This window comes from Pinus tabuliformis, chromosome J (genome assembly GCF_031772625.1).
Source record: "Pinus tabuliformis cultivar Carrire ecotype Pingquan chromosome J, CPIR1, whole genome shotgun sequence".
In the NCBI taxonomy this organism is placed as follows: Eukaryota; Viridiplantae; Streptophyta; class Pinopsida; order Pinales; family Pinaceae; genus Pinus; species Pinus tabuliformis.
In genome coordinates, this window is record NC_142295.1 from 1,198,238,461 (window position 1) to 1,198,310,549 (window position 72,089).

The window sequence follows — 72,089 nt, forward strand, 5'->3', positions numbered from 1 at the left end:
AGATCCTGATACCTTCCTGTTTGAGTTTGCTGTCCTTTGCAGAACCTATGACTATACTGAAGATGAGCAAAAGCTGAAACTCTTCCCTTCCACTCTTAAGGATGCAGCATTACGCTGGTTCATGGGCTTACCTGGGAATAGTATCACCACTTGGGCTCAGATGCAGCAAGCTTTCAATACCAAGTACCGGGATTACTGTAGGTCCAAGGAAACAAAGGGGGAAATCTTTCGGATGACCATGGGGAATGATGAGTCCTTAGAGGATTATGAGGAAAGGTTCCAACTTAGCTATAAGCGGGCCAGGTGCACACTTGACCCTGAATCCCTCAAGTTGGTTCTACTCCGAGGAGTCCCTGAAGACCTTTTAGATACCCTTCACATGTTAGCTGGGGGGGATATTTACCAACTGCCTTATGAGGACATCAAGACTGTGTTTAGAAACCACTCCAGGGCAGCTCGGAAACGAGGTAGAGGAAACCTCCCCTCAGCTGGTATTCCTTTCTCCAAACATGAGTTTGCAAATCAATTAGAAGATCTTAAGAGTGAGGTGAGACAGACCATTGCCATGCAGCTTGACACATTCAGGATTCAGCAGAAGAAAGAAGAAGCTGAGAGAGCCTTGGTTGTCTTCTGCCCTAGGTGCACAAGGAGACACCCTAAGAACGAATGTCCATTGCATTCGGTTGAAGTGTGTTTCGTTTGTGAGGAGGACCATCCCACAAATCAGTGTCCAACCTTACCTGGGTTTAAAGCCATGTACCAAGGGACAGAAGCCCCCACTGAGCCTCTCTATTTCATCAACCAAAGGAGGCCACAAGGATCTAGACCTTATCAGCAGGGAATGCAAGGGGCACCTCAAGCCTATTACAGCCCCAACCAATCGACTCCTATGCCTTCCTGGGGTCCCCCTGCTCATCCTTCCTGGTCCATGCCTCCTCCATGGTCTTATCCACCTCAGTACCCTACTCAACCCACTACTCACTCATATCACTCACATGCCCAGCCGCAGCCTCAGTGGAATGCACCTCAGTCGGGGTGGAGGCCCCAGTACAACACTCCTCCCGCCATTCTGCCTCCACCTCCAGTTCAACCACAACCATTACCTCCTGCTCCTCCAAGGCAACCTCAAATGCCTGCTCAACCGAACCCGAACCCCAACAATAGACAGGCTCAGCAGGTATATACTGGGGAAACCTCATGCCCTACCTATGTTGTGGAGATCCAGGAGATCAATCTTAGATCTGGAAAGACTCTTCCAGATCGCCAACCTCTTCCCCCAGAGGATGAGGAAGACCATCAGGAGAGTGAACCAAAGCCTATTCCACCCTTTCCTGAGAGACTAGCAACCACCACACAACCCAACCCAGAAGAAGATGAGCTTCTGGGAGAGCTCAAACAGTTGTGTGTGAAGATACCCCTTCTCCAAGCCATCAAGGATGTGCCAATATACAACAAACTGGTTAAGGAGAAGTGTTTCAAACACCCAGGCAGACGGAAGAAAGATGCTTCAACTATCAATGTCATAGGACAACTGTCTGACCTTATGTTAGGACAAGTCATCTGCCCAAAGTACCTAGATCCTGGAAGTCCTATAGTAGATGTCCACATCAATGGCACCATCATACCTCACACCTTGATTGATCTGGGGGCTGCCATTAATGTGATGACCAGGGATACCATGCTCAAACTCAATCTTCAGGGTTCCTTGAGGAAGACCTCGACAGTACTGCAACTGGCAGATCGCTCCACCGTGACTCCCGAAGGGATTGTGGAGGATGTATTGGTCTCTATTGACTCTTGGGAATACCCTGCAGACTTCCTGGTTCTGCAACCAAAGTCAAAGCTTACTGGATATCCCCTCATCTTGGGAAGGCCTTGGTTAGCTACTGCAGATGCTTACATCAGTTGCCGTGCAGGAAATATGACCATCAAAAATGGTCCTATGTCCAAGCAGCTAGTCCTATACCCTCCTGCCCAACCCTCTTTAGAGCATGACTTACCACTCTGGTTGGAGGAAGGAGAAGAAGACGAGGTGTACTCAGCACCTCTGTGTACCCTAGATACCACTAGAAGAAACCCCCCAACCGAGGATGACTTGATCGAGACCTTAATTCAAAACCCACCTACCAGTGCACTACCCTTAGAAAAATTGGTGGAGGATGCCCAAGCTAGCACCTTAGTGGATCTTTGTACAACCAACCCTGTCACTCCCAGAGTTAAGAATGTGGAGTTCGGCCCTGAGAGAGCATTAAAGATCAGCTCCTCCCTATCTCCTTCCCAGGAAAAGGAGCTGTGTAGCCTTTTGGCCAGCCACCTAGATGCTTTTGCTTGGAGCTATAAGGAGATGAAAGGAGTTCATCCTTCGGTCTGTACTCATCACATATACATCAAAGAGGATTGTAAACCGGTTAGGCCACCTCAGAGGAGAATGAATCCAGCCCTTAAGGACATTGTCAAGGAAGAATTACAAAAACTGTTGGATGCCGGATTCATCTACCCCATCTCAGATAGTGAATGGGTGTCCCCTCTAGTGTTGGTTCCCAAGAAGAATGGGAAGTGGAGAATCTGTGTGGACTACCGAGAATTGAACAAAGCTACCAAGAAAGACCATTTCCCTCTACCTTTCATAGATCAAGTGTTGGATGGACTGGCAGGAAAGAAGTTCTTCTCTTTCCTGGATGGGTTTAGCGGGTACAACCAAATCCAAATCAGCCCGAAAGACCAAGATAAGACCACCTTCACTTGTCCTTGGGGTACCTTTGCCTACCGAGTCCTTCCCTTTGGGCTATGCAATGCTCCTGCTACTTTCCAGAGAGCTGTCTTAAGCATCTTCTCGGAGCTGGTCCATGATGCAGTGGAAATCTATATGGATGACTTTACTCCTTATGGGGCCAACTTCCAGGAAGCATTGTCCAATCTGGGAAAAGTCCTAACCAAATGCATTGAGATGAACCTGTCCCTCAGTCCCGAAAAATGTGAATTCCTGATGACTGAAGGGACCGTGCTAGGCCATACCATTTCTTGCCAGGGGTTGCAGGTGGATCCTAACAAAATTGCTCTCATCAAGAAGGTTCCACCTCCCCAAAAGGTAAGGGATGTTCGGAGTTTCTTGGGATTAGCAGGGTATTACAGGAGATTCATTAAAGACTTCAGCAAGCTAGCCTCGCCATTGTTTGGCCTGTTGGCAAAAGATGTGGAGTTTAAATGGACTGACGATTGTCAGAAGAGTTTGAATGAGTTAAAGGACAAGTTGGTGTCAGCACCAATCTTGAGAGGTCCAAACTGGGCCCTACCTTTCCACATCCACACTGATGCCTCGAACAAAGCCATAGGTGCAGCTTTAGGACAAGTTGAACAAAAACTTCCATATGCCATTTACTTTGTTAGCAAAAACTTGACCAAAGCTGAACTGAATTACACTGTAACCGAGAAAGAGTTTTTGGCTGTAGTCCATGCACTAAACAAGTTCTGTCATTATATCACTGGCTATCAAACATTTGTACATACTGACCATGCTGCAATTAGATATTTAATGAATAAACCCGATGTGAATGCTCGTATCATTAGATGGTTACTTTTGTTGCAGCAGTTTGATTTGACCATTGTTGATAAACCAGGTAGAGAAAATGTTGTTGCTGATTTTTTATCTAGATTGGATTTGTCTGCAGATGAGGATGGAACAGTGGATGACCAGATGCCCGATGAACATCTGTTTGCTATCTCAGTACTCTCTCCATGGTTTGCTGATATAGCAAACTACCTTGTTTCAGCTCAGTTCCCTCCGCACCTCTCTTCAAAAGAGAAGAGCAGAATCATCAGAAAAAGTGCCTCATTTACTTGGATCGGGGGCAACCTGTTCAAGCTTGGCCCCGATCAGATCTTACGGCGTTGTGTAAGGGAGGAGGAAGTCTTTGATATCCTCCTCACCTTTCATGATGGGCCTTGTGGGGGACACTTTGCAGCAAAGAGGACTGCCTTCAAAATCCTGCAGGCAGGTTACTATTGGCCCACACTTCATCAAGATGTCAGAAGATATATCAGCCAATGTGACCAATGCGAAAGAATGGGGAAACCGACTCAAAGGGATGAGATGCCTCTCCAACCTCAAGTGACTCTTGAGCCATTTGAGAAGTGGGGCATGGACTTTGTGGGTCCAATCAACCCCCCTTCGAGGCAAAGATCCTACATCATTGTGTGTACTGACTACTTGACAAAGTGGGCAGAGACTAAAGCAATCAAAGCAGCAACAGAAGAGAAGGTGGTCGAGTTCTTAAGAGAGAACATCTTCTACAAGTTTGGCTACCCAAGAGAGCTAGTCACCGATCAAGGGAGCCAGTTCACATCCAACCTGGTTGAAGACTTACTGGCTCATCACAAGATCAAGCATAGGACTTCCACCCCCTATCACCCTCAAGCAAATGGGCAGGTGGAAGTCACCAATAGAGCATTAGAAGGGATCTTGACCAAAGTGGTGAGCAGCAGCAGAAAGGACTGGGCAGATCGCCTGGTTGAGGCCACATGGGCTTACAACACCACTTGGAAGACCACCACCGGCTTCACACCTTATGAGCTGGTCTATGGGAAGAAAGCTTTGCTGTCCATTGAATTTGAATATAACACTTTGAGGATGGCAGCTCAGCTGGACCTAGATCTCAGCCACGCACAGCAAAAAAGGTTATTGCAGCTGAATGGACTGGATGAGCACCGGATGCAGGCCCTCCTTCACTCGAAAGTGGTTCAGCTTCAGAGAAAGGTATGGCATGACCAACATCTCCATGACAAGCAATTCCAGCCGGGAGATTGGGCCTTGTTGTATGACTCCAGGTACAAAGATTTCAAGGGGAAGTTGAGAACCAGATGGCTAAGACCATATGCAGTGGAAAAGTGCCATGACAATGGATCTGTCCTTATTCGAACCATTGATGAGGAAGCCATTCCCATGCTTGTCAATGGGCATCGGTTGAAGATCTACAGGAGACCTCTCTCAAGACAAGATTTTATCAAAACTATGGAGAAATCTGTATTGGTCATAGAGAAGGGTTCTGCCTCTACTTTGGGCATACCCTGAAGGATTTAAAAAAAATAAAAATAAAAAAATAAAAAATAAAAAATAAAAAAATAATAATAATAAAGATCCTTGGGTGAAAACCTCTCTGAGGCGCCCAAGGCAGGTGGTAGGGGTGAAAACCTCATTGAGGCGCTCCTATTGTCTTTCAAAAAAAAAAAAAAAAAAAGTTTGAAAAAGATCCTTGAGTGAAAACCTCTCTGAGGCGCTCAGGGCAGATGGCAAGGGTGAAAACCTCTTTGAGGCGCCCCTGTTATCTTCAAAAAAAAAAAAAAAAAAAAAAAAAACAATAAGCACAATATTGAAAGATTGCATGCAGGTTGCAGATGTTCTATGGAGGAGAGGAAGCCTCTCAACTCAAAGCCAAGGGTCCTTATCATGCTGTCAAGGGATCTCACCAGCACCTCCTCCAAGAATACCCATGCTTTTTCAAGGTATGTGCAATTTTATCATGGTTTGAATCTTCTACAGGAAGATGCAGATTCTCTACAGGAAGATGCAGTCTTTCTACAGGAAGACACGGATTTTCTACAGGAAAGTGCAGACTTTCTACAGGAAGCCCGAACTTTCTACAGGAAGCTCTGTGTTCTACAGGAAACTTCCTGTAGAAGTTTGGAACGGCCCAAAATTCATTCTAAGAGGAGATCTAGCGGCTAAGGATCGGTTTGGACGCATGCAAGCCACTGTTGGCACCCTTGCACATTGTTGTTACCTTGCTCCACCATCCTTGTCGACATGCAACAAAGATTCCTGCACCAGCAAAGCAGATCGATGAGTTCTCACGGGAAAGGCAATTTGTGAAGAAAAACAAGCGCTGAGAGCTCATACCACATCCATTTCAGGCATCAGAAGCTCCGGGAGTGGGATCAAAAGACCATATCCGTCGTCGTGCAGCATGCACCCAAGGAGGCAGAACTGTTACAAGACATCCCGCGGGAATCCTGTAACAGTTAAACCTACTAGAGTGGATACCATTCACAGCACTGCCATCTGCAATGAAACGCGGGCGCATGCAACCAAAGCATCCACTCCATCATCGGCAGCCTGTAACCATGAGCCTCCGGGTCTGTGTAAGTTCGCATGCAGCAGGTAGATCCACTCACCGTCGTCCAAAAACTGGAAAAATCGTGTGCAGCCGCGCAGGTAAGTGTCTCAACCCTTCCTTCCATCAAATCGCATGAATTTTACTTTGAATTGTTTGCACAGCGTAAAAGTGAATGGTTGAGCGGCCGTATGGCCAGTTGACTGGCCACGTCGGCCAGTTATGGTATAGTTGGATGTTTGGGTGGCGGCCACGACAAAGAGAATGAGCAGCACGCACGTGAGGACAATCCCGTCAACCAAAAAAATGAGTTTAACAGAAAAAGGCGGCGGCAGATCTGTGGGAATGGATGCGGCAGCAAGTGAATACGCAGGCGAATGATGGGTGACGTCGCCCAACGGTCCGGCGGGGACAGCTCACCCCCCGCGCCACGGATTGCGCCGATTCAAAATCTAATCGGCTAGATTGTGTGCATGCATTTATCAACCACCACTTCAAACTCGAGTGGCTATTCTGATCTCTTCTGCACTTTGATACGCTGAGCTTTTGGCTACCAGAACGCCGGTGAAGCACACCTCGAGCGCAGGCCAACTACAGTCCTCCCCGAAATCTGCGCACTGCTCCTTCAGGAACACAGTTTCTATAGGAACGCAGTTTCTATAGAAATCGTGGTCAGCGATGGTTAATCATGTTCAAGCATGGTCCAACATCGCATTGTGACAAAGATTATCTCAATATGAAAATCAATCATTGTCTCAACTATGGTCCAACATCGCATTATGGCAAAGATTGTCTAAATATGATAATCATGGTCAACTTCCATCAACCATGGTCCAACGTCACATTGTGACAAAGATTGTCTCAATATGAAAATCAATCATTGTCTCAACCATGGTCTGTCGTCGCATTATGACAAATATTGTCTCAATATGATAATCATGGTTAAACATGGTCAACCTGGGTCAACCATGGCCATCCATGGTCAATCATGGTCAACCATGGTCAAACATTGCATTGTGACAAAGATTGTCTTGATATGAAAATCAACCATGGTCCAATGTCAGATTGTAACAAGGATTGTCTCATTATGAAAGTTAACCATGTTTTTATTAGTGTTTATATACCTTGAGTTTATAATATTAGTCCCTTGGGTTTAATATTATTCAACTATGATCAACCATGGTCAAACATATTTTATAAAATCAATCATGGTCAACCATGGTTAATCATGGTCAACCTTGGTCAACCATGGTCATTCATGGTCAATCATGGTCAACCTTGGTCAACCATTGTAATTCATGCTCAACATGGTCATGGTCATTCATGGTCATTCATGGTCAACCATGGTCGAACATCACATTATGACAAAGATTGTCTTGATTTGAAAATCAACCATGGTTAAACATGGTCAACCATGGTCCAACATCGAATCATAACAAGTATTGTATCGATATGAAAATCAACCATGGTCAACCATAGTCAACCATGTTAATTTTAGTGTTTATAATATTTATCTTAGGGTTTATATACCTTGGGTTTATAATATTAGTCCCTTGGGTTTAATATTATTCCCTTGGGTTCATAATCCCTCGGGGTTTTAATATTAATCCATTGGGTTTAGCATGGTCAACCATGGTCCACCACGGTCCACCATGGTCAACCATGGTCCAAGGATTGTCTCAATATGAAAATCAACCATGGTCAACCATGTTTATTTTAGTGTTTAATCAATCATGGTCAACCATGCTCCAATGTCGCATTGTGACAAGAATTATCTCAATATGGAACTCAACCATGGTTAACCATGTTTATTTTAGGGTTTATAATATTTATATTATGGTTTATATACCTTGGGTTTATAATTTTTATCCCTTGGGCTTATAACATCAATCCCTTTAGTTTACTAATCTAAGGTTTCATATTCCTTGGGTTTAGTATTATTCCCTTAGATGTATAGTCCCTTGGGTTTTTAGTATTAATCCCTAGGGTTTATAATAGGAAGCATGGTCAACCATGGTCACCCATGTTTTATAAATTCAATCATGGTCAACCATGGTCCAATGTCGCATTGTGACAAATATTGTTTGAATATGAGAATCTGTATTGCCCATTGAATTATGGACTAAGAGAGTTTTTATTAACATTGGAAATGTTATTGGTATGTTCATATATGTGGATCTGAAGTGCTTGGGGGCTAGGGACAAAAGGGTAGCCTGGGTTTTGATAGAATGTGGTTTCATTGGGGGGCTTCCTACACATATAGATCTAGTTTGGGACAAAATTCATATACATCAGAGACTAGATTTTTGGTGTTTGACATTGCGGTGTTTGATGTGCCACCACATTGGTCATCTTATGGCACAATGCCCTCAACGACACAGGAGTAGGGCTGTTGGGGGCAGTGAGGCTCATTTTTTTTATGGAGCTGGTCGAGACGATATAAACACCCTGGTCGAGGTATCAATGGACCCAATTGGAGTTTTCGCACAAATCAGTAACAATTTTCAGGTACCTCGCCTTGCACCCTCCCCTCATCTCTTGGTTTAATGTCTAAGGAATACCCATCTTCCATATCCCCCAATCCTAGACCATTCTCCCCTCGCACCTCCCCTATTATTTCTACAGACTCAGATTCTGTGAATTTGGTTACCTCATCTCCACAACCTGAACAACCCTAATTACCCCAACATAATTGCCCTCCTTCGATTCTTAGGAATTTTCCTCCACCGTCTGCTTCCTCCTTAATGACCCTTGAGAATTTGGCTTCCCTACCTTGTTCTTCCCTGATCCAGACTCCTGAGAATCCCTCCCATACTACCACCATGCCTCCTCATGGTTCCCCACCATCTCCTCGATCGTCGGTTACTTCCCCTAGAAACTTGGTGGACAACAACATTGAATTTTTGCTTGTAAACCCGACATTGGACCTGGAAACCTTGTCTATTCATCAGGGATTCCCTCGGATCTCATTGACTATCAGTCCCAACTTGGATCTAAATATTATTGTTAAACATCGTGAAAAGAGGGGTAGCAGACACTTTAGAGGGCGACCCAAATTTAAATCAATCCCTTTTGATGATTCCTCCTCCCTCATTGATATCCCCATCGGTACCTCCTATGAATCTCGGGCCCTTAGAGCAACGTCGCTTGACCTCCATCCAACATGACCCTCTGCCTCTCCCTCAATATGTGGGGCCTGGGGGACTCGCAAAAATTCCTCTCCCTCATAAAACTTTTTTCATCTGTCACCCCCCATATCATACTTCTTCAAGAATCCATGACAAATTCTCACCGATTAATTGATTACTTTAGAAAAATGCTCCTAGACTGGAACATGGTGGTTGTGGACTCACAGGGTCTTTCTGGCAGATTGGCGGCACTATGGAATCTGCGATGGGTGGCTTTCCGAGCTTACAGATGTTTTGTGAGTATCTTACTCACTAGAAGACTCAGGGGACTTGTTGGTCGTCTCCGCATAATTTATATGCTCCATATAGGGATAGATCAAAGTTCTGGGACAGATTGGAGTCATGAGACATACTAAAAATTGGATCTCTCATTGTGGCGAGGGATTTAAACGCCATTGTAACAATGGATGAATGTTGGGGTTATGTTCGAAGGAGGGATCCACTTGTGGACAGACTTAAAGCCATTTTCAATGGTAACAATCTGATAGATATTCGACCTCAAAAAATTGTTCCCACCTAGTGATGAGCCCCAATTTTTGGTACAATTTGGGCTCATTTGGCCTACTTGCTTTGCTCAAACCATTCATCTTTTATTGCTTATGCATTCATTTCTTGGTTTATTCGTGTTGTTTGTAGGAAGAAGGGTAGGCATTCTATCTACGTGACTAATACATGATGATTTCAGGTTTTTGGCAATTAAAGGGAGCAAAGACCACGAAAAAGGAGACAAGGAGACAGCAAGGTGGCACTGTTGGTTTTTAGGAGAGGATGTCCACAGTCTTGGGGACCTTCCTCGTGATTGCCACCATAGCTCCGAGCTCCAACCAATCTCCCCACCGAGCTTAGAGGTAGCCAACTGTTCTACAGGAACAACAGTTTACAACTGTTCTACAGGATCAGCAGTTAACCCTCAGTTGGACAGCCGAGCTCCACAAATCAAGGAAACCTGTTGGATCATCATTTTGCATAAATACTGAGGCCGTAGCCTTTGATAGGAGCTTTTTGAACTTTTGCATTACTATTGTAATTTCTAAGTACGAGCTACAGCTCGGTGTTGGTTCTTTTTGTAAGCCAGTTTTGGCATGACATCAGATTTTTGGTTATGAAGGCAGGCAGATTTTGATCTCATTCTGAGTTTCTAAGGGAGCTATAGCTCTCAGGTTAGGGCCCAACCTGAGAGCAATAGACCTCCTCTGTGTTGTAATGTTATTTGCCTTTCGTTCCAGCACTTTGATTCTTTACCTTGGCATGCAATTCGAATTTACAGTTTGCTGATTTAGTTTTTATGTGTGTGAGTAGGATTAGCTTATGGTTACTTTGCTTTCAGTTGCTTAGATCAGGATAGGAGAGTGATAATTCATTGGAGCTCCAGAAAAAGGTTGAAAGGACCACATTGCCGTCTCTGTTAGGGATTGGGGTGCAATCTGAACCAACCACCAAAAACAAAACGCAGTTCTTTTCACGTCCATGCAAGCTGCAACAGTTACTTTAGTCATAGATCCATCCATGCACTTTGGTCTTGATCATCACTTCTTCATTCCACTTCCTTGCACGAGTTTCTTTCACAAATTGCACTGTTGTTCATTGGTTTAAATAGCACAGTTAACGTAGGTTAAAGAGTTCTCGTTTTTGGTGACATTCACAAACAATTTGTTTCATCTACACTGCTCCACACCATTCCATTACCTTCCTCTTCTTGTCAACCACACCTAAAGCCACTCAACCGACTTCTGTTCAGCTCATTTACCTCCCAGCTCTTCCATTACTCACGTGGCTCCATTTACTTGACCTTTCGTTGATCCCCTCCTTCCATCCACCAACCTACTTCATACACTCTTTCTCCAGCTCGTTTCTCTACCCCTGAGCCATCACCAGTTCCAGCTCCATCTCACCTATCCTCCCATACCACTCCATCACTTCACCATCACCCAAAACTCCCACGGTCGAACATCCTATAGAATTTCACAGACTTCCTGTAGAACCCCTGAGTTTCCTGTAGGATCCCCTGCAGACTTCCTGTAGAAGCCTGCAAACTCGGTTGCTGAGCATCCGAACATGGTAGACTTCTGTGGACTGATGCCAGAGATCCTCTGGGACCTCTCCTAGCCCTCCTGACCTTGCCCATGCTTTCCTTCCATTCGAACCGCTCCTGCACAGTCAAACCCTAATCAAAAGCACCATCACAATAAATCCAACCACTTAATGAAAAAATACAAAAACATGTCTTTTCAGATGCAAATAGCTTAGATGCATGTATTTCAACTAACTGCAAGTAATGGCATCATTGGTAGAAGTTTCATTCACAGTTTTGCATTGTAAGGGCCTAACTAGTCAAATTAGGGTTTACTAGGGTTTTTTCATGCTTTGTTGGCTTTCAGTTTCTTTCTGCAAGTAGATTAGTCTCCTTTGAGTTAGCGTTCGTCCATCACTCATAAAGCTTCTTCTGAGAGCATATAGAAGTTGGCTTGAGCCCTAGCGGACTTGTGCCAGCTGACCAAGTGACAGCTGCGACAAGAGCTAGTACTTGTGCATACAGCACCGTCGCTTCCAAGTTTGTACGAACTACCGGGTTGATAAAATTAGAGATAGGAAGCTCCAGGAGTTGTAGCATTATTGCTACAATACTGGATCCCACCACCTAGCACAATGGCAAAGCGGATACACAATATATTTCCAAGCGACTTGATCGATATTTAGTCCATGAAGACTTGATTGCAGAATGAGGTTCCTACAAATTGAGGTCCTGAAATCATACATATCAGATCATTTGCCTGTCACACTACTATGGAGGAGAGTTGAAATGCGGCTTGGCATGCCTTTCAAGTTCAATCATATTTGGCTAGAGGATATGAATTTTAATGCTCTGATTAGGGATTTTTGGATACATTACAGGACTACAGACTATTCCCCTATGCAGGCAATACAGGGGAAATTACATGACTTAAAATCATAAGTAATAAAATGGGAACGCAAGAGGAAAAAGAATATGATAAAGGAACTAACTGACATCAAACAGGAGTTGGAAAATTTTGGTATGATCTTGGATGTTGGGAATCCTTCTTCGGATCTCATTAATAACATTAAGGAGATGGATGAAAAGAAACAAAGGATCCTACATATTCAGGAGGTCACATGGCGATTAAAAATTACGGCAATATGGTTGAACGAGAATAGGAATACCCAATTTTTCCACAGGTATGCTAATTATAGGAGGAATGTTAACACCATTTGGAGCATAAAAGACTCAAATGGTAACATGGTGCATACTTTCTCAGAGATTCAGAAGGTGACAATTATTTTCTTTGAAGAGCCATACAAGGCACAGGGGGGATCGCCACTTGAGGATCAAATTTGGGGGTATGAACCCTATCCTACCATGTTTGACCAGACAAAAAATGAGGAACTATATAAGCCACTAAATCTGGAGGAAGTACCCTCGATCCTAAAATCTTTTGCGAAAGATAAATGCCCCAGACCAGATATGCTAATTATAGCATGAGGAATGTTAACACCATTTGGAGGCTATAAAAGAGCTCAAATGGTAAAAGTCATGGGCTGCATACTTTCTCAGAGATTCAGAAGGTGACAATTATTTTCTTTGAAGAGCCATGACAAGGCACAGGGGGGATCGCCACTTGAGGCATCACAATATTGGGGATATGAACCCTATCCTACCATTTTGGTGACCAGACAAATAAATGATGAACTATAATATGTAGCCACTAAATCTGGAGGAAGTACACTCGGTCCTAAAATCTTTTGCGAAAGATAAATGCCCCAGACCAGATGGATGGACGGTCGAATTCTTCTTGCATTTTCTTGATCTAATCGGATCGGAATTGGTGCAGATGGTTGAAGAATCTAGGATCAGAGGACATATTACGAGAGCTATCAACTCCATGTTCATAGCTCTTATCCCAAAACACAATGAAGTGGGATCCTTCACAGACTACAGACCTATTTCACTTTGTAATCTGGTATACAAACTTATTTCTAAGATCATTGCACTTAGAATTAATTCTACAATGTCCAGCTACATTACTCCAGAGAAATATGGTTTTCTACAAGACACACTGGTCCATGATGCGGTTGCCACAGCACAAGAATGCCTTCATTCAATTCACACTAAGAAATTGAAATATTTTATCATGAAGGTGGATCTACAAAAAGCATATGCCTGTGTAGACTGGACTTTCCTCTACATCATTATACACAGAATTGGATTGGAAATGCATAACATTGAATGGATAATGGCATGTGTTTCATCTATTCAATATGTAGTTATTATAAATGGATATCCTACTAAGTTCTTTGGTGTTGGGAGAGGACTCTGCCAAGGATGCTCACTATCACCTTTGCTATTTATTCTAATCATGGATGGCCTCAGTCATAAAATCAAAACTGCATGTTTAGAGGATAGATTTCATGGACTCACAGTGGGCTACGACATTTGGGTCTCACACACTTTCTTCATGGACGAAAATATGCCTTTTGGTATGTTATCTAGGATGAAGTGGGTTGCACTCCAACACATCTTCTGCAGGTTTGGCAGCGCATCAATTCACATTATTAATAAAGAAAAATCCTTGTTATCGTTTGCAAAGGGACAACAAGAGGACATTGAATTTATAGCAAATCTTTTTGGAGTGGAAACATAACCAATCTACTTTGGTTTAAAATACTTGGGTTTCAACATTAAGCCAAATGATTATAGATTCAATGACTGGATGTGGATAGTTGATAGATTTCAAAAAAAGATTACTAAGTGGGAACATCGGTATCTTACATTTGGAGGTAGAGTCACTCTCACTCAGTTGGTCCTACAACAATTAGCAATATATTATCTCTTTTGTCTCCCTACCATGATTATTAGGAAAATAAATGGTATTATGGAAAAGTTTATATGCATTGGCTCTTGTAAAAATTTCAAATTCCATCTCATTAAATTAGAAAAGCTCTCTATTCTGTAACAACCCTGGTGAAAAATCCATGTAATAAAAGTAAATAAAGGCAAAATAATAACCATGGATGATGGGACACTTATTCCAAGTAGAATGTGGGGCAAAATCCTAGTGATGGGGATCACTTGTAATTGGTTATGGCTAAGGAAATTGGAAAAGGTAATGGATAAGGCTTTGGAAAGACAAAATGACATTTTTGGCACATTTATTTATGAAAATAATGGAAATTAGGAGAAAAATGAAGTGAAATGTCACAGGTTGCATGTGAGGAGGAAAATGAAGGAAAATAATGGAAAGTGAAGAAAATAGAGGCTTCGTTCATAAAAAGGCCTCTGAGGATCAGTTGGTAACCTTTTGTCAGTTCAGTTTTGGAGCTCTCTCATTTCTCTCTCTCTCTCTCTCTCTCTCTCTCTCATACTCTTGGAGACTTAGAGTTTTCTTGGAGCACTCTTGGTGGGTGTGGCATACTTGGATTTTGGAGTAAGAAGGCAAAAAAAGAGCAAGAAAGTGCAAGAAGGCATCATGATCAACAATTACATCAGATTTGCAAGTTCTGAGTTGCATGTATGCTTCCTTCACTAGTTTTGGCATGCATGGCACATGCATGTGGTTTCTTGGTTGTGATCTGTCATTGGCATGGAGGATTGCCTGGATCAACAGTGGATTGCCTAGCCTTGCCATTTCTTTGGATAGCCATGGTGATTGTGGGTTTACTTTCATTGTTTTTTTTTTTTTGGTTCTCATGTTTTCTTAGCTTGGGTTGAGTTATTAGTTCCTGGAATCCCTGGTTGGACAAACGTTATAGAAGCCCTGTAATAACTTGGGTTGAGTTACTAGTCTTGGAAGCCTTGGTTGGAAAAATGCTCTGGAAGCCCAGTAGCAACTGTGGGTTGAAATACTAGTCTTAGAAGCCTCGGTTGGAACAAACGCTCTGGAAGCCCTGGAAGGCTTGGATAGAGACCAATCTAATGATGGTTTTATGATGTCCGGTCGTGAGGTGGAATCACTTTTTGATGGGTTGAGGTGGATGGCCTCTGAAAGCCCTGAATGAGTTTTGATTGATGTTTTGTATGAAATCCCACATTCATGCTTGGAATATGGCATGGGGGTGAATGGATGAAGAGAATTTTGGCTCATCCATTCTACGGTCGGGTGGAACGTGGAAGCCCCATCCTAGGTTTGGATTTTACATCATTAATGAAAGGGTATTTCTCCTTGTATTTCTATGAGAATTTTGATGGATTATATGTGGTCTATATGACTATACTTTCATGATTATTTATGTTGCTATTATGTTGTTTATGTATGTGTTTTATGATAGCAACCATGTGTGGCTCTCATCATGTTTTTACTTGTAATTGAATGATCAATGTGTATATGACCTAATGGATTCAATGGCAATTGATGTGTTGAGGCATCAATGGTTCTTAACGATTCTGAGCTAAGTATGAGCGCCCTATGCTAAAAAATGTTAATTACACCTGTAATTTACACATTTGCAATATGTTTGACGAAATGCCTGTCATGGCTAGTAGGGGTCCAGTCAAGGTCTTGAACAAGTATTTGCTTTAGTACTGTCATTCCATGTTATTTTTGTTATTTGAAGAGATGGTTCAATTATGGGCAATGACATGGGCTCTAGGCCTGCAAAAGTGTCTCAAATCCAGGAGTCGCTGGTATAGCACTGCTAGTTTTGGTCTCTGGTCACTGGCAAACAAGCTTGTGAGAGCGACTTTGGGTTTCTAGGCGCCTTCATGCCTATAGCATGGGAGAAACAAAGGCTTAAGTTGTCCAAAAGTTCAGTGGGACCCCAAGGCAAGTTGTCTAAAGCATTGGATTGGTTCTTAAGGGTCATGTAGTTGATGATTAATGTTTGTATGGTGTGTTTCTGTCGGTTCCACTTCCTTAACATGACTTAGGAGGTTGAATCATATCATAGTGGCCTCTCATCACATGTTTACCCCGGTTGGTCGGTTGCTTGGGTAGATGTGGGAGGAGGGTGTTACATATTCCCAAGAGTTTAGGAGGATGGGGGATCCCAAACCTTAAGTTCTTTGGGTGGGAACTCCTAACTAAATCATTATGTAGGGATTTATTTGGGAAGTTCCTGTGAGACAACATCATTAGATCGAAATACTTAAATGGCATAAAGATTGGACACTGGATAAGGGATGACCAAATTGGAAAATCAAAAGGATCCACATTCTGGAACAACTTTAACAAGATCAAGGTTTGGTTCATGAAATGGTCTTGCTGGACCTTTGGCTCGGGGAAGGAGATCATTATTAGAAGAGATTGTATCATGGGCACCGGGATTGAATTACATTACTCGGAAGCATTAAATGACAGTCTAAATTCCATGGGATTTTTCTACCTTGCACAAGTAATCAAAACATGGGATGGAATCACACCAATATGGAAAAGGGCGGGGGAGATTAGATTGACTGGGGAAAATGCTGGGAGTTGGGATAGATTGATCGATGTATTGTGCAGGTCGGGCATCTGCAAAGCTAATGAAGGGGATCAGATCGCATGGGACGGAAGAGCACACCAGGGATCTATTTCTGTGGCTAACATATACATGTACATTTGTAGCAGCGAACACAACATACAGAGTCTATGTTGGTTCAGAAAATACTGGAAGGTACAGGTCCCATATAAGATTATATTATACACATGGATGGCATGGAAAAATAAGACTTTGACTTGGGAAAATTTGTGGAAAAGAGGCATAAATGGACCTGGGCAATGTGTTTTATGCAAAATGATGGAGGACAACAATCTAAAAATTCTACTAACCTGCCGAATTTCTCAATAGGTATGGTCTAGGATCTCTTGCCTATTTTCTTTCATGCATATGGCACATGAATCTAATGATGATTTCTTGTTATGGTGGAGCTAGATATCCAGAAGTAAAATGGCTATTCCCCTTGTCATTTTTTAGGAAATATGGAAGGCTAGGAACTCCATTATATTTGAAGGAAACACGCTTAATATTGAATATATTATCAACAATATTATTTCCTGGTTGATGCCCTTAATGTAGTCAATTGTAAGGGACAATGGAATCATACATAAAGAACTTTCCCACATATTTCCTTCTTTGCTCGGTATTTTGATGGGGCAGAACAGGGAGGAACATATGGATGTGGGGTCTGGATTCGCATCAACCATGAACAACAATATAAGATCCATTGGTTTGGGGGGAAGGGAACCAATATGAGAGCTGAAACCATTGCACTTTGGGGGTTATTATGGTTTTCTAGATTCCTGGACATACCAAATCTCCAGATCTATGGGGACTCACAGGCACTAATCAATCATGTGCTGGAATTATCCTATATTTCCCATCCGCATTTATAGAGTTGGAGTCAGGAACATTGATTACCTTAGAATATCCTTTCAAAACTGATCCGGATTTAAACAGGAACGCAATAAAATACAGAGATAACCATAAAGACAAATATGCAGCAGAAATAATACTTCATTTCATTAATGGAAAATACTGAAATATGCTTACAAATAGAAATGGAAATAACCCAGCTAGGGCGATGGTAGCTTATCTCTGAGAAGAGATGTGTCGGCTACATGCCTCTGAACTGTTCTCCAAAAATTGTGTTACAATGAGGCTCGAGGGCCTATTTATTGTTGAGAAACAATGGAAAACCCTTCACATTCCAAAACCTAACCCTAGAAGATGAAACGCCAAATTGTGGGCCCCGTTTTTGGGTAAGTTGGTACATCAACTTCCCAGGGTCGCGAATTGGTCGTACTATCTCCGTTTGACGCGCATGATAGCCCGTTGGAAAGATCTCTCCGAGGACTACGACGGAAAAGACAATTTTTAGTCAAAAAAATCGTTGGCGGTGGATTTCCCAAAAAACGTCGTTTAGGGCCTCAAAACGGCTCCAGAAGTTTAGGACCCGAAAAATTGCTAAAAATAGTAAACTGTGCTATAATTAAGGAAACAGAAAAACTGAAAGAGACAGTTGTGGGGGTCCAAATGGGATAGGTGGGTGGCCACCAACATCCACCTGGATCATTCCTCCCCCCTTAGGAAGCAATGGTCCCCATTGCGTTGAGTTCCTCCCTGAGATGAGGAAGCTTCTGCTGAGCTGGGTCTCTGGTGAGCTGTTCTGCAATCTCTGATGTGTCCAAAAATGGTGGGGAGCATGGTCGGCGATGGTCCACATTGAACACTCGGTGCAAGCGAAGGAATGGAGGAATGTTGTGCTTCAAAGCATTGTTTCCCGTAGCCTTGTTACTAGTGTAAGGACCATGTCGAAGTGGTCTGAGTTTCTAATGGGTTCTGGTAAGGCGCTCCCTCTGCAAATGTAACCAAACTTTGTCGCCCACCTGAAACTTGTGTGGTACCCCTCCGGGTAAGGAGAAGTTATTCCTGTGTTCTGTCATGACTGTATCCCTCTGTTGCTGCTGCTGTGTGGAGGAACCCTTCGCGGGGGTCATGGATGTAGCAACGATCTTCCCCTTACTTTGGGAGCAAACCAGACAGAAAATAAATTTCCTAGTCTGTGAGATGAGCTTGCTGCTTTTCTTAGCAGTGATCAAAGAGGTGGCGGTAGGTGGGGCTACCTCTGGTATCCTGTATAATGAATTATCCAAAGAAATGATGACAGCGCGAGGCCTTGACTCATACACAGCATGTCGCCTCCACAAGTATGGCTGGCCTAATAGTACATCACAAACATCCAGAGGTGTAACATCACAAAATACTTCGTCTGTGAAGGGCTTGATGCTGTAGGGAAGGCGGCACTGCTGGCGAACTTTGAGATCTCGTCCTTCGTGAAGCCAACCGATATTGTACGGCTGTGGGTGTGGTGTAGTTGGTAGGCCCAACCGCTTCACGACCTCTGCTGAAATGAGGTTCTTTTGGCTGCCACTGTCGACAATGAATTGCAGCGGCGAACCCTTCACCCACATCTGTGAGTGGAAAAGACGTTCCCCCTCCTCTGGATCTTCGGGCTCATTTTTCTGGATCTTGGCAGTAGCAACAGTGGCGCTGGGATCCGCATCAATGATCTGCTTCCCTTTGTCATTCCCCTTGTCGGGTTCTGACTCAGAGTCGGAACATGCATCTGATTCGGAAGCCTTCAACTCGGCCACCAGCGACTGCTTGGTCCGACACTCATTTGTGTTATGAGTGGGACTCTTGTGGAACTCACACCACTTTCCTATGTCCTTCTTCGGCTTCGTGGTGTTGTTCTTTTCTTGCGGGTTCGACGGGTTGTCTTGGGTCACCCCGCCTTGGCTTTGTCCTTTGGGCTTTGGATTTGCAGATCCAAAGTCTCGCTTCTTCTGTTTGAACTTTTGCTCGATTTTGACAGCGTATCGGTACGTTGTGCCGAGTGAGGAGATGTTCAAGAACTCCATCTCTTCCTGGATGTATCTGTGTAGGCAACCGCGGTATTTGAGTACCAGATGCAGCTCAGAATCTTTGATACCCAATTGTGTGCAAAGGGTATGAAAAATGTTTGTGAACTCCGACACATCTTGGTCTCGTCCCTGCCGCAGTGTGGTCCATTTGATGTATTTGTCCTCATAGCTTTTGACAGGGTAGTACTGCTCCTTGATGGCATCCCGGAAGTCATTCCAAGTGGGTGCGGCTGAAAACAGTGAGCCTGTACTTTCATCCTTCTGTTCGCAGTAGGTTTCCCACCAGTCCTTGACGTGGGGGGCTGCTTTGAGAAGAGCGAAAACAATCTTTTCCCGACTTGAAAATTCATGAACAGAAAAATACCCATCGAGCAGATTTAACCATTTATCTACGGCATCTGCGTCTATTTGACCCTCGAAGATGGGGATTTCAAAATTAACTTGTACCTTAAACGGTGTGGCATTTCCAGAGTAGCTGTTGGAAGCCGATGCGTCACCTCTAGGTAGCCGCTGAAGGATCTGTGCAAAGCTATCCATATCGTGTTCCTTTGTCGCTCGAGCGCTTCTTCGAGCAAGATTTTGATAGGATCTCCTGCCCCCTCGTCTTTCTTCTCATCCGCCATGGGAGGCCGTCGGGATTTGCGAGGCTGGTATTGCAAAGGTTCGACCAGTTCAAGCCCTAACTCCTTATATCCCGACCTCGTTGGGGACATGCAAAGAAAAACAGAGAAAAAGCAGACTGCTCTGATACCACTGATCCGGATTTAAACAGGAACGCAATAAAATACAGAGATAACCATAAAGACAAATATGCAACGGAAATAATACTTCATTTCATTAATGGAAAATACTGAAATATGCTTACAAATAGAAATGGAAATAACCCAGCTAGGGCGATGGTAGCTTATCTCTGAGAAGAGATGTGTCGGCTACATGCCTCTGAACTGTTCTCCAAAAACTGTGTTACAATGAGGCTCGAGGGCCTATTTATTGTTGAGAAACAATGGAAAACCCTTCACATTCCAAAACCTAACCCTAGAAGATGAAACGCCAAATTGTGGGCCCCGTTTTTGGGTAAGTTGGTACATCAACTTCCCGGGGTCGCGAATTGGTCCTACTATCTCCGTTTGACGCGCATGATAGCCCGTTGGAAAGATCTCTCCGAGGACTACGACAGAAGCTAGCGATGGATTTCCCAAAAAACGTCGTTTAGGGCCTCAAAATGGCTCCAGAAGTTTAGGACCCAAAAAACTGCTAAAAATAGTAAACTGTGCTATAATTAAGGAAACAGAAAAACTGAAAGAGACAGTTGTGGGGGTCCAAATGGGATAGGTGGGTGGCCACCAACATCCACCTGGATCAAAAACATATCCTTTCATCATATCCATCGTGAATTCAACACTACTTCAGATGACGTGTCAAAGTTGGGCATCTCAAACTTGGAGGGAGGCCTGCATATCACATTGGGGATGGGCGATTCCACTAGGGAATTTGGTTCTATTCCACTTCCTGGTTGAGGTCTTCTAGACACACAAACACAGCCTAGACTTAGTGGACATCGTGCTTTCTCTATTATTTTTTGTTCCTCATGATTATCAGTTTACTTGCGCATATACAGTCATAAGTACGTCTAATTTGTACATTTTCCTGTAGATTCAACAACTCATGTAATTTCCTAATATACAATACAAGAATCTACTCTACTCTTCAACAAAAACCAAACTAGATAGATGAAAACAATAATCAACAAGAGGAAGATAATCAATGGCACATAACACAATATTTCTCTGGGGAAAGCCACTACTCAAAACCCCGACTATCTATATTGCATTAATCAGAATCTGAGAAGAAAATACAAAGCTTGTTTTCACTAGAACAATTCCTGCACAAGTATGATCAACTCTATGCTCACAAGTTAACTCAATCCAACACTTAACCTGTTATGTTTCTCTCCAAGCACCTACTTCCTTGCTCTTGGTCAAAAAAATTGGATGAATACAATATGCTCTACTCAACCTTGAGCTCAACCTGCACAAGTATTTCCTATCCTCTTCCTGACTGACTTCCTTTGGCCAATACTTAGTCAAATTCCTAGCCTTCAAGCTTCTAATTCCTTGCACAATTGCTGAGAGAATTAACTTGTATTTAAAGGGAAATCCTCACTCTATAATTGCGCAATCCAAACATAGGTCCTCAACTGATTGCATGCACCATCTGTACAACTCAAAAAATTATACCATTGATAGTACACTGTCCCTGCACTCTAGTCTCAACTGGGTCCTCCTCTGAACTAACATGCATGATTTACCTATGAGTGAATCTTCAGTTAGATGGTGTGGCACTGAGGATGCACTGGTGTACTGGTGCACTAACTCACTACTAGACCTCTACTAGTTCCTCCAACAGTTAGAACTAGTTTAAATGACTAAAACTTAGTTGAATTGAGTTATCTAATTACAACTCTAATAAACTCAATCTGGACCCCTAAAACTTAGGGATCACACTTACATGACTCCAGATAGACTTCCAACTCGAATTTCCTAAGCTAACTAAGTCAACTTAACTTAGTTAACTATTACAAGTTGTTATGAGTAAAGAATTACAATTTAATTCAAGGACAAAATAAATTGGAATTTCTTGATGTTATTTTTAACATTTCTTGTTGCTATTTTCAACACTCCCTCTCAACAAGAAAGGAATTCAACTCTATCCCAATCCTGGACCTTTGGAATGTTATGCATGCAAAACTTCTCTCAAGTTTTGTTGCTACAACGACTCCTGAAATTGATTAAAAAAAACACCAACCTAAATCAGTATGATGCATTTGTCATCAAAGTCTATCACTGCTACTAGCTCTACCTCTATCGACTAAAAACTTTGTGCTTTTGTTGACAGTACCTTTTTGCATTGTTGTCAACTCTACTCTACGTTCTCTAGTATCTGACTGCTCTAGCCTTTGTCACTCTAGTCCCTGACTGCATCAACCACCACTGATCCATCCTACTACTATGTACTTTGGGCTCTCGTAGCAAGATATGATCCAAGAGACAAATCCTCTCAATGGACCCTGCCCAAATTTTTTCCCTCTTAGGGCTATTACTTCACGTTGCCCCACCTCTCACCTGGAGGTATGGTTTTATGTGATCCCTATGCCCACCTGACTCGAAATTTTCCCCTATTGGAGCTCTCTACATGAAAGGATGCCTCCACTCGGTCTCTTCTCTGCTTCTCCAATTGTGGTTGCTCCACAATTGTCTAAGACTGCTTCGTCTCTACTTGAGTGGATCTCTCCACTTAGTCTCCTCTATCTTTCTCCAATTGTGGTTTCTCCACAATTGTCTGAGACTACTTCTAAGGCTTCTTTTGGGGCTACATGTTGAGAGGTAATTCACTCTCCCTCTCAACCACTAAGTCTCTAACCTTTGCCTTGCTCCTCAAGGCTTTGCATGCATCTTGTACCTCAAGTGCATACAGGTTCTTGACTCGCACACCAATTTGTTCCATTTGTTTCGTCATCACGAAATTTTTTGAAAAAATAGTTGATTTTAAATCAGTGATATCTCCCTCATCCAAACTCTAATTCAGGGGATTTTTTTTTTTTTGAATTTGGGTTTTTTTCGCAAGGAATCAAGATCTACTATTTGTTTTTGAAAATTTCAAACAAAATTTTTCAGATCTGCTCTGCAAACTCGCCACCCAAAAAAAATCTCGCTCCTCAATCTGCCAATATCAATGATCACAACTCCTTTTGTGTCATTAAACATTGGATCACAGATCTACCCACTAGCATCATTCTAGCTCCATTAAGAAGTCTGCACATAGGGTCTTCTCGATCTGCCCTAAACTAGAGCTCCATAATTCTTCTCTTCTATAATGTCTTCAGCTCTAATACCATGTAGAAAATTTCTACAAATCTAGCTCTGATACCATGTATATTTTCCTGTAGATTCAACAGCTCATGTAATTTCTTAAAACACAAAACAAGAATCTACTCTACTCTTTAGCGGAAGCCAAACTAGATTAATGAAAACAATAATCAGCGAGAGGAAGATAATCAATGGCACATAATGTAGAAATTTTGAATAATATGACACTTATTCACAAAGATTATCCTGATTATACACTATTTGCAGAATGCATGCATAATACATAACCTCCTCTACCATTGATCATTAATTTTGCGGAATCAAAAACAATCGCATGAGCACATTGAAACGTCAATCACACATATCAACACAGTATGTACTGGGGAAAGCATACAGCTGAAAACCCCCAACTATCTGTATATTATAATGATAGAAAAAATGCAACAATCCATAGTACAATACTCCTCACAAGTACTCAGTACTATCTCCACCTGCTACACACAAACTAGCTCAGATCTGAATCAAGTCACAGGTTCAAATCTCCTCCATTGTTTGCCTGCCTCTACTACGCAATCCAAAACGAGAATAGGTCTGATCCAAGCTCGAATTCCCTTTGCCTGTACTGCGCAATCCTCATTGGCAATCTCAATCAATGATTGTGCAAATCTCATGCACAGCGATAGTCACAACTGATAATAGTCTCACTCTTTCACCCACCTCTAACACTTGTCTCCACTAAACTGTCCATGCACTGAGTTAACTGATGTATTCTTTAGTTGATTTATGAGTTAATAATTAGTGAGTTAATTAATAATTAATTCACATCACTCATCACTAGTGTATTTGGCAGTTAGACTAAATACAACTAGTTCAACTAAGTCAAACTGAACACAACTCCATCAACTCCTCAATCAACTCCACCAAACTCAATCACTTGAGTTCTAACTGAAGTCCATCATGCAATAGCTCAACTAACCCATAGGAAAAGCGTATTTCCTTCTGGCAGTTGCATGTGCCACATCTGTAGCTCGAACTGAAGTGCTGCAAGAGGATAAAATAATGTTTATAGTCCAAATATTATTAAGAACTAATAATATTCGACTGTTCTATTTTTAGACTGGAAGTCTAAAAATAGACTCCGCCCATATGTCTAAAAAGAGAGGTCCATCTATTTTTACCAACATGACGAATCATCCATAAATAGCATCCTGCAACTCATAGACCACGATCCATATGTCTAAAAATAGACATAGTCTAAAAATAGACTTTGCGCCAAAAATAGCCTGTGGGCCCACTTAGTGAAGGCGACTTCTTTTCACTAAGCTCCATCATCTTGTTGCATTTTCGACACTCCCTCTCAACAAGATATGGATTATCTGCAACCCCTATCCTGTCTCTGTGGTATTCGAATTTGCTCCTGGTGAGCGCCTTCGTCAAGATATCAGCACCCTAATCCTCCGTGGGAATGTATGAAAGTAACATGATTCTCCGCTGCACATAATCTCTGATATGATGGTACCTGATGTCGATGTGCTTGGATCTATCATGAAATACCGGATTAGCCGAGAGTTTAATGCAACTTTGGTTATCACAATAAATCGCAGTAGGCTCCAAGTGTGATCCGAACAACCCGACCAGGATCTTCCTCATCCATATAGCCTCGCATGCAGCCAAAATTGTTGCCATATACTCGGCCTTTGCTGAACTGAGTGCCACGGATCTTTGCTTCCTGCTGTACCAAGAAACTGTTGTCGACCCGATACTGAAGATCCCTCCAGATGTGCGCTTTTTGTCCGTTGGGCTCCCTGCCCAATCTGCATCCGTGAAGCCACATAGCTTCACCTCATCCTCCTGTCTATACCACAATCCATATCTTGATGTGCCTCTGAGATAACGCAATACATGCTTGCCTACCTTCCAGAAGAGCTTGGTTGGCTTAACCATAGTTTGTGAAAGTTGGTTAACAGCATAGCATATATCGGGTCGTGTATTGACCAGATACATAAGCGACCCCACCAACTGTCGATAAACAGTAGCATCCACTACCCCCGCTGAAGTAGCATCCACCTTCCTCTAACCTTCAGGAATAGGAGTATCAACAGGCTTGCAGCCATGAATGTTGAACTTCTCCAATATCTCCCGGGCATACTTACCCTGAGAAACAAATAGTCTATCACTACGTTGCCTCACTTTGTAGATCCATCTCGAACCCACCACTGATTTCCCCTCCGGTCTTGAGACAATCTCCCATGCATTGTTTTTGACAATCGAATCATACTCTTCCACCATGGCATCTACCCATGCGGGATCCTCCAAAGCTTCCTCGAAAGAGGATTTGCTCACAAGAGCCATGTATCCAGTGTACCGATCAGGTGATTGTCTCTGTCTGCGCTATGTTGTAGGTGGTCCTACAACCTTCTCTGCATCTTGAGCCAGTCGCTCATCTTCTGTAGTGCACTTTCGCCCTCTGATGGTTGGCGCTGCATGAGTGGTCTCTTCCACTCCATGAACTTCATCTTGTGGCTGATTCACATCCTGAAGCTCATCCTTAGGAACTAATAGCTCCTCATCTGCATGCAAGTGTGGCTCCTTCTCAAGCGAACACTTCATGGCTTTCTCCTCCTGAAATTTGATATCTCGTCACACAACAGTCTCGCAACTGTATGGAAAATACAAACGATAGTTGTGGAACGTATCAGTGTACCCCACAAATATCCCAACCTCTGCGGTCGGCTCCAGCTCCTTCCTGGCATCCTTCGTCACATGCATGTAAACAAGAGAACCAAAAATCCTCAAATGGGAAATAGCAGGCCTCTTACCAAAATAAGCCTCCTCGGGTGTACTCATGCCAAGTATCTTGTGAGGACAACGGTTCTGCACATATACTGCATTATTGCATGCATCCGCCCACAAGTGAAGGGGTAGGCCCTGATCATGCAACATCGCCCATGCAGCACCCACGATGGTTCTGTTCTTCCGCTCAGCAACCCCGTTTTGCTGTGGGTTATGGGGAGCTATGACCTCTCTTCGAATCCCTTCTGCGCTGCAGAAGTCCTTGAACTCGCCAGAGATGAATTCACCACCATTGTCGCTCCTAAGAGCCTTGACCTTCTTCCCCGATTCCTTCTCGACCAGTGCTTTGAACTCACAGAACTTTGAGTATGTCTCGCTCTTCTTCTACATGAAGAAGATCCAACACTTTCGAGAGAAATCATCAACAAAGATCACATAGTACTTGTGATTTGTTATTGAAGCTACTGAAAAAGGTCCACACACGTCTGTGTGAATTCTCTCAAGGATCGTCGTGGCGCGACTATCCTTCTCATGAAAGGTGGCTTTCACAAATTTTCCCAATTACACCCCTTGCACTGATCTGACCGCGCAAGAGTGCCTTTAGGAAGCCCAGTAGAAATCTGCTGCAGTATCTTCAAGGCTCCATGGTGAAGGTGGCCCAATATCCGGTGCCACAGCTCGCCATCATCCCAACTCACCAATCCTTCTGCCTTACATGCCATCGCTGCGCAGCCATCTACATGCAATTGATAAAGGTTCTTGACTCGAACCCCTATCTTCCAAGTTTCTCCAGTTGTCTCACTGCGCAAAAAAGCCTTTCCTTCGCTGAAGACAACATCATATCCCTTGTCTTCTAACATCGCCACAGAGATAATATTCTTCTTCAATCCTGGAACATGCATCACTTCCTTCAATACGAAGGGTTTACCAGACTCCCTCTCAAAGGAAATGGTACTGATACCGGTCGCACTGTATCTAGCATCATCACCCATCTCGATGTGCACTCCAAGATCTTTCTCATCCAGATCAGAAAACAAATCTCGATCTCCTGTCATGTGAAAAGACGCACCACTGTCCAAAAACCATACCGATCCCATCACACTTGATACCAAGCATGCGATCAGCGAAAAATCCAGCTCAAACTGCGAGGCTAAGGTCTCTCCCACTGCAGATCCAGCAGCTTGCTTATTTTTCTTCTTCTGCAGACAATTTGTGGCATAATGTCTGTGCTGGTGACAGTGAAAGCACTTCACCTTGGACATGTCCTGCTTCTTGCCTTTCGCACCGGAATGAGAAGTTGTCTTGTTCTTCCCCTTCTTTGCTTTGGCAGCCAAAGCGCAATTTTCTTCATCAGATGCCTTTGATGAAGATTCGTCCCTGGTATTCCGCCTAATCTCCTCTTGCACAAGATCAGACCAAAGTCTCTCCCATCCTGGCAAATTTCTCCCGACCATTGACAGAGTACTGATAGGAATGCCAACTCTTTGGAAGACCAAGGAGAGCCAAGCTCACCAAGTCCTCATCATCTACAGTCACCCCTACACTTCCCAGCTCATTTCGGCATTGGGTGAACTTCGTGAGATACTTGGGTATACTGTCTCCTTTCTCACAGTTAATGTTTCTGAGTTTATCCTTGAGCGCCAACTTCCTCTGGTCGCTCTTGCTTTGGAATAAATCTGTCAACGCTTTCCACATCAAGTATGGAGAAGCCTTTCCATGCAGGCTGGATACAATGTGATCCTTCACACCCTCCAACAGAATCCTTCGACACTTTGTTGTCTTCTTTTGCCAAGCCTCAACGTGAGCAGCACCAGTAGGCTTTGGGACTTCAGCCTCTATGAACTCCTTCAACCCATTGTCATCTAACACCGCCTCCATCCTGTCTTTCCATGCAATATAATTCGAGCTGCCTTCAAGGGCATACTCCAATCGCAATCCATTGAAAGACATTTCAACTTCGACACCAAGAAAACACTGCTGCAAATTCGAATTCCACCAGCTCAAAACTCAACCGCTTCTGATCTAAAATTCGTGAGAACAAAGTATTTCTCGTACAGAGATTGACTGTATGGGCATTTACCAAATATCTCACCTTCCAAAAGAAGGATGAATCCAGAGGCTACCTGGCCCAATTACAGACTCTGCCTGAAGAAATAAAATGTAATCACTTTCTGAATAGTAGATCTGATGATCAACTTCGCTCTAATACCATGTAGAAATTTTGAATAATATGACATTTATTCACAGATATTATCCTGATTATACACTATTTGCGGAATGCATGCATAATACATAACCTCCTCTACCATTGATCATTAATTTTGCGGAATCAAAAACAATTGCATGCGCACATTGAGACATCAATCACACATATCAACACAATATGTACTGGGGAAAACATACAGCTGAAAACCCCCAACTATCTGTATATTATAATGATAGAGAACATGTAACAATCCATAGTACAACACTCCTCACAAGTACTCAGTACTATCTCCACCTGCTACACACAAACTAGCTCAGATCTGAATCAAGTCACAGGTTCAAATCTCCTCCACTGTTTGCCTGCCTCTACTGCGCAATCCAAAACGAGAATAGATATGATCCAAGCTCGAATTCCCTTGGCCTGTACTGCGCAATCCTCATTGGAAATCTCAATCAATGATTGTGCAAATCTCATACATAGCTATAGTCACAACTAATAGTAGTCTCACTCTTTCACCCACCTCTAACACTTGTCTCCACTAAACTGTCCATGCACTAAGTTAACTGATGTATTCTTTAGTTGATTTATGAGTTAATAATTAGTGAGTTAATTAATAATTAATTCACATCACTCATCACTAGTGTATTTGGCAGTTAGACTAAATACAACCAGTTCAACTAAGTCAAACTGAACACAACTCCATCAACTCCTCAATCAACTCCACCAAACTCAATCACTTGAGTTCTAACTGAAGTCCATCATGCAATAGCTCAACTAACCCATAGGAAAAGCGTATTTCCTTCTGGCAGTTGCATGTGCCACATCCGTAGCTCGAACTGAAGTGCTGCAAGAGGATAAGATAATGTTTATAGTCCAAATATTATTAAGAGCTAATAATATTCGACTGTTCTATTTTTAGACTGTCAGTCTAAAAATAGACTCTGCCCATATGTCTAAAAATAGAGGTCCATCTATTTTTACCAACATGACGAATCATCCATAAATAGCATCTTGCAACTCATAGACCATGATCCATATGTCTAAAACTAGACATAGTCTAAAAATAGACTTTGCGCCAAAAATATCCTGCAAGCACACTTAGTGAAGGCAACTTCTTTTCACTAAGCTCCATCATCTTGTTGCATTTTCAACACATAACACAATATTTCTCTGGGTAAAGCCACTGCTAAAAACCCTGACTATCTATATTGCATTAATCATAAATCTGAGAAGAAAATACAAATCTTGTTCTCACCAGAAAATTTCCTACACAAGTATGATCAACTCTCTGCTCACAAGCTAGCTCAAGCCAACACTTAGCCTATTCTTCTACTCTCCAAGCCCCTAATTCTTTGCTCTATGTCAAAGAATTTGGATAAATACAAAATGCTCTACTCAACCTGCACAAGTATTTCCTATCCTCTGCCTAACTGACTTCCTTTAGCCAAGTTCCTAGCCTTCAAGCTTCTAATTTCTTGCACACTTCTTGAGAGAATTAGCATGTATTTAAAGGGAAATCCTCACTCTATAATTGTGCAATCCAAACATAGGTCCTCAACTGATTGCATGCACCTTTTGTACGACTCAGAAAATTATACAATTGATAGTACATGGTCCTTGCACTCTAGTCTCAACTAGGTATTCCTCTGAACTGACATGCATGAGTTATCTATGAGTGAATTTTCAGTTAGTTGGTGTGGCACTGAGAATGCACTGGTGCACTAACTCAATACTAGACCTCTACTAGTTCCTCCAACAGTTAGAACTAGTTTAACTGGCTATAACTGAGTTGAACTGAGTTATCTAATTACAACTCCAATAAACTCAATTTGGACCCCTAAACTTAGGGATCACACTTAATGACTCCAGAAAGACTTCCATCTCGAATTTCCTAAGCTAACTAAGTCAACTTAACTTAGTTAACTATTACAAGTTGCTATGAGAAAAGAATTACAATTTAATTCAAGGACAAATTAAATTGGAATTTCTAGATGCTATTTTTAACATTTCTTGTTGTTTTTCAACATAATTTAGGCTTGGCTTAATTGGATGAAGGACCTAGTGTTTTATTTGATTTGCATCAACCCCGGAGGCTAGCTCGTCCCATGCTTGATCATGATGCATGTTTGCGTGAGGTATTTTCATTTGACACAGTGGGTTGTTTTGATGGTTATATATGTTATGCATTTGACTACATACATATAGATGCATATGGTCTTTAGTTGATGGATTGTGTTGATGATTATATCTTGGTATCATGTACTGGTTTTTATATTAATAATAATAACCAACATTTTTTTCCAGAATCAACCATCGTCGAATGGCGCATTGTGACAGATTTTATCGATTTGAAAATCAATCATGGTCAACCATGGTCCAACATCACATTATGACAAGGATTGTCTCAATATGAAAATCAATCATGGTCAACTGTGTATAGATTAGTGTTTATAATATTTATCTTAGGGTTTATATACCTTGCGTTTATAATATTAGTCCCTTGGATGTAATATTATTCAACCATGGTCAACCATGTTTTATAAAATCAATCGTGGTCAGCCATGGTTAATCATGGTCAACCATGGTCCAACGTCACATTGTGACAAAGATTGTCTCAATATGAAAATCATTCATTGTCTCAACTATGGTCCAACATCGCATTATGACAAAGATTGTCTAAATATGATAATCATGGTCAACCATGGTCCAATGTCAGATTGTAGCAAGAATTGTCTCAATATGAAAGCCAACCATGGCCAACCATAGTCAACCATGTTTATATTATTGTTTATAATATTAGGGTTTATAATATTAGTCCCTTGGGTTTAATATTATTCAACCATGGTCAACCATGTTTTATAAAATCAATCGTGGTCAACCATAGTTGATCATGGTCAATCATGGTCTACCATGGTCGAACGTCACATTATGAAAAAGATTGTCTTGATATGAAAATCAACCATGGTTAAGCATGGTCAACCATCGGCCAACATCAAATTGTAACAAGGATTATCTCGATATGAAAATCAACCATGGTCAACCATGTTTATTTTAGTGTTTACAATATTTATCTTAGGGTTTATATACCTTGGGTTTATAATATTAATCCCTTGGGTTTAATATTATTCCCTTGGGTTCATAATCCCTTGGGGTTTTAGTGTTACTCCATTGGGTTTATTATTCCCTTGGCTTTATAATATAAATCCCTTGGGTTTATTATTCCCTTGGCTTTATAATATCAATCATGGTCAGCCATGGTCAATCAAGTGAGCCATGGTCAACCATGTTCAACCATGGTTGAATGTCGCATTGTGACAAAGATTGTCTCAATATGAAAATCAACCATGGTCCAACGTCGCATTGCGAGAAAGATTGTCTCAATATGAAAATCAATCATGGACAAGCATGGTCCAACGTTACATTGTGACAAGGATTGTCTCAATATGGAAATCAACCATGTTCAACCATGTTTATTTTAGGGTTTACAATATTTCTCTTAGGGTTTATATACTTTGTGTTTATAATTTTTATTCCTTGGGTTTATAATATCAATCCCTTCGACTTATTAATCTAAGGGTTCATATTCATAGGGTTTAATATTATTCACTTAGGTTAATAATCCCTTTGGTTTTTAGTATTAATCCCTAGGGTTTATTATTCCCTTGGATTTATAATACCATCCATGGTTGACCATGGTCCAATGTCGCATTGTGACAAACATTCTCTCAATCATGGTCCAACGTCACATTGTAACAAGGATTTTCTCAATATGAAAATCAACCATGGTCAACCATGTTTATTTTAGTGTATATAATATTTATCTTAGGGTTCATAATATTAGTCCCTTGGGTTTAGTCAATCCTGGTCAACTTTGGTCAACCATGGTCGAACGTCTCATTGTGACAAAGATTGTCTTGATATGAAAATCAATTAAAATCAACCATGGTCTACCATGGTCAACAATGGTCCAAAGATTGTCTCAATATCAAAATCAACCATGGTCAACTATGTTTATTTTAGTGTTTATAATATTTATCTTAAGGTTTATATACCTTGGGTTTAATATTATTCCCTTGGGTTCATAATCCCTTGGGGTTTTAGTATTAATCTCTTGGGTTTATTATTCCCTTGGGTTTATAATATCAATCCCTTGGGTTTATAATACTAATCATGGGTCAACCATATCCAACCACGGTCAACCATGGTTGAATGTCGTATTGTGACAAATATCGTCACATTATAATAATAATCATGGTCAACCATGGTCCAACGTCACATTGTGAGAAATATTGTCTTGATATCAAAATCAATCATGGTCACCCATGGTCCAACTTCGCATTCTGACAAGATTGTCTTAATATGAAAATGAACTATGGTCAACCATGTTTATTTTAGGGTTTATAATATTTATCTTAGGGTTTATATACCTTGGAGTTATAATATTAATCTCTTGTATTTAATATTATTATGTTGCGTTTATAATCCCTTGGGTTTATAATATCAATGTCTTAGGTTTATTTATTTAAGGGTTTAATGTTATTCCCTTCGATTTTTTATCAATAATATCAATAATCTCTTGGTTTTATAATATTAATCTGAAGGGCCTATAATAATTATCCCTTGGGTTTAATCTTAATTAATAAAGTCATATTTATTAATACAATATTTTCTTAATGCATAATTAGTATATTAGTATTTAATATTAGGGTTTATAATATAGGTTTTATAATATTAGGTTTGATATTTTGGTTTATAATATTAAGTTGACGTCTACGGCGTATGTCAACCACATTTATTAATGTAGTTGTGTTGGTGCTAAATATGTTTAATGGATCCCAATCAATATTGGTTTTAATGAATGGAAACATTCAATAATACATACACAGGGAGACAACAAATATATGTATGAGTGACCCCAAAAAAGTGAAGTGAGAGCAAATATGTCTCCAGGGGTCCTGGTAGAGTGAAATTGATTTGGTAGCTTTGAACAAACAATCTTCACAGAAAGTACGAGTAATCAAGATGAGAAAGTGGAATTATAATAAATTGGAACCTCATAGAAGGCATCAATGGGTGATGGCAAACTTGCACATTAGGCTTTTAGAACTATTGTAGTTCCACACTCATGTAATTGTCAATCCATATATAGAATGTCATTCTCAATCAAGAAGTCGTTGGAGGAATGAATCACAAGGTAAATCATCACTCGTTGGAGGGATGAATCGCAAGGTAAATCATCACACATTCAAGTCGATGGACCAACCACTTTCTCTCCCCGCAATGTTGCAATGAACAAGACGAATGTTATTTAACGAATAACAACGTCAAACACATATGTAAATGCAAATTTCAAGAATTATATTGAACACAAAGGATTCAAACTCTTGCACAGGCGAGAAAAAAAACCAAAACACAAAGAAAGAAAATTGAGAGAATGATTTCAAGGGTTCACATCAAGTAATTGAGATGACAAATCAGTGATCCTCGATAGGGATGCGCAGGGGAGGAAGTGTATAAAATGGACTTCGTGCGCTTATTCATGGAATTCAAGCCTCATCAAATTGATCATAAATGTGAAACAGACAATAATGGTAGTTTATTGGAAAATATTTGAATGTGTTTCAAAATATCAAGCTTTCAGTGTTTAAAAATTGTGGTTTCAATCTATAAATGTACTTTCACTTGCAACCTTACGAATTGCGTACATTCCATTACACAACTCATTTCCTTTGAATCAAAGAAATCAATACAATCATGTTAGCACGTTGTTACACTTTAATCTCATTCTAAAGAAAGAATATTATAATTTATAAACATTTTGATACTTCCATTGTTGTAAAAAAACATGCAATTCTCGTTGCCAAGTTACCTACTTCAACCTCTATCATGTTTCATTACCATCTTACTTACTTCAAGCTTTATCATTTTAATGATGGTAACTCTTCCGAAGTGAAAGGTTGCAGTGACGTTTGGAATTGAAGAAGAAGGGCCACTTGTTAATTTGATTGTTTGAATGGTATTCTTGCCCTTTTATTCCAAAATGCTCTGACTGTATTTGACAGAGTTGATGTTTAGACCAGTATTTGACAACAAAAATGCCCCATGACGCTTCGATCCTAGTTGTCAGCACATGTCTGTGACAACTATATTACTTTGCTTCTTGTTTTTGTATAAAGCTTATGGTAACAAATATATAGTTTGTCAATGGACATTAAATGAGCGGAGCTATATATGCTCACAATTGGATAACTGGCCTACCAAAATCTAACGGTGGACATATACAACCCCACTCATTTAATGTCCATTGGCAGGCATGGGCATTAAATGAGTGGGCTTGTATATGCCCACTATTGGATAACTGTACTGCCAAAATCCAATGGTGGGCATATACAGGCCCGCTCATTTGCCCATTGAGAAGCTACTTATTTTCAGCCAAAGCCGATCCACTTTAGACATGTGTACCACTAATTGTGCTTTAATTGTACGGAGGTGTAGAGAAAGGTGCTTTCATTTTGAGGAGTGTGAAGAAAGCCTACATAATGAAAACTTTTTCTACGTCTGTTGGAACTTCGAAATCGAGAATGATCAATAAAATCTAATTCCAAAATTTCACCTCAGCACCCCGGAAGAGTAGGTGTCGGTTTCCACAAAGTATTCTTTGAAAATATAGAGTATACTTAGATGCACAGAACATTGGATCCTAGATTCCGCAAAGCTTTCTCTTAAAGTATATAATATCATTTTTTTAATAACTGATTTATAAACATTCGAATGAAGTAAAAGAACAATTGTGGTCCATCTTTCACCAGGTAAATTGGATTAGAATAGAAGGTTGTCAATGGACAGCTATGGTCCATCTCTCTTCCCACAACATTTATAGGGCCAAGGAAAGACAAAGTAAATTGCATTGGATTGGAAGGTCATTATTGCAAAATTTAGCCATCCATATTGAAGTCGAAGCAACACTACGAACTAAAATTGGCAATTGGATTTGATAAGGTGTCAATATCCCACATTTGAATCCCTGACTTCAATGGTACCAGCAGGAGAATTAACATTTGAATCATTATTTCTTGCCAAAACATCAAAAAACCCAAAAAGGATAAACCAACAATCTTATACAATAAGGCCCCCACATTCTACAGTGTAAAAAGAAGAAGTAAGGTCAGTGATGTTTGTAGGTGGCCAATTAATTACTATGCCTATTCTAATTAAAATTGTATTCATTAGTTTGTTGTTTACATTTGTTTTGGTGCCCAATCCATATGAAATATTTATTAATAAAAACCAGTCTTGATAGGAACCACCCACTTGCTACAATATACAAGTATTTTATAGAAACCTCCTTTAAGTAGTTGTTTGAAATTTTATTGTATAATTCGGCCAACATTCAAGACATGGCACTGCATATAAGACAACTACTAATTAAAGCTATAAATATATAGTTTTGTTTACAATATTTGAGTATTATATGTTTGTGCAATTGCCAAAAAGTAAAACGTGCAAATATAGAGAATTTTATGCCACAATGAATATGAAAATTATTGGTGCTTTGCTACTCATTGTGCGGAGTGCGGAAGAAGCTTTCATTGTGCGGAGTGCGAAGTTGTGGATGAAGCTTTCATTGAGCTTCTTCTGCACCTCCACAATGAAAGCTTCCTCTGCACTCCGCACAATGAAAGCTTCCTCTGCACCTCCTCGAACCTCAAAAATGAGAATGTTCAATAAAGCTTGTGGGATAATTTTGTGGCTCAACTCCTAGGTTGTGGCTGTTAATTGTAATTTTCTATAATCAATGTACAGTTAATAGTAAGAAAAAGGATCAACTTTTTACATAGTTGTGGTAGAAGGCTTCATAGTTGGAAAACCAGGCCTTTTATTTATTTTAAGAATATAACTTTGCCACCATTAACACTTTTAGAGCTATAACGGGGTTTTTGCAAAAAGGTTTTGTTCAATCTAGGGGCTTCATAATCCCCACTGCTCCTCTAGTCTCGCGAAGATGTCAAAGAGTCCATGATATCAGTCAGTCACTACAAAAGGTAAGGATTTATTGTGGGTTTAGGGTTTAAGGTAGGTTTTAAGGTCGAGGCTTAAAAAAATTATTTTCCCTGTCATTATTTCCTCTTATCTCATAATATACAAAAAATAAGTTTAAAATGGAAAAAAGTTTAAAATGAAATAAGAGGTAAACGCACTAAGAGTGTCTATATTAGTATCAGTGTTAGAGCACTCATCCACAATCCCATTCTCCCTCCCCAATTACGTAAAGGACCTGCTCAGAGCAATATGTTAGTGTTGGTGTTAGAGCACTCACCGATGAAATGGCCATCTACAAAATTACTTTAATTTTCATTTTAAAACAATTTGTCAAGAACTGACAAATAACGAAAATTGAATTGCCCTCCACCAAGGGAATTATGTCACATCAAGGCTCGCGTAGCCAATCAAAAATTAGAAATAAAATTTTCAAAAATTAGGAAAATATTTTTGAATTTACAAGAAAACACAAATATTCAACATTTTCCGAAAACTTTGGTTAAAGTTACTAAAAAACCACAAAAACTCAACAAACTAATCGAGAGTCCAGGGACTTGAACCGCAAGGCGAGTGTTATAGTCCCCGGTGAGGCAAGGACTAAAAATACAAAGTGATTTTAAAAGAATTATTCAACCACCGTCTAAGTCTAACAACTAGGGTTTTTGGTGCCATTATATAGCTTTTTACTACAAAATTTTGTTCAAATTCAATCTTTATTTTGCTCATGTTATAGTCCTACATTTTTCACTTTATTATCATAGATCTTGCGGCTACAACATTGTGTAATTTTCCTTATTGTGGGTTTGGGGACCGACCTTGAGCTCATCATAGTTGACATAACCCATTAGAACAATGATAGAACCCCTTGAACTCAAATATGTAAATTACCTTCAAATCCACCAAAAACCTTATTTGTTTGATCCTCCTGATTGGTGGTTTATCTAAGTATAAGCCTTATGGGACTTTTGACTTGGTTTCACTGACCCATTAGATCCCCAAGATATATTTAGTGAAACCTTCCTCATGTTGAATTGTATCCATCACTAAAACAAGTGGGGTAGTTGTGAAGGTGACAAAAGTGACTTTCCCATGTTACTCATTGTCTTAATCACCTAGTGAGGCTTTGAACTAAGGTACAAGATTATGTTGTAACATACTCTCTCAAGGAAGCCCAAATATGTGTGGTGAAAGGAATTTTATTTTTAGAACCACCAAAGTTCATAACTATGAAATTGCAGTAGGGAAAGGAACAAATATTAGGTTGAGTTGTTTACTCTATGAACTCATGAAAATTGTTATAGACAGAGGGCATTGTTCAATTACAACTTCTCACGGATTCCAAGTTGTTTACGAATTGGGAAATCAATAAGTTGTCAATCAAGAATCTAGTACTTGATTCAACCGTGAACAAAGTTTTAGAGGTAAGAGAAAGTTTGCAGACATCATTTTCACTTATATAAATAGAGAATTTAATGTTTGATTTGATCATTTTTTTAAAGAATATTTATCTTTGCAAGAGGAGATCATTTTAAACAAGAACTTCGTCCTCATACTGTGCCTCAGACATTTTCCCTTTCATAGAGCTTTTGACCTCAAAGATTCGATCCTTCCAAAGAGTGCTACCATAGAAATATTCAATCCGTCAACAAAGTGTTATCACATAGATATTTGGTCCTTCAATACAAGGAGTTATCACATAGATTTGATCCTTCAATATAGGGAGTTATCACAGAGATTCAATCCTTCAACACAAAGATTCATCATTCAATTAGATTCGTCCTTTCTCCTTGTCTCCCTTGTATGGTGAAGCAGAAGATATTATTTCTTGATGAGATGATCCGAATTGCCCAAAGAGAGGAGGTTGAGTGTCTTATAAATAGTGATCCAATAGGTCAAATGGGTGTCCTTGACCGGGCCGACTTGAATAGGAGGGGCGACTTGGCTTATTTGGAGCCAAAAATTCAAATTTTCTTCTTTTAAAAACCGACATGAAGAACATGTCAAATATTTTTCTCTTTTGACAATAGCATGAAGAACATGATTTACAAATACATTAATGACCAAAATAATAATTATGATGATTAACCATAGCTACAAAATTCAACATTGGGAAATTAATAAGTTGCAAATCGAGAATTTGGTACTTGATTCAACCATGAACAGAGTTTTAGAGGCAAAAGAGAAAGTTTGTGGACATCATTTTCACTTGTATATACAAAGAATTTAATGTTTGAGTTTATCATATTTTTAAAGAAGATTTATCTTTGCAAGAGGCAAACTTTTTAAACAAAAATTTAGGAGAAGCTAAACCCTTTTTAGAATTTATTTGGCCTTAATATTGATTTCTGAAAATAATAATAAATGCCACTTGCCACGATAGATTAAATGTGTCAAGGTTTTGGAAGGTTGACACTAGGCCTGAAATGGCATTTTATGTATGTTTTTATGTTATGAAACACAACAAAAGTCTTAATAAGGCCTTGGGTGACAAATAAGTAATCCAAGGTCATGGCTGAACTCTTTCAAGTTCCTTTTAGGCCAAAAAGGCTAGACAATGTATACACTGATTTCATCTTTGAAATATCAAAGAGACACAGTGAATCTATGGGAAAAAAACACTCAGGCCTTCATTGCTAAAGAGAAATATATTTTACCAAAATACCAATATTGGGAACATACTTGTTAGTATTGCTGATAAATTGCATTTGCCCAAACGCCACTTTTTCATGAATAGTCGTGCAAAAATGCATTTTTCCATGAATGGTTATCTCAAACTATAGTGTTTTAGTATAAATTTATATCGTTTTACAAAAACATACTCTAGTATCCTAAATTTGAAAAAATTCAAAATGAAAAGCAATCTTATAATTGTTCACGTGACTAACTTTAAAATATAAAGTATGGTAACTACAGGAGTACGTGCACTAGCTCCAAAATTATTCACTGTAAAATAAAACAAAATGTTCCATGGTGCACTTATGCAGCTGAAAATCCCATCATAAACTGAGAAATATTATACATATACTATTTCCTACAAATTCAGTTGTACTAAAAATGAACACACTCATTTCCTGGAAAAGGAAATTCCAAATCTTACTCATCATTAACAATTCCAGATTTAACTTGTTTGGAGACATCAACGTTCAAACAACTTTCATTTCCCATAAGCATTGAGAGGACAAAACTTGTCAAGGTTGCCCAATTTTATTTTATTTTGGCAAACTTCCATTTTCAGAGGTATTTAAGTTAGAGCAACTGCCTAACTGTTTTGATTCCCTGATAGCAAGAGAGATTTAAAAGTTGGAAAATGTCTGGATACAAGAACTTGTCAAGGTTACCTGAAGTTTAACCTATTGGAATAAAAGCATTTGGTAAAACGCTCTGAAGGTTTTGGTTAAGTCTAAATGTTTGGAAGAGCGAGATCTATTTGGATGCTCTCAGCAAGATGAAATCTCTGGTGCATTCCATTGTATTAAATAAAAAGAATATTGAATGTGTTCCACTGTGAAAGGTTGGAGAATATATGGATGGAGTTTACGGGGAATATTCAGAATGATTTGACATTGTAGGAAGTGGCAAAAGTATTCAATCTCACAGAAATGCAAAGTGATAAAGAACCCAAGGAATAACCTTTACACTTAAGAGTTTCATAGGTAAAAGTTTGCCATGTAGTTTTGTGATTCATTTAACATGGTGTCATCCACCCAAAGAAACTTGTAAGCTTGCATGTTGAAAATGACCTGCACATTTTGACCTCTTACAAGCCAGCAATGCACACAGATCAACACAAGGATACTTGAATAATCTTATAACTGTAATACGCTGTGAATTACTTGATTTCAAGACTACATATTTGACTATCTGCTCATATTTATCGAAAGAGGCGATTACAAAGATGAAAAGAAATTATTGATGATCAAAAACATTGTTCTCCATCCAAAATGCATATCTGGGTAAGAAGACCAAAATGTCACATTAAACAAATGAATCAGACATAAGCTATTACAACTAAACTACTTATTAAAACCATGAGCAAAATCTCAGAACATTTTAAGAATAAATTATTCACAAACTTATTCATTCATTGAGTCGAGAAACTCATTCTACAGCCCAATATGATGTGTAGTAAATTTGTACATGAAGAAATTAGATCCCTCTAGGCTCATATTTGATTTCTATTTAAGATGAATCTATGCTGGTGAGTTATCCAAATTTAGTTGTGTTTACAAAGATGCTGCCTTTGTTAACACTAATAAATATGCTTTTAGAGATGGCCCAGAGTCTATGTGAATGCAAAGCTCATGGCAGACAATAACATAAGGCGTTTACAAAACAATCTGTTATTCGACTTTTTGCTGACATAAAAACTCTGATCACATAGAAAACAGGATGAATTGCATCCATGAATTGAAAATAATGAAGCAATTATATTAAATTGCGTCCGTGTTTAAATCTGTTTTTACAAAAATGTTAACTGGCAGTTGTATGACTTTGACATTACAGAAATTGCTTTTAGACTTTTCTTGTGCCAAGGAAACTACATGAGTGTCACAAGGTGGAGCCTGAATGTTTTGTGCCACAAGGTGGAGACTTAATGTTCTCTGGCTAAAGAAAATAACATTAAACCAAAAAAATGAGTGAAAAGGAAAATTCATGTTAAAAACTCCCGACAAAACCTCAGAACCTCCGTTAATCTCTTTGATTTGAGACACTCACGGTGTGTCTCCGCCTTTCCCACCGTGGTAAATATCCAGCAGAAATGAGGATTCAGGATGATTATTCACATATTTCTCCAAGAAATCTTTGTCTGACATATGAAAAATAGTTGGTAAATAAATCTCTTTTTTGAACTCTTGCAGTTGCATAGACTTCAATGCCTCCATTACTTTATACCGAGGAATTATCCTCCTCTCCAAGCTGAACGCAAATAGATTTGGATACTTCACCAAATCATCCAATGCAAGTCCCACAGAATTAACTATAAAATCTACATTATGTTTCATTTTCTCCACTGAAACCCTTAGAAACCACGGAATCCGACTAGTTAATACAGAAATTTGTTTCTCCGAGAAACCTAAACATCTCAAACACTGGAATTTTCGTTCTATTGTTTCTTTCCTGCGTACCAAAATAATCGACAGGGTAGCACCAAACGACTTTGATCCCTTCCTAAACCCTAGATTCTCGACCTGTTTAAATGAGTCCATAAGTTTTTCCTCTGAAATTGTTAGCAGACGGGGTTGGCTCACCACAAAATATGATAATGTTTCACCATCAAAGCCCGATCTTAGAAGAAGTGAAGCTTTCGATTTAAGATTATCCTCTCTCCTATCAAATATACTTGCATCTCTAATAATTAGTTTGGAGATATCTTTTTCTTTCATGAAAGTCCTAAGAAAGCTGAGCTTAGGCTTTAAATTTCTTTCGGAGTTAAGAAGAAGAAAGTTAGGGTTACGAAGGACCACCTTTCGAACCTGGGCAGGGGTGGTCAAACCACAACCATTTAACAACTCCATAATTTCTTCCAAATTTCGGGTCGATTTTACACGAAGTAGTCTATCTTTATGTCTAAAAGCTTTCGTGATTTCTTCCTCAGTTAGACCACATCTGCTGATGAGAAAATCACGTACAGCGCCGCGCTCTAGTGGAGCCGTGGACGGTATTGCGATTTGGTTACAGAAATTGGCGAATTTTATGGGGGACTTTGTATAAAATGGAAGAGAAGGAAGTAGAGAAATCGTGATCGAGGGGTAGTTGCCTAATAAAGGGAAATGGCTGGTGATCAATCGTTTCCATATTTTCAACTGAGTAGACATCATCCTCTGTGAAATGAATACAGTGAAAGATAATTTATTTACCTGGAGGGGACGAGCGGAATCGATGACTTCACACCCGTAAGCTCAAACCTGGGCGCTGGTTGGAAGGCGACAATATTGGGTGAGAGAATGACCAAGTAGGGTTTAATGAGGCAGTAGGGAGTTGAGGGCCGGCGCAATGTCGGAGGGTTAGGGTTTTGGGGGTTGGAAATTGGAAGTTTTGAAATCAGCTGTTAGTGTTTGGTACTTTGACCTTGGCATGGAATTTGATGCTCAAATTCCCCTCCACTGATGATTTGCCCGTCAAATACCACTAAAATTAAAGTCAAGTTGTCGAACTTCTACCACTAAAATTACAGTCAAGTTGTCGAGCTTTTATCGATTTATCATTTGAACTGTTGAAACCGCCATCCGGGGTTTTGATATTCAGATTAATAGCACTTTGAAGGATATTTCCTAATAGCAGAGAAACAAAACGTGGCCAGTTGGTATGAGAGGGTTACATTTTTGTATAAATGTTTTTTTATTAATTTATTTTTTTTCAAAGTTGTATTTGAGTATTGATGGCACGTGAGTGAAGAAAGTGATTTAGCATGGAAAGAAAGAAAGAAATTATTTTTAATGTCCACGATGTTAAAGATAGCCTATGGGATAGCTTGCTTCTTCATGTGCTTGATGTATTCGGCCTTTTTCTGTGAAGCTTCAAAATAAATGCTCCCAGCTTCTCGACAAACCTCTCGCTAAATAGATTATCCCAAGAGCTAGTTGTCAGCGTATCCGCATAACTTTCCTTGTTGTCTTTGAAAGCCTCACATTCTAAAATGAAATGTTTTTCTGTTTCCACTTTTCCGGAAGAACAAAAAATGCATACTCTTTCCTCCCACATTTCCTTTGGCCTCTTCCAACGCCCTGTTTCACAACGTAGTTGATGAGAATTAGTCCTTAACTGAGCAATAAGAATTTTGGCTCTCCAAGAGATATTGGCCTCTATGTATGCCTTTGGTTGATGATTATGAGTGGGATTAAACACTTCAATATAGTAATTTTTCTTTCTTCCTAGCTCCTTGTCCCAAATATGCTTGTGGAACTTTTCCATAACAAAAGCTTTTATCTCTTTGCTATTTATGGGACACACGTTCAAGCAAATACCCCATTTACTAAACCATTTGTTATTTTGTTGCATCCAAGTTTTTTTGCTCTTGCACAATCTATCATTAAAGACAACCTTAGGCCATCTACCCTCTTCCATTTGCTCAATTTTTTTTAAATACCTTATGACTCGCACCATAGCAATTGCTTCAATAGGAGCGGTCCATGTTTCACTTAGCAAGATATCATAAGGAACTGCACTTTTAATCTTAAATTGGTTTGTAATCAAACACTTCTGAATTTTCTCAATTTGTCTCCATTGCATGTCGGATGTACTGCTCGCCCATAGTTCATAACCATATAGAATTACCAGAATCACTATAAGCCCAAAAAGAGTTTGAGTGGTGCTCTAGTCCCGTAACTCTACCTTTCTACACCTATTTTGAAAAGCATAATATGCTTTCCAACCCCCCAAAGTTCTTTTCTTTCTACAACCATTCCAGCTTAGATTTTTGTTGAAGTCAATTCCGAGATATTTGTAGTCCGCAACTTCTTCCAGAATGTTGTCTTCAAAGTAAAACTTATGTTGGTTATGTTTTATTTTCTTAGAGAAGACCACTACTTTTGTTTTACTGATATTAACTTGCATCCCCACAATTGTACAAAAATGCTCAAGGGATAGCAAGTGTTCTTGCAAACCAAGAGCCGATTTAGCAATAAGAATAAGGTCATCTGCATATAAAAGAAGCCTTATAACAAACTTGCCCAAATAGATACCATCACCCCCTTGTGAATTTAACCACTCCTCAAGCTTATCGATATATAAACCAAAAAGGGTAGGAGATAGTGGGCAACCTTGCTTGACCCCGATATCACTTCTAAAACTTTCAAAAATGCCTACTGAAGTTCTAATTTTGACTCTCACCTCTTCATACAGCCTATGCACGGCTGCTCTCAAATGTTTAAGAACCCCAAGTTCCTCCATTATGTACCAAAGCTTATCCCTAGGAATCGAGTCAAACGCTTTTCTGAAATCAACAAAGCAGCAGAAGACTTCTTCCTTTTTCTCCCACATTTTTTCGATGATGTGCCTTAAAGTTATACAATGATCAAATGTGGAATGTTTAGGTCTAAAACCTGTTTTCCCTTTAGCACGCTTCTGCCCACTTGCTAATTTTGTTTTCTAGCATGCTTCCAAATAGCTTTGCAAACAAAGGGTTTATCGTGATGGTCCTATAATTGGAGGGATTATTGACGTCACCGCTCTTGAAAAGAGGTATTGCCAGGCTAGTTTTCCAATCTGTGGGGAGCCCTTATTGTATGATGTTGTTGAAGATTTTTGTAATGTGAGATGCAAGAATTTTTTAGCCCCACTTTAGATATTTTGCTTGGAGTTCAGCTAAGTTTTTTGTTTTTCCAACACCCAACTTCTTGATACCCATCTCTACCTCTTGTACCGTGAAGAGTTCAGTATCAGTGTTGACCAAGGGAGGAGGATCAACCTTGGGAACCTATTCATAGAGTTGTCTTGCATAGTCAAACCATTTAGAAGCTGTAATATTATTTCCAATTTGCATCTTTTTCGATTGGAGTTCCTTCCAAAATAATTTGGGATTATTTTTCCCAAGGAATATTAGTTCTTCCCTCCTTAAAGCCATGAAATCGACCTTTTTCTTGCTTAATAATTGCTTGTAAGCTTTGAGCTTTATGTTATCCTTGTTTGACTCTTTCCACATTCTCCTTGCCTTTTTCATTCTTCGTCAAACCAAGCATTAACCGGAAAGCAATTTGTTTTAGACTTCTTAATTTTTGCTCTTTTGCACTTTGCAAGTGCACATTGAATTAAATTTGTTAATTCATTACTATGAATGCTGTAAATTGTACTTTTCTCCTTCCCGAAGAGCCTCTCTAGCGTCATTTTGAAGGTATTACAATTTTCTAGGCTCAAAAGAATTCTGCCCTTCGAGAGATTTTGTTGGACATGCTGAATTTTTTACTCTAACTGTTTCTTTCCAATCCAAGAGAAACATAGATAAACTGGCTTGTGATCTGATTTCAAATCCCACAACTGATCTCCAATCAAAACTTCCTCTATTTTCTCCGACAAACCATGCGAGCAAATTACATAATCTACCACACTTGCTCCATTGTAAGTACTGCAAGTGAAATTACCGGAGTTTGGCCATCTAGTCAAGCCATTACAAATGACTAAATCAAAGGCCCCACATAGAGTAAGCAATTGTTCACCAAAGAGATTGCAGAGCTTGTCCTCTGAAATTCTTTCCCACTGATGATTACTTTCTTCTGTAAGCCAAATAGGGTCACAATCATCTTTACAACAAAGAATGCTAGCTTGCTCACTTGCAGTCCTAGCATTGAAATCACCCACTATAAGAACTTCACCTAGCTGCGAATATGTTGCAATATCCGCTTTTAAGGCTGCAAATGGATCTTTGTGATCAATCCCTCTACCTTTGTATATTTTTGAAACTTGCATTTATTCTTCCTCTCATCATGACAATAGCATCATTAAATTCAAAAATTTTAATATTTTAATATATTTAAAATTGAGAATCAAGAGATTCACATAATTCCTAGAAGACAGTTTCATAATTTTTTCATTACAATATTTCTAGTGATATGATTTTTTAATTAAATAAATATATTACTTATTGATTTTAGATTTATGTGATCTATATTGCTATTTAGAATGTCTTTGAGAGTAATCATATCGTTAGTTTTAAGTTAACGTTTCAAATCATCTATTGTGGTTCATTCTCAAAACAAAGATGAAAAAATAGATATATCATTAGGTATAAATAACAAATATGCATCAAGTCCCATAAATAAACGTTGGAAAATAAGAACAATAAATTAAATATTTTAAGTTTTAAAATGAACATTAAGATAGAATTTGGTCAAAATTCTATCGAATAATAATATTAAAAGAAGTTATTTAATTATGAAAATAAAATAATAATATACAAGATTAATATCAATAATATAAACAATAAAGGTTGGTATTTTTATTCTTTTGTATTTTTATGTATTTTTCATAACTGTTATATGTTTTTCTTTTTTCTTTGATTTCTTATATTAATTTTGTATAATATTATTTATATTAATTCTAATTTTAGGTCTCATTTTTAATTAATGTATTTATACTTTTTATTCTTTTGTATTTGTAAAAAATCGTAATTTCCATTAATATTTTAAAATTACATGTTGTAGATGCTTGAAGAAGCATATGTTGTAGGTTGAGGCGAATTGCCATTCAAATATACATTGTACAAAAAACCCTGTAGGGTATACTGATAGTATGTGCATAATTACATAACAAAAATAATATAAACATAAACTATTCAGTGAAATATGTACTTGTTGTAGATCAAAGAAAAACATGTAAATAGACCCTCTCGGCCCCTATATTTTGTTATCAATGTATGGATTGTGATAGTACTGATTGTGGTCCATATCCTTTTGCTCTTGTATCAACCATAAACCCCGAGGCTGGACCGCAACCTCCTTGGAAAGTTGATCAAAAATCTGATTGCGCTTCCTATAGATATGATGGCAAACAATGGTATCAAATTGGGCCCTTAATAGTAGTGCATCATCCAAAATGTTCCTGAGTGTATGTGCATGGCAATTAGATAAATTGTTGAACCAATTTATAATAGTCTTGGAGTCACCAAAAACTTGTAGGTGCCTACACTCATTTTCTAATGCAAATTGTAAAAGATGTCCGAGTGTGAATAGTTTTGCATAGTTATTGGTCTCAATACCCAATGTCGTCTGAATTTTGAAGTAGTGGTTCTCTGATGGGTGTAATAAGGCACCCCCCCCTCCCACAGCCATGGACTTGGACAGATCCGTCAATGTAGGCCCATGGAATGCTTTTTTCAATGACTTCCAGGGTGATGGTTCGATGGGGAATAGGTCTATCATCATCAAGTATATTGGAGTAAATGGACATGACACGGCAGATGCTCGGTTCCATATAGGCACGGTATTACTAAATATGAATTTGTTTAGTGACAACCAAATAACCCAGTAGACCAGTAATGGGAGATTGCTATCTTTGTGTGGCAAAGCCGATGACCACCAAGATTGCCAAGCCTTGAGAATTGTATTACCTTGTCATCTAAAAGAAATGGAGAGAGAGGAGAGAATCAGGACCCAAAAATCCTTGATGATGGGACAATGAAGAAAGAGATGCTCAATAGATTCAGAGGCTTGTCAACATAAACAACACCATGTGGGTCCATGGAAAGATCGCTTCATAAGGTTTTCTCCCATTGGTGCTTTGTGACGAAGGACTAACCACATGAATAGTCTGGTGTGCAGGGGCTTTCAGCTTCCATAATAAGCTCCACTACCAGTCAAGGACTGGTGGTTTGTGGGTAGAGTATATGACAGGGTATCCATCCTTGGGAGTGTAGTGACCGCGCTCTAGTGGAACCATGGGCAGTATTACGATTTGGTTACATAAATTGGTGAATTTTATGGGGACTTTGTATAAAATGGAAGATAAGATAAGATAAAGATAATTATATTTATGTATAACTAATGACCACAAAGTAGGTCAAAGGGACTATTGAGTACAATGATGTCCATATAAAGCGGGAGAACCAAGCAGTCTCCTAAGAAAAGATATAATGCATGAAGTAAATCAACATCTGGCCCTAGTGGAGAAGATCCATGAGCTAATAAGTCTCAGGATCAGACCCATCTCTCCTAACATCTGAGCCTGAATGAAGAGCACTGAAGTAACTCAACAAAGTCTGCTGGCCCAATGAAGAGACAGTGGAAAGTGCAGATTGTCCACTAAATCATCGCCTGGGGGGTTCACACGTTGCTGAGGTCTGGAGGACCTAGTACGTCTCCCATGAACGGATTTGAGACAGATTTGTTGCTAAGATCTTGTGTAGCTGGGTGAGGTCCCACGAATCCTCATTGATCTAGAGTCTAGATATGTATTGGTATCAATCGGTCTCTTGGTGCACCTGTTTGAAGGTAGTACCTTGAAAAATGTTGTGATCCTCTATGTGGGGTATGTCTGATGGGAGGCTAAAGAATATGCACTCAGAACCTGAGATCCTCTTGCATATATAGGGCCAAACATTTCTGATTGGGATGCCTAAAAAAGTTGGTGAGGGTCCGAGAATATCTAAACAAGCAACGAAACCTTCCTCTGATCTCGTAGTAGACAAGCTATCGAAGAATAAAGTGCACCTTGGTATCCACTTCATGTAAATGACATACCTAGTAGATTATGTCTGGTCTATCCACCTAGTGGTCCATCTCTACACGAAGTATATGAGAACCTACTTTAAACTAGCTTAAAGGAATGCGAAGAGTAGGCATCCAGTGGTGAAACGTATATTGGGGTCGAACAATGAGCCTGTCTCTCACCTCTAAGAAGTGCTCACCATAGAAGGCCATCTTTGGGCATAACCCTCTCGGAGGATTGACCCAGGTGACCTGGACGAACTACATGTAGATGTCCTCCCTGATGATCTTGTTTAGCTCTTTTCTAGTAGGTAAAAGGTGACCAGGAGAATCTAATGAATATCAGAAAGGAGGGAGACGATCCAACTAAATTACCACTGACTCTAAGAGATCTTAAACTCCTATAAACCAACATCTGGCTTAGCCTGAGGTAGTAGAACGGGAATTATTCTCAGAAGAGCAATATGTCAAGTAAGGATATCGGTCCCTACTCTTTATTGAGTCTGCAAAGCCCTGGACACGATGCAAGAATGAAACCAATCTGAAGACTATCTCAAGCCGAAAGGGTTGAGCTCCAAACTCTGTAAGGATGATGTGTTGTGGTACTATCAATTTGCATCTAATGATTTAGCGGAGAAGAGGAATCTGGACTCTCTCAGCTGAAGCCCAATCTAACTCAAGTAAAGGCAGTCCCAAAATCTTTGAGCCATATAGAACAGTGGGACAGATCAAGGTGTCCGTGAGGCTCATCTTGGAGGAGATGTCCTGGAAGTGATGTCGAATGCACTGTCTCTCGAGAAGGGCTAAGGATCCATATCCTTTGTTGATCTGATGTTGAAGCGCTGGTCGCAAACTGAATTGGGGACCTGAGAATTGCACCCCCAAGTAAGTATACGTGTTGGTGATCTCAATCTCGTCTCCTCTGAATAGGAAGTGAAGGTCTAAGGTTTTCTTCACCCCACTGAATATCATAACCTTGGCTTTACCCAGGTTGACTGTCAACTGTCGATGATCACAAAATAGAGCTAAGGCATCCAACTACCTCTGTAATCCTTCTTAGGAAGAGGAGAGGAGGACCACGTCTCAGCAAAGAGTAGAATACATATCAAAACCTGGTGAAGATGACAACCATCAGTGTCCTAGATATGCTCGTATAGAAATTCCTCCAACTCATCAATATAGATCCCAAACAGGGTAGGGGATAGTGGAAAACCATATTTAACCCCAATATTGCTTTGGATGAAATCAGACATCCCATGAGCAGCATGAAGACGATCAAGAACAGACTCATATAGGCGCATAATATCGATCAACAAGGTTGCAGAGATGCCAATATCTCTGAGTCTCTGGAGAAAGGCCTCCCTCGAGATAGAGTCAAAAGATTTCTGAAAATCTACGAAACAACAATAGACTTTCGAAGAGCGATGTTGTGCCTCCTCAATCATGACGCAAAGGTTGAAGATGTGGTTAATGGTCTGATGAGCTAGTCGAAAATGTGCCTGTCCCCTAGCTCTGAGTTATCTCTGCTCAAGGTCATTGGAGAGATTCCTATGTAGAACAATAACATACAACTTCGAGAATGTGTGGCCCACCATGATTGTTTTGTAGTTATTGCAATTTGAGCTGGAACCTGATTTATGGATCAGATGGATGATGTGGTGTGACGATGTCAGTGGAAAACCTTCATGGACTACATGGTTGAATAGATCAGCCAAGTAGCTAACCAAAGCACGGAAACCATGCTTAAAGAACTCTCCTTGGTAGCCTTCCTCATCGACTGCTTTGTTGTTGTTCATCAACCAAATGGCCTCTCTAATATCTCTGTGTGAGAATAGGTAATAGGAAGAGGGTGGGTATGTAACATGAATTTGGGCCTGCCCAGTAATATCATAAAGGTTGGAAGTGTGAGAAAACACGGATGTAGGGTCGATGTCAGGTGTAAGAGGGGAGCGTTGGAGAAGGATGGTACGCCAGAATTGTTTAGGGGAGTGGGCAAGGAGAGTAGAAAGTTCCCGTCTTCTATGAGAGATAAAGAGTAGTTTCTTGTGACGAAGGGACCACAACAAGAATCTTTGATGTCAGAGTAGAAGGATTGAGAGTGGGTGAAAGCATATTGAATTTCTCAATGTAGAGTCTTGCATTCATCATTGTTCCACTTGTTCATGGGAAAGATCCAACTTTAGGGGAGATGGATGTGGAATGAGTGGAGTGGGGGAAGGATTTGAGTGTTTCTTCCCAAATGGCAGATGAAAGAGAGATATATTTAGTAGAAGCAAAATCAAGCAAGGAGAACTTGGTATCCAATGGGAGCATCTTGCTCAGGGTAGAGGAGAAGATGTCAAGGTCTCCTTCGTCAAATTGGAAGGTAGTTTGGGGTGGAAGGGGAGGATCAAACCAGAGAGAGAAGGAAAGAAGTGCATGGTCAGCAAGGGGGTGGGGGAGACCGAGAAATGGAAAATAAAAGGGAGAAAGTTATGGCTAGCGAGGACATAATCAACTACACTTACACCCCTGCCATATGGGTGGCATGTGAAAAAATGAGAATTTGGGAAACAAGGGATACCATTTAGAATAAAAACTCTTGGGATTCCCCCAACTGCAATAGATTCTCACCATAAACTGTAGTGGGCCCCAAAGCATCATATGAGATCTAGTGAAGCCTTACTGAATGTGGATCTATCCCATGGGTACAAAACACATCCTCTGATCGGTCATGGAGAGGGATCTGGAGATCTCTAGTATGAGCATTGATGTCACCTAGGAGGATGACTTCCCCAACAATAGAGTATTGGGTGATGTCGGTGTACAAGTCTATAAAAGGGTCCCAATTTGAGCCGTTATGGATGGAAAATGGTGAAGAGGCTTGGGGAAAGTAACAAACTACAATGTAGATGTCCCTCAGAGGGGAGACTCTGACACTAATCTGAATCCAGATAAACCTGACAAACTCATCTTCGGCTAGTTGCTTAATAAAGGGAAATGGATGGTGATCAATTGTTTCCATATTTTCAACTGAGCATGCATAATCCTCTGTGAAATGAATATAGTGAAGGATAATTAATTTACCTAGAGGGGATGAGCGAAATCGATGACTGGACACCGGTAAGCTCAAACCTGGGTGTTGGTTGGAAGGCGACAATATTGGGTGAGAGAATGACTGAGTAGGGTTTAATGAGGCAGTAGGGTGTTGAGGGTCAGCACAATGTTGGAGGGTTAGGGTTTTGAGGGTTGGAAGTTTTAAAATACGTGGTTGATGTTTGCTACTTTGACCCTGGGATGGAATTTGATGCTCAAATTCCCCTGGATTGGCGATTTTCCTGTCAAATACCACTAAAATTACAGCCAAGTTGTCAAGTTTTTATTGAATTATCATTGAACTGTTGAAATCGTCATTTGGGGTTTTGATATCCAGACTAATACCACTTTGAAGGATATTTCGTTATAGTAGAGAAACAAAGCATGGTTAGTTGGTATGAGAGGGTTACTTTTTTGCATAAATGTTTTTATTTTTATTTTTTAATTTTTATTTTTTATTTTTTCCAAAGTTGTTTTTAAGTATTGATGGCACCTCTTAATCAAGTGAAGAATATGATTTAGCATATAGTTTGATAGGCTTGTGGCTTGCATTTATTATGCCTCTCATCACTACAAGAGCATCATTAAATTGAAACAATTTTAATATTTTTAAATGTATTTACTATTGAGAATCAAGAGATTCACAAGATTCTTAGAAGGCACTTTCATAATTTTACCCTTATAATATTTTCACTGACATGATTTTTTAATTAAAGAAATATATTAATATATTAATATCTTTTTTATATGTATGGTTAATAATTTGTAAATAAAAGATTAGCGAGTATAAAAGTTGGCTATATAGTATCATGTTTATTCTTGTCAAATTTATTAAGAGTAGTCTAGATCCATCTTAATTCGGGATCTACTAAACATCAAGAGGGATCAAATTTTTTGAAGGGCAAACCTCTTTTAGAGTGAAGAGATTTAATCCCTCTCCATATTTGATAGATCCAGAGTTAAGATGGATCTATGTTGGTTTATTTATTGTTTTTTGTATTTAAGTAATTTTGTAATTTTCATTTTTTATAATCGTTTGCTTTTTTAAATGATTCTTTTATTTGTTTCTATTTTTTTTAAATAATCTGTGTTTGTCCGCGGGGTTTTGGATAGACGGTGATTGGGTGCTCTGTGAAAGCACTCCTTGATGTGAAGTCACCAGTTCAATTCCCCGCTCCGATGGGGGTGATATATTGGACATGATGAAGATGTAGTCTTGCCAAGCCTACAAAAAAAATGTGTTCCCAATTTTTTTTTAGTTATTTATTCGTTCCTCTATAAAATCATATTCTTAATCAATATCAATTTGAAACAATAAAATAATATACAAAAGGAACTCTACCATTATCCTAAATTTAAGACTACAAGGTGGTGCCCCAAGAGTGAGCGTACCACCCGGATCATCTTCAACTCGCTGTTAAGAAATTTACCACAAAGAGATAATTTATTACTGAGATTTAACGAGATTTACAGAGAGGAATAATAAAATAACCAACAACAATACACATAATATTTATTTATGAAAACCCTAAATCTAGGGAAAAACCCAACCCAATGAAATTTCATTAGCCTTGACCAAAAGCCTGGCCAAGATGGCCAAGTGAGTCTTCACTGCTCACCTCCAGGCCATGCCTTATAATGAAGTCTTCCCAGCCTTTTATGGGCTCCATTACATGCAATACCATGGGTACACTATACCATGTGCCCAAACCACTGTTGTTTAACCAGGTCAACCTTGACTCAAACCCCAAGTCAATTTTACCTAACAATTCCCCCCTTAAACTTGACTAACTCCAGCCAAACCTACTAAGTGAGACAACCCTACTCACTCTAGCCCTTACCCCCCTCAAAGTTTTTACTCGGAGTATTGTTAACCCGACATCCCCCTATCACCTAGGTCTAACCCAGACTTTACCGGTAATTACCCAGGGGTACGCATGCCTTACCAAGTCTTACAACAGTATGCCCATTTACATGTAATAAAATTTGACTCCATTATAATAATTTTTTTTGTTTACCCTTGTTGTTGTCTTTGTACATATGACATCAATGTCCATATAAAAAGAACCCATCTACCAGATTACATGGGTCACCAACCGCTGTAACCACTAGTTATCTAGGTGTTCTTTTCAGGTACATGGTTCATTAATTAATTAATCCATGTGCACATATCCTCCTCATCCACTGAATCTTTCATGACCCAATAGTGTGCAACTTTGCTTCACAATATATGGCTTTTGATCTAGATCTGCAAGAAAACTCAATTGTCTCTCTATCTACCAGGCCAATACAAACCCTTGGCAACAAAAAACATCCTTCTGAAACCAACTTAGCTTTGACACAAGTTGTTAAGAAATTTACTGCAGAGTGATAAATTATTATTGATATTTACCGAGATTTACAAAGAAGAATAATAAAATAACCAACAACAATACACATAAATATTATACACATAATATTTATCCAGGGAAACCCCAAATCCAGGGAAAAACCCAAACCAATGACATTTCCTTAGCCTTGACCAAAACCCTGGCCAAGACGGTCGAGTGAGTCTTCACTGCTCACCTCCAGGCCATGCCTTACAAGGAAGTCTTCCCAGCCTTTTATGGGCTCCATTACATGAAATACCATGGGTACACTATACCATGTGCCCAAACCATTGTTGTTTAATCAGGTCAACCTTGAATCAAACCCTGAGTCAATTTGACCTAACACTAGCAAGGGTCCAACCTCATTCAAGGATGCATTGAGAGGGAATGTTGCCACACAGGACAAATAAATCCAAAATATGACAATCCTAGGCCCGTACATTATAGAGAAGATGGAGAAAGCCCCAAATTTGTCCATAGAATTACTAGAAGTGTAACAGTCCTGGTGAAAACTCCATGTAATAAAATAAAATAAAAATAAAATAATAACTATGGTTGATGGTACACTTATTCCAAGATGAATTTTGGGCAAAACATCTTAGGTGGGTGTTCATTTGGTTTATTATGGCTAAGGAAATTGACAAAGGCAAAGGCAAAGTCTTTGGAAACACAAAATGAAAATTTTCACACATTTATTTATGAAAATAATTGAAATTAGGAGAAAAGGGAGGTGAAAGATCATAGGTTGCATGTGAGGAGGAAAATGAAGGAAAATAATGGAAAATGAAGAAAATAGAGGCCTAATTGATAAAAAGGCTTATGAGGATCAGTTGGTACCTTTTGTAAGTTTAGTTTTAGAGCTCTCTCATTATTCTCTCTCTCTCTCTCACTCTTGGACACAGAGTTTTCGTGGAGCACTTTGGCTTTGGAGCAAGAAAGGCAAAAGAAGGTAAGAAGAAGGAAGGATCAAGCAAGGAAGAGTAGGATCAAGCAGCTACAGTAGGATTCTTTGTAGGTATTGATTTGCATGTGTGATTTCCTTGCTAGATTTGGCATGCATGGTATTGCATTTGGTTCTTTTCTATCATGACATGGGTTTTTCCAGGTGTAATAGTGTTTTCAGCCTAGGCATGGATAGCCTTGATGAGATGGGTTCTCATACTTTGGTTGAGATTGATTGTCGTATGAATTCGAAGCTAAGTGAGGTGGATCTACGAAATGACAAAACTCATGGCCTAGTGGTCCCTATGTTGAAGGAAATGTAACTAGGTTCGGTCTTCATAAATGTACTTTTGATATTTGTATTTATTCAAGAAAAGAAATATTATTTTTATAATATATGTCAATGAGTTTCTTGCTCATTGAAATAGTTTTAACACTAGTTAAAGTGCTATAGGTGAGTCAAATAGTAAAAAAAAAGACCTGAAGGGCATGTTACATCTTGTATAAATATGTATTAAAGTCAAAGAGAATACCTCCAAGCAAATTTAAGTCTCCTCCTATGCTAAGGCGCCATTAAGAAGCTCCTTCAAGCATGAAATACCACCAAAGAAACCATATGAAGTCTACTCTTCAAGTCGGCCTGCAAACAATAGACTAGTCGACCTAAATGGAGGGACGATCCTCTATTTATAGAGGTTGTCCAGTGCAATACAACGCACTTAATGAACTCTGAAATCTGCAAAGGGAAAAAGGAAAGAAAGAACGAAGGAAGAGGGTCTCCAAAGGCAGCGAAGTAGAAGGGTATACCACCAAAGTCAAGAGGTATGTTCTAGGGCTACTACAGTCACACATGCGAGGAAAACAAAGCATTGTCCCTACAACTAGGAAAACAACAATCCATAGACACTCATCTATCTTCATTTGGGGCTAAAACTAGGTCTACAAGGCCTCCTATTCCAACGTAGAAGAAAGACACTCAAGCGAAGGAGAGAAGGGCATATAACACCAAGTAATCCTCCCACACGTGTGAGAAACTAGGGCAGCAAAACAACAGTACAGTCATACACCCATATCTCAAGAAGGATCTCGGCTGGTCAAAGAAGAAGTAATTGAGAAGAGGATAGAAGAGGAACACCTCATCTAAGAGGCTCACATGAGCAAGAACTATTCCTAGACAAAGATTGAAGAAGGAAGACGAAGTGCCAGGAAACGAAGTGTCAGAAGAAGTGCTAGGAAATGGAGTGCCAGAATAAGTGTTGGGGAATAAGGTGCAAAAAGAAGGAAGGACTTAATTTGTGCTTGGAGGAGACTCTTGCCAGGGGTCTAGCATTTAGCATTGATCAATAGAAGCTTTAATAAGAGAAATTCACTAAAGGGTTTTCCTCTCAAGAGAAGAGAGGTTTTGGCCCTGACAGAGAGCCAACATCTTGTGTTCTTGTTTTTATGTTTTGGTAGCAGTTTGATGAAGTACACACATATGCACTAATAATGAGAAGAAGAAGAATAAGCTAATAAGGAAAAGTAAAAATACTCCACAAATTGTTATCAAGTAACGAATAATCACCCTACATTACTCTGCCCTAAGATTCTTCAACATGGTATCAGAGCTAAGGTGACACATCAAGGAAAGGGAAACTCAAGAACAATCATCAAGGAGAAGCATCTACAAATTCGAAGCATCAAGCATAGAAGTCTCAATCACTTCAAGGACAAGAAGGGTCTACAATCCATCATTCACCAAGGAGGTCTACAAAGCTATAAGAAGAGCCTTACATAAGGGCACCTACAAAGAACAACAAATTGAAGCAGGACCTACATCAAGCTACAAGTCATCAAGCAAATCTCATCATCAAGAAAGTCCACTTGAAGAAGGCAACTTGAAGAACATCAATATCCTAGGAAGGAAATCCATCAAGTCTTCAAGGAGAAAGCAAATCCATTACATCTCAAAATCTATCAAGTAAGTACATGTCCCCTTTTGAATATACATCAATGTCTTTTTGCATGGAAAGCAATGAATTGGTAGTTACCAATAACTTTCTTGCATGGAAAAATAGGATTGATCTACCTCTCAAGGAGAATGAACTTCTAGAATATACCAAAGGGAATATCACTACCCCTGTTAAGGAACAAACTCAAGCCTTAGCTAAGCACAATAAGGATGAGACAAGAGCACAAAGGATTCTAATATAATCAATCAAAGACTCTCTCATTCCTTATGTCTCCAAATTTGAAACATCAAAAGGAATTTATGATAAGCTAGTATATCTATTCTCGGTATCCACAACTGGAGAAGTAATATCTATAAGAAATGAATTGTACAAGATGAATATAACAAAGGAAGGAATATCTCCCTACTTCATGAAAATATCTGAAATGAGATATCAACTTCAAGAGCTTGGGGAAGTCATGTCTAACAAATAAATGACAACTGTAGTACTCAATGCTCTACCTGAGGATTGGGACAACTTCACATCAAGAATATATCCCAAGAAGGAAGCAACCACACTCAGTGAAATGTGGTCTCTATGCAGGACAAAGGAAACTAGACTTAAAGCAAAGGAAGATGTGGGATCAAAGGAGCAATCATTTGCTACCATGGCCAAGAGAAAGGGAAAATTTGGCAAATTTGTTCCACGAAGAACAAACAAAAAATACATGTCCAAAATCCAATGTTTTGGATGCCAATAATATGGACACTACAAAAGGAATTTTCCTAATCTTAATAAGTACAACAACAAAAGAAAGAGGGAAGAAGCTCACATAACTCAAGAGGTGAAAGAAGAAGAAAATAAGCAAAAGAAGGAAGATCCTCTGGATCTCTACTATGACTAGGTCAAACTCTTTACTTCTAGGCTTCTTTTAAATTTTTGAGTAGTATAGGAGCATGTAGAAATATAATAAAATTGCATGGCTAGAAACTTCCTCTAGAATCTAGAAGCATGATGTGCATAGAGTTCTAGATACTCATGAAGATGTAGCATTTATAATAAGAACTAAAATGCATGGGTAGAAATATCTTCTAGAATATAGGAACTTGGCAGATATAACTCAAGATATTCATGTAGAAGAAACATACCTAGTATAAGACCTCATCCATGATGAAGAGAAAAATTAATCATGATTAAAAATCTTAGAAGACCTCCATCATCAAAAGAAAAGAAATATTTGCAAGGCAAGGGTCTTTGAGATCCTATGATGGAATCTTCAAAATAATGTTCATGAACCTAAGAAGATGTCTCATGGGGAATCCCATTCATGGGATTCAAGAAAAAGGATGATATGCAGGAAAGCTAAGATGAAGCAAGAAGGGCCACACCGAGGTCAACCAAATGAAGTCAAGATGATCAAGGAGAATCACAATGAGGTATGTATGCATCAAATTTAGTCATGTTATCATTTGTATATTAGTGAGTCATGGTAATAGTTCTATAACATGATCAAGTATGAAAGAATCTCTTTCACCAAGAACATGCTTGAAGGCATGTACTACAATGCAATGAAGGTTAACAAAAGAATATTCTCACATAAGGAGTATAAGATTGTTGACTACAAAGAAAGAATAAATGTTGACTAGTCCAGGAAGCAAGCAATGGAGAAATTCTCTCACAAGAAGCATAATATGGTTGACCTATCTATCTAATAAGAAGCAAATGAAGAAAGAGATCAAGCATGTGGAAGAACACCATGATCACTGAGAATCACTATCTGACAAGATACTTTGAAGATATCTCCTGAAAGAAGGTAGGACCACTCTGACAAAGTAAGAACCCTTGACACCTATGAAGGCCTTGGAGATATAAAAGATGAAAATCCCTGATTCTACTCTACGAAGATGTCGTGATGAAGAAACCATCCAACAAAAAGAAATGTTGAAGCAATATCAGGATGAAGTCATCATGGCTACTAGGTTGAAGCACGTAAACAAGAAAGTACAACAAAGCATCCATGAGAAGAGTATTCCGAGGCATTGACAAGATGACAAAGGAGTAGCCAAGATGAAAAGAAAACCTAATGAATGAAAAGAAAGCCACTTTCCATGAAGGAAACAATGACATGACAAACCAGGAAGGAAAGTGATCGATGGATGATGCCCTACCTAGAAGAAGTTCGAACAAATACTTCATGACATCAAAGAAAGGAAGGAGATCAAGTAGCTGAAGGATCGACGAACAAGAAGTTTCTGATGAAGGAAAGAGTACCTAGTTAAGAGGGAGATCTGGCAGGTCCCTGATCAAGAGGGAATTTTGGATCACCCTTGATTACAAAGCAGTGACAATTGTGTTTTTCCATTTCATGGGTCATGCACTAGAGCAGGACTAACAACCGTAAGTCTAGATGAAGGCCATGAATGGAAATGTAGACACAATATAGACACAAAATTCTTGTCTTCACTTGGGAAGAAAGAATGGGAGGGTTGGGTAATCATCTGGCATTTGATACTCTTTGAGGATGTGTAGGGCATCCATGACAAGAGTAGGAAAAAGGACCAATATTCTTTGAGGGTTGGGAACACAAGATAAGAATAGTCCTAGAAGGTCATACTTAGTGAACACCCGGGTGGGTATGTACCTTGAGAGATAATGATGAAGGTGTCTATAAATCATTGGTTTCACCGTAATTGTAGCTCATGGTCACGTAGAGAGATGGAGATGTTAGTCAAGGCCTTGCACTATGACAATGCCGATGGATATGATGCTATAACAGATGGATTTCAAATCTGATTTCTCTTATGTGAATTCCTCAAGATTGATAATGGCCAAACACCTTGTAATGTTGTATGAATACCTCCCTAGTTAAGAGGGAGTGTTGAAGGAAATGTAACTAGGTTTGGTCTTCATAAATATACTTTTGATATTTGTATTTATTCAAGAAAAGAAATATTATTTTTATAATATATGTCAATGAGTTTCTTGCTCATTGAAATAGGTTTAGCACTAGTTAAAGTGCTATCAGTGAGTCAAATAGTCAAAAGGAAAAAAAAGTTGAAGACCTTAAGGGCATGTTACACCTTGTATAAATATGTATTAAAGTCGAAGAGAATACCTCCAAGCAAAGTCAAGTCTTCTCCTATGCTAAAGCACCATCAAGAAGCTCCTTCAAGCATGTAATACCACCAAACAAACCATCTGAAGTATACTCTTTAAGTCGGCCTGCAAACAGTTGACTAGTCGGCCTAAATGGAGGGACAATCCTCTATTTATAGAGGTTGTCCACTCCAATACAATGCACTCAATGAGCTTTGAAATCTGCGAAGGGTAAAAGGCAAGAAAGAATGAAGGAAGAGGGTCTCCAAGGGGAGTGAAGGAGAAGGGTATACCACCGAAGTCTAGAGGTCTGTTCTAGGGCTGCTACAGTCACACGTGTGAGGAAAACAGAGGGCTATCCCTGTGGCTAGGAAAACAACAATCCATAGACACTCATCTATCTTCGATTGGGGCTAAAACTAGGCCTACAAAACGTAGAAGAAAAACACTCAAGCGAAGGAGAGAAGGGCATATAACACCTAGTAATCCTCCCACATGTGTGAGAAACTAGGGTAGTAGAACAACAGAACAATCATACACCCATATCTCAAGAAGGATCTTAGTTGGTCAAAGAAGAAGTACTTGAGAAGGAAATAGAAGAGGAACACCTCATCTAAGAGGCTCACATGAGAAAGAACTATTCTTAGAAAAATCTCAAAGAAGGAAGACAAAGTGCTAGGAAACAAAGTGCCAAAACAATTGTTGGGGAACGAAGTGCCGAAAGAAGTGTTGGGGAATAAGGTGCAAAAAGAAGGAAGGACTTGACTTGTGCTTGGAGAAGACTCTTTTCATGGATCTAGGGTTTGGCATTGATCAACAGAAGCTTCAATAAGAGAAATTCACTAAAGGGTTTTCCTCTCAAGAGAAGAGAGGTTTTGGCCCTGACAAATAGCCAACATCTTGTGTTCTCGTTTTTACGTTTTGATAGTAGTTTTATGAAGTACACACATATGCACTAATAATAAGAAGAAGAATAATAAGATAATAAGGAAAAGTAAAAATACTCCAAAAATTGTTATCAAGTAATGAAGAATCACACTACATTACTTTTCCCTAAGATTCTTCAACACCCTAAACTGGATTGTGGATCATGGTAAAGCCATTGGCCTAGTAACTCTTGAGCCAGACTGTGGGTTGCGGTAAAGCCAAGATTGTGTGCCTCGGTGGGTCCAGGAATCCTTGCTGATGAATGGCAATATATACGGGAAAGCTAAGAGGTGGATTTCTCTCCATTGGGCCTAGTAGTCCTGACATGGGATGTACGATAAGGGTTGGAGAGTGGGTCTCTTTGTAGGGCCTAGTGATTCCTAGAACGAATTGTGGATTATGGTAAAGCCTGAGAGACTAGGATGCACTAAAATTCCTCACGGTGTAGGTGGAGAAATTTGGTAGAATTCATGCTTGGAATATGGCACAGGGGTGATTGGATGAAGAGAGATTTGGCTCATCCAATCTATGGTTTGGTGGAACATGGTAGTCCCATCCCCGGTTGGTTTCTACACTCATTAATGAGAAATTCATTCCCTTGGATTTTGATGTGTAAATTTATTGGTTTATATGTGGATTCTATGGATGAGGTGTGCATGGTATTTCTGTCGTTAGTTTGTTGGTTATGAGCATGTATTCTGACAGCGTTGATGTATGGCTCTCCTCATGTTTTTATTTGTAAATGATTAAACAATGTATATATGACCTAATAGATGGTATTGCAACTAATTATGTGAGGGAACAATGCTTCTTAGTGATTCTCAGATAAGTATGAGACCCCTATGTTTAGATCTATTGTTTACACTTGTAGCTTAAATATTTGTGATATGTTTGACGAAATGGCTGTCATGGCTAGTAGGGGTCCAGTCTAGGTCTTGTCATAGTTTTTGTAAATACATCATTTTTTCACTGTGTTATTTCATTTATGAACTTGTCATTGAGTTCTGGGTAGTGACCTAGGCTCTGGGCCTGAAAAAGTGGCTCAAATCCTAGGGACATTGACACAACACTAAGAAAAATAGTCCCTGGACACTGGCATGCCATGTTGTGGGAGCGTTCAGAGCCCTCTTGACGCTGTCATGCCCATAGCATGGGAGAGTCTGAGGGTTAACTGGTCTAAAGACTCAGTGGGACCTAGGGGCTGATTTTCGGAAAGGTTGGGATGGTTCTTAGGAGTCCTTTTGCTGAGGTGGAAGGTCTGTATGTTGTGTTTCCGCCGATTCCACTTCCTTAGGGTCACATAGGAGGTTGAATCCCATCATAGTAGCCTCTCACCGCGTGTCTACGTCGGTTGGTCGGTTTCTTGGCTAGATGTGGAAGGAGGGTGTTACAGAGTGGTATCTGAACATGGTTCACCCCTTGGACTAGATGGGTGATGTGTTGGTCATGCATTCATGTCGTTTGCACATGTGTTTTCATCCTTGTGGTCTATGTGCTTGTTGCACATGCATGGTATTAGTTATGGTTGTAGTGATGTCGCCATGTGAAAGAGGATGTTGTTGATGGGAAGTGTGTCATCATGAGTGTATGATTGGTTACATGTTTTTATATGTTTCTTACATGTATCGTTATTGTATGCTTGGTTACATGTTTCTACCTATTGTTACAAGTATTTTCCATTTATGCTTGAATATATGTGTTTATGAGTGTGTGTTGTCCATGTCTATGCTGGTGTGTTGTCCACGTGTATGCTAGTGTATCGTCTATGTTTATGATTGTTTATCATCCACGTACATTGCTATGGTTGATGTCGTCATGTACAAGGTCATAGTATGCGTAGTGATATGGTCATGCAATGATGACTAAACTCCAGCTAAAATGATGTTAGGTGTTGGCACAGTTAGTTGCTATATGTTTATATGTTGTTATAAATATGTTTATATGTGTATCACGTTGATTTGGATGATCTTGCAGATGAGGTATCCTCCCTAAATTATACTAAAGTACGTTAGTTTATTATGATTTGGTTTAGCTGACATATTATGCCTTGCAGGAGAAAGATCAAAATGACTAGCAATATGGTAGACTATAAAGACTCTCCCTATGAATCAGATGAGCAGCATGGTGGACACTCTTCTAATTTGGTAGACACATTGAGAATCTTTAAGGAAGAAATAAGGAGTTGTAAGGCAGACAATGATAAGATCATGCAGGCACAAGAGAAACAAGCATAGGTTAATGCAATGCTTCTTCAAAATTTGTCAGAATTGTAGCAACAGGGGCCACTTCAGTCAATCATGGACAAGAGGAAAAAACTAATGGGGCATATGGAAGTAGGTTTCCTGGTAGACACAAGTCATATAGAGCTGACACGGTGAGATATGGTAGATTGTTGGCCACTCCAGATAGGAGGGGTGAGTACAAGTACTACTCTATCTTTTGTTCAATAGACATCGTGATCATCATTGTTATCATCCTTACAGGAGGAGTGACAGGGGATACTTTCCTAATGAATTTAAGAAAGAAAATCCACCTTCTTTGGATGGAGACTTGAAGAAACTAGAAGATGCAGAGGCTTGGATACTTGGGATGAACAAATTCTTTGAGTTGCATGAGTACGCAGATAATATGAAGGTCAAAATCACTATCTTTATCCTGAAAGGTAAAGCAGGCATTTGGTGGGAAGATGTGAAGTATACCAGAGACATCAAGACAAAGGACTTGAGTTGGCATGAGTTCAAGAGGTTTTTCAAGAAGAAATACATGTCAGAAAGGTACTACGACAGTAAGACCAAAGAATTTTATGAGCTAAATATGGGGTCAATGACAAATGAAGAGTACACGACTAAGTTCTTGGAGCTATTGAGGTATGTACCATATCTAAAAGACAAGAACTTGCTAAATTTCAACAATTTGTTAGTGGTTCTCCATTAGCATTTAGAGATTAGGTTGAGTATGATGAGCCTCGGTCACTTGATGAAATCATTGGGAAATTGAAACATTTCTATGAACAGTCAAAGTGTAAGAATGAATCTCAACAAGGATGGAAAGGAAAATACAAAGCTAAGGGTAAATGGCATCCTAAGAGAGCAAGGCCTCAAAATGTAGAGGACAAAGAAAATGTGGCACCTCAAAAGAAGTTTAATGCAGCTAGACAGGGACATGGATCACAGTAGCAGCATAGAGGTAATGGTATGGGATGGTTGGAGCATTGGACATGCAGTGAGGAACAACTTAGGATAGATTTTCCATAGAATCAGGATGGTAGGCTGAAGATATACAGTGCATAGGAGGCACAAACTGTCGGGGATGTTGGGAAGCGAATTTCTCATATTTATGCAACTACGGACAACAGACATGCAGAGCACCAGGCATTTATCATTGAGATGGACGGTAAGCTTTGTGATTAAGTTATTTCTATATTTATTGACCCTAGATCTAATTATAGCTATGTTAGTCCTGACTTGGTGGATAATGTAGTAAATCTGATGTAGGTTAACCTGATAATGCAATATAAATCAAAGCAGAATACTATAACCTACTTCTACTATCAGTTTGCGGAAGCTTAAAGATCGAGCTGAACAATATAACCAGAAGAAGAAGAATCAATCGCACAATACACATGAAAATACTTTGGGGAAAGCCTCAACTAAAAACCCCACTATATGTATTATCATACAAGGTGGAAATACATAGGAATTATACAAAGCCTTAGCTCTCACAACTAGCCAGCTCTCAGTACAATCCTCATAGATGCTCACAGGCAATCTTGGCTTCTCTCCAGCCTTCCTCTCTGCCCTCCAAGCTCCTATTTCCTTGCGTTGTTCCTTGTGGATGATCTTCACCTCACCAAGTGGAAAACCTCTCTCACACACTGTCAGAACTGCGCAATCCTCAAGGAATGATTCCTTGACTGCATGCATGAGTTTTCTTTATAAGAAAACACATGCAACTGATAGTACACTATCCTTGACTTTAATATCAACTGGGTCTTTCTCAAAATAGACATGCATGAGTTTCTGATGAGGGAATCTTCAGTTAATTGGAGTAGCACTAGTTGAGTGCATGCATGCATCAACTGACTGTTAACTCTCTATTAGTTCCTCAAATAGTTTGGAACTAATTTAACTGGACTTAACTCAGTAAACTGAGTTAACTAATTACAACTCAAATATAACTCAATCTTATCTCCTTAATTTAAGGGATAACTCTTGCATGACTTCAGAAAGACTTCTAACTTGAATTTCTCCAACTAATTAATTTGAAACAAATTAATTAATTATTTCCAAGTAGTTGTTAAGACTAAATTCGATTTTAATTCACAATTTAATTCAAGAACAAATTAAGTTGGAATATTCTTGTTGCCATATTTCAACACTCCCTCTCAACAAGAAAGGGTTTATCTGCCACCCCGATCCTATCTCTATGGAACTCGAATTTACACTTTGATAATGCCTTTGTCAAAATGTCAACATCTTGCTCCTCTATCAAAATATACTCTGCAGCAACATGATCCTCCTCGATCTGTGAAAAGCCACGGGCAACAAATCTTGCCTTATGCTTCTCCACACTACCATCAGCAACTTGATTTACCTTGTAAAGCCAACGAGAACTCACAACTGACTTGTTCTCTGGTCTCGGAACCACGTCCCAAACACTGTTACGAACTATGGAGTCATACTCCTCCACCATAGCATCAACCCAAATCGGCTGCTGCACTGCTTCCTCAAAGGAAGATGGCTCGCTCTCAACACATTCCCTAACAAGGGCTTTGTATCCAGTGTACCTCTCAGGTGACCTCCTCTGTCTACGATGAAAATATGGTGCTCCCACATTCTCTCTCGCATCCTTCAACAATTTGTCAGCTTCTTTTGTGTGCTTCTGTCCATCTCTGGAAGACTCTGCTTGAGTGGATGTCTCCACTCTTGGAACCTCTACTGCGGCTACTCCACATCAGTTTGAGGCTCATCCTCCTTAGGAACCAATAGTTCCTCCACAGCCTATAGTTGGAGCTCCCTCTCAAGGGAAACTCGCATGGCCTTCTTCTCATCAAACTTGAGATCTCTGCGAACCACTGTCCTCCGACTGGTAGGCAAGTACATTTGATAGTTGTGAGGTGTATCAATGTACCCCACAAGTATCCCCAACTCTGTTGTCGGCTCAAGCTTCTTCTGTGCATCCTTTGTGACATGGCAATATACTGATGATCCAAAGATCCTAAAGTGACCCACATCTGGTCTCTTACCGAAGAAAGCTTCCTCTAGTGTCTTTATCCCAAGTATGCGATGCAGGCTTCTATTTTGCAAATAGACCGCTGTGTTTCATGCCTCAGCCCACAAGTGAAGTGGTAGGCCTTGGTCATGCAACATTGCCCGTGTTGCCCCTACAATAATTCTGTTCTTCCTCTCGACCACCTCATTCTATTGTGGGTTATGAGGTGCCGTCAACTCTCATTTAATTCCTTCCACTGCACAGAAGTCCTTAAACTCTTGAGAGACATATTCTCCATCGTTGTTGCTTCTCAAGGCCTTGATCTTCTTCCTTGAATCCTTATCGACCAAAGCTTTGAACTCACAAAACTTTGTGAAGGTTTGGTCCTTCTTCTACATGAAATAAATCTAGCATTTACGAGAATAGTCATCAATGAAAATCAAAGAATACCTTTGCTTTGCTGTGGATGCTGTCGAGAATGGTCTAGACACATCAATATGAACTCGCTCTAAGATAGCCTTTGCTTGACTGTCTCGATCATGAAAGGAAGACTTGCTGTACTTTCCCAAGGTACAAACTTTGCATGTGTCAACTTGCTCAAGTTTACCTTTGGGAAGTCCTGTAGAGATCTGTTGCATTATCTTCAAAGCCCCGTGATGCAAATGGCCCAACCGTCTGTGCCACAACTCGCCAATATCTTGGCTTTGCACCAATTCTGCTTTCATAATCAGTGTTGCACAATCATCTACCTCTAGTTTATAGAGATTCTTCACTCGAATCCCTATCCTCTTGGTCTAACCCATGGCTATGTGTCTTAGGAACACCTTTCCTTTACTGAAGACAACATTGTAGCCCTTGTCCTCCAACATCACGACCAATACCAAGTTCTTCTTCAATCTAGGCACATACATCACATCTTTCAAGGTGAGAGGGTTTCATGCTTTTTCTTAAAAGAAACCGTGCCCACTCCTGAAACACTATACCTTCTGTCGTCACCCATCTCTATGTGCATCTTGAGGTCTTTCTCCTCCAAGGCATTGAATAAACTTTTATTGCCGGTCATGTGGAATGAGGCTCCACTGTCAAGATATCAGACACAACCCATCATCGATGACACCATGCATGCGATGAGGGTAAATTCCATTTCAAACTGAGAATCTAATGCCTCACCTTCCAAGGATCCCTTCTTGGACTTCTTTGATGGGCAATTAGTCGCATAATGTCCCATCTCGTGACAATTAAAGCATATTACTTTAGACTTGTCACCCTTCTTCCCTCCATGAGAAGAATTTGATTTGGAATGGGAAGCCTTCCCCTTCCCTTTCCTTGCCTTACTTGCTAAGGCCAAATTTTCTTCATCGTCATCCTTGGATGAAGAACCATATCGTGTGCTCCTCCTTATCTCCTCCTGCATAAGATCTAACCACAGTCATTCCCAATCTGGGAATTTCTCCCTTCCATTCATAGAGTCCCGGTAGCTATTCCAACTCTTTAGAAGGCTAAGGAGAGCGAGGCTCACCATATCATCATTGACAGTAGTTATTCCCACATTGCCAAGCTCATCTCTACAGGTGGTGAGCTTGTTCAAATATGTGGAAATAGTATCACCCTTCTCCATCTTGATTCTTCGAAGCTTATTCTTGAGCGCCAATTTCCTTTGGTCGCTACTATTTTGGTAGAGGTCCTTCAATGTCTTCCACATTGAAAATGGAGTATCCTTCCCATGGAGACTCGAGAAAATATGGTCTTGAACCCCCTCAAGGATGATTTGTCTCGCCTTTGCCACACACTTCTTCCACTCATCCAACTCTTGTGCATTAGTTGAAGCTGGCTTTGGGATTTCTTGATCAATGAATTCCTTCAAGCCATTGTCTTCTAATACAACCTCCATTCTATCTTTCCATGCTATGTAATTAGAGCTACCTTCCAAGGCATACTCGAGTCTCAAGCCATAGAACGCCATTGGCCAACCTTGAAGTATGATATGAATTTGATTTTCACCTGCAACCCCAAACTTCAAACTTCGAATTCTCTTCTCAGTATACTGTTCACAACTTTGAAACCATGTAGAAATTTCTATAAATCTCGCTCTGATACCATGTAGAAATTCTTATATAGGTTAACTTGATAATGCAATATAAATCAAAGCAGAATACTATAACCTACTTCTACTATCAATTTGCGGAAGCTTAAAGATCGAGCTGAACAATATAACCAGAAGAAGAAGAATCAATCGCACAATACACATGAAAATACTTTGGGGAAAGCCTCAGCTAAAAACCCCACTATCTGTATTATCATACAAGGTGGAAATACATAGGAATTATACAAAACATTAGCTCTCACAGGTAGCCAGCTCTCAGTACAATCCTCACAGATGTTCATAGGCAATCTTGGCTTCTCTCCAGCCTTCCTCTCTACCCTCCAAGCTCCTATTTCCTTGCGCTATTCCTTGTGGATGATCTTCACCTCACCAAGTGGAAAACCTCTCTCACACTGTCAGAACTGCGCAATCCTCGAGGAATGATTCCTTGATTGCATGCATGAGTTTTCTTTATAAGAAAACACATGCAACTGATAGTACACTGTCCTTGACTTTAATCTCAACTAGGTCTTTCTCATAATAGACATGCATGAGTTTATGATGAGGGAATCTTCAATTAACTGGAGTAGCACTAGTTGAGTGCATGCATGCATCAACTGACCGTTAACTCTCTATTAGTTCCTCAAATAGTTTGGAACTAATTTAACTAGTCTTGACTTAGTAAACTGAGTTAACTAATTACAACTCAAATATAACTCAATCTTATCTCCTTAATTTAAGGGATAACTCTTGCATGACTTCAGCAAGACTTCTAACTTTAATTTCTCCAACTAATTAATTTGAAGCAAATTAATTAATTATTTCCAAGTAGTTGTTAAGACTAAATTCGAGTTTAATTCAGAATTTAATTCAAGGACAAATTAAATTGGAATATTCTTGTTGCCATATTTCAACAGATAAGTGTGGTTTGAGTAAGGAAATGCATGCAGAATCTTGGTTAGTGCAGTTGGCTATAGGTACAAAGAAAAGAGTCCACCATTGGGTAAGAGCTTGTGCATTTGAGTTGAGTGGCATGCCTACAACAATGCCCTTGAACATATTTCCATTGGGGTCATCAAATATGATATTGGGTATGGATTGTCTAGACCTTCATAGGACCAAGGTGGATTGGTAGGACAAATTTATTGAGTGCTTGGATGACAATGTGGAATCAATAGTTTTACAGGGAAAGAAGAAATCCACATTGGTTAGGATGGTGACAACTATGCAGGTCAAGCACAGTCATAGGAAAGGGTGTGTGTTATTTACAGTCCATATCTCTAGTAACAAGGATAAGGAAGTTGAGGATGCATAATTTTTTAGCAGGTACCCAATTCTATAGCAATTTCAGGATGTATTTCCTGTAGATATTGCAAACTTTCCACCTCATAGGGAGGTAGAATTTTCTATTGAGTCGGTACCAGGGGAAGCTCCAGCATCAAAAGCACCTTACATGATGAGTACACCTGAGTTGATAGAATTAAAGTTGCAACTGAAAGAGATGCTTGACAAGGGGTACATTAGGCCAAGTGTATCGCCATGGGGCGCATTAGTGTTGTTTGTGAAGAAGAAGGATGGTACTCTCAGATTGTGCATTGATTATAGGTAGTTGAACAAAGTAACCATCAAGAACATGTACCCATTATCGAGGATTGATGATTTGTCTGATCAACTGAAATGATTAGCAGTGTTATCTAAGATCAACTTGAGGTCAGGATACCATCAAGTATGCATCAAAGAAGAGGACATCTACAAGACCACATTCAGGACCATGTATGGGAATTACGAGTTTGTTGTAGTTCCATTCGGTTTGACTAATGCCCCAACTACATTTATGTGTTTAATGAACAATGTGTTGCGTCATTATTTGGACAATTTTGTTAATTTTTTCATTGATAACATAATGGTATATTCTAAAAATGAGGAAGAGCATGCCGAGAATTTGTTAGTAGTGTTGAGATTGTCGAGAGAGCATATTTGTATGCTAAGCTCAACAATCGTAGTTTCTTCCAGACTGAGGTACATTACTAGGGAAATGTTGTCTCCAAGGAGGGAATTGCAGTAGATCCAAAAAAATAAGGGCCATCATGGATTGGGTAGCTCCTATAAATGTAGATGAAGTGAGATACTTCATGGCGTTGGCAGGTTATTGCCGGAGGTTCATCACGAACTTCTCATAGATTGCTTATCCTATTACATCATTGCAGAGGAAATGTAAGAATTTTAACTGGAGAGAGGAGTGTGAGGCCAATTTTAATCAGCTTAAGCAGTTGTTGACACATGCTCTAGTGTTAAATATTGCAGACCCAAACAAGGAGTTTGTAGTATGCACAAATGCTTGCAAGAGAGGACTTGGTGGGGTCCTTATGTAGGGTGGAAAGGTGGTATGCTATGAGTTACGAAAACTAAATGAGCATGAGCATAACTACCCGACACATGATCTTGAGTTAGAAATGATTGTACATGCATTGAAGATGTGGAGGCACTATACTCTTGGTAGGAGGTTTGTACTGATGAGTGATCACATTGGGTTTAGGTACTTGTTTGACCAACTGAATCTAAACACCAGGCAAGCTAGATGGTTGGCCACAATTAGTGAGTTTGACTTCGAGATCAGGTACATCCAAGGAAATGAGAATAGGGTTGCATATGTTCTTAGAAAGTGGGTACATGTAATTCACATGACAACTATGAGCTCCTATGGGATAGATCAACAAGATAGGATCTTACAAGAAGGTCAACATGATGTGAGTTATATAGAGATTGTGCACAGGTTGCAGCAAATCTTTGGTAGTGGTACAGGTACAACTACAGGTATAGATGCCAGTTGTTATGAAACCAGCTCACAAAAGAGATAGAAAAGATAGATGAACGCCTTATAAATCAACCTCTTCGAGGGGGCAACCTCCTTTATATTACACAAATGAACAATTCTTGGATGTTACAAATGACAAGACCTCCTTTCTATATATAGGAGTCTAAGGGGTCATAATATAATTAGAGACGACATAAAAATAATAATGTAAGGGCACAATAATAAAAATAGTGGGCTTCTATAGGGCACAATAATAACAATATAGGGACTAAATGGGCACAACATATAATAAGGGGGTTGTACTAATAACAATAAGGGGTTACACTAGTAGTATAGGGACCTAACATGCCCCTCTCCTTCAAAATGTGTTGTCCTCAACGCTTGAGTAGTTCTTGATGCTTCTATATAAAATTCTTGTCCTCCCATGTGGAATATTCAGCGGGTAAGTTCTTCCACTTGATGAGATACTCTGAAATTGATCGATTTCATAGCTGTCGGGTTCCTTTTTCTGTGACTGCTCCAGGTTCCAATATGATTTTTCCTTCCTTGTCAAGTTCTAGAAATATTGTTTGAACTAAGATCTTCTGCAACTTTTGAATGAGTGGCCACACTTCTTCGTCCTTCTTCCATTCATCCCTTGCTTCGTTTATCCAATCTGGGTGGATAATAGAAATATCACTAAACAATGCTTCCACTTCCTCATCCTTTCTTGAGAGTGCATCTGCAACAACATTTTGCTTCCTTTTTTTGTAGATGATTTCAAAGTCATAACGCAACATATTTGTGACCCATTTTTTTTGTTCTTCTAAAGATAATCTTTGTTCTAAAAAGTATTTGAGACTATCATGATCCATTTTTACCTTGAAGTATCTTCCCATAGGTAAGGTCGACATTTCTTAAGTGTATGTAGTATTTCCAACATTTCCTTCTCATAAATATCTTTCTAAA

The 72,089-nt window shown here is 39.6% G+C and overlaps 1 long non-coding RNA gene across 1 annotated transcript; it reads right to left on the reverse strand.

The window, feature by feature from the left end:
* Positions 1-40,165: 40,165 nt before the first annotated feature.
* On the reverse strand, positions 40,166-42,761 carry LOC149231416 (uncharacterized). Its single transcript, XR_016247441.1, has 2 exons — positions 42,414-42,761; positions 40,166-40,504 (listed from the first exon to the last, which is right to left on the reverse strand). It is a non-coding gene; the product is annotated as an uncharacterized LOC149231416 (long non-coding RNA).
* Between the last annotated feature and the right edge of the window lie 29,328 nt (positions 42,762-72,089).